Source organism: Plectrocnemia conspersa, unplaced genomic scaffold (genome assembly GCF_051122295.1).
Source record: "Plectrocnemia conspersa isolate PC_06_02 unplaced genomic scaffold, ASM5112229v1 ptg000010l, whole genome shotgun sequence".
Classification (NCBI taxonomy): Eukaryota; Metazoa; Arthropoda; class Insecta; order Trichoptera; family Polycentropodidae; genus Plectrocnemia; species Plectrocnemia conspersa.
The window spans coordinates 19,319,112-19,391,200 of record NW_028277174.1 but is presented as its reverse complement, the minus strand read 5'-3'; the positions used below and the strand labels follow the sequence as shown (position 1 = coordinate 19,391,200).

The following is a 72,089-nucleotide window of genomic DNA, read 5'->3' as shown; positions in this document are numbered from 1 at the left end:
TTAAACATGAAGCATGGTTTTGAAAAGTTCAAATGAGCGGAATTGAGTAAGTTACAAATTAATATCAATATCACTTATTTTCTTAATTTTTTCGCCAAAATTTAGATATTTTTTAGAAATTGCTATTTTACATCTATATTGGCATTCCATTTAAATATAATTTTTAACTTCAATTGGTTGTGCAGCGAGAATATTTTTGTAAATTTAGTTTATTTTTAACAGTGACAAAAGTCTCCTACGGATTACCTTAATTATAGACAAGAAGTTTAGAAGTTTTATTAGGTGAAGCCCAAAATTCAAACTTAGCCAACTCATCGCTCAGGGGGGAATAAGTGGAGGAAGAAGTACAGTCAGATGTCGCATCGCGCATATTGCTCCATAGTTTGTCTGTACCTGAATATTACACTATGCTTTAAAAATATATATAGCTAAATAGCGATGTTACTACGTAATTCTGATATACGAATATTGGTTAAAACACTTCTGATAAGTCAAAAATCCACGTCAAAAGCAATAAAATCGTGTCGTTACCGAGCGTTTCTGACTGCGACTGCACGATTTTATTGCTTTTGGCGTGGTTTTTCTATTTCTGAGAAGAGATAATTGTTTTTTGTGCTCTCCTATTGGCCAAAATTCGGTTTAGATATGCTTCATTCGATTCTCACTTATTGTAAGCGTAATATTATAAAAAAGTATTATTATGAACGGCACGATTTTATTACTTTTGACGTGGATTCTAAACCTTGAATTTGGATGAAATACTATGAAAACGACTTCTGACTTGCCATCTTTCGCCCCCTTAACCTCCTGGAAAAAGCTGAAATGACGTCTCTGGTTGGCTCATATTATTTTTAAATATTTAGTCGATTATCTCGAAATATTAGGTTAGACGTTTTTTGAAATGAAAAGTATTTTTTCAATAATAAATTTATTTTGCAAAATAATCTCCATCAACAAGTACAACCTTCTTCCGTCGTTCATTTTTACTCCCACGTTTGTAAAAACTGACTGGTTGTAAGTTAAAATATTCAGAAAGGAATGTTTTAAATTCACTAACACTATTATTTTTTTACCATCAAAATGATGTTGTAGAGACCTAAATAAATGGTAATCGGGAGAATATGAAGGGTGAGCAACAGTTCCGCGTGATTCTCTTAGTATGAGTCAGACGCGTCGCCTTGTTCTCGTCGCTTATTGCGTGTGGTACCCACACGCCTTGTTTCCACGTCTTTCCAATATTTTTAAGCTTCTTTAGATGCTAAACCATGAATATCCCGTCTTGTGTGTTAACTCCTGAATCGACATCTCTGGAGTGGCTTCAATTTTTACAGCTATGTGGTCATCATTGATGATTTTTGCTGTCCCATTTCTAGGCTTGTCTTCCAAACAAATATTTCCAGATAAAAATCTCTTGCACCATTTTTGCCACTGACAAAGTTATTCAAATACGCCTTTTATGACATGTTTGATATAGTATATTATATAAATAGAAGTAGATTACTATAATAAAATGATTAATGAGTAGGCTGATTGATTCTTACTCATGCGGAATTAAGTAAATAAAATAAAAAAATATATAAACGTAACATATAGAAGATTCGGAATCGGAGTCGTTAATTTATGTATCGACTCGATAGCTCTGGTATATACATACATATATAGATACAATATATTTCTCTGATCCAATCGCTCGTAACGAGGCATATTGTTGCGTCTGTTGCATAAACCGAATCGACTGGCGAAATTCGCCCATGCTTTTTGCTGGCGTCTAACAATAATTGGAACATTTTTTTTAATACGGGTCGTGGCAAAACGTGTTGTGCACGTAGTTTGCATAGAGGCGTGTTGCAACTTGTTCCGCGTTAGAAAGTAGATCGTTCGTTGGCCAGACAACCTACATATTTACTTGGCCGTGATCGACTCCCGATCGATAGATCGTTAATCTGCAGATCGAGCCTCTCCGGAATGATAATGTTTCATAATAGCCGAGAGGCGTAAACACTCTTGCACTTTCACCGCCGAACAGCTGAAAGTCGAACATGAGAGAGGAATGTATTAGAATATGCATATGTTATATTATATTAGCATTTAGATAAGCAGGTTTATGTTGATTATACTAGCCAGTTTATTCGCCCAAGGACGGTTGTTTAAGATTATAATACATACACGATTTATTATAGTTATAACTTTTTATATTATATTATACATATTTTTACTTCTGGTACAACAATCTCTTTTAATCAATGTGAAATATCATACAAAATGCATTTTTTCGTTTGTTGCACTTCAATAGTGTGCTAAAATTAAATCTTGTTAATTTTTATAAGCAATAAATAACTTTGAGCAACAATAAAAATTGAGCAGAAATTAAATGCAGTTACATTGGAATATTATATTATAAATTGTTTAGTATTAGTATCAGTAGAATATATTGATATTCCACCAACTCAAAAAAAAACAACATCTGCCGCAAAAGAACATCTTTTGCGACAGACATTGCCTTGTTGCGTTTTTAAGCAAAATTATTAAATTATACTACGTGTCTTATCGCTAGAGTGATAAGCAGACTTACTTTAATCTGTTGATGCCAAATATGAGTTGTAAAACTGATATTTTTCAATAGTTTAAATTTCTTTCTTGCTTGCTTTATTAAATTTAATAAATCCAACTTTAACCAAAAGTTTGTTGCGATGTTAACTGTATAGTTTGTCTTAATACAGAAAGTCAATATAAATGAATCGATTATTGTAATACCACTGAGTGACATTCGAAGGCCAATCATAAACTAATCGTTACTGTCAACTTAATTTTAATACAACCATGGAGCTTACTTACAAAGAGTAGTTTGTTAAACTGATGTGTATTGTGTGGCACATACCATTCAGTTTGAGAGACATGATACTACTTATGATCAATACTTACAACCGATCTCGAAAAAGAGTCGAACATATATAATTTTAAGTGATAGCCGTGATCAATGAATGATCTATTATATGTTACTATAAATATGAAAATTTAAATTTTTTCTAGGAACGCAAACCCTAATTTTGTATGAACTTCAAACCTCGTATAACGCGGATTTGTATAACACGACGTTTTTGTGGAACCATATTGTGTTATACGAGGCCTGGGTGTATTAAAAAACAACCACTGACTGAAAAAGTTGAAATGGCATTCCTACGAGCCCTGCTCCACTTCAATGCAAGTACGGCGGCTACTATAGTGCCTTTGCATTCACATTATTTTTTAACGCACTTTTAATGCTGATTTTTTCACGTTTTTTATTTATGATCAGTCTGATCCTAAGGAACAAATACATCGATAAAGATAATTTTCAACCGAAACTGAAAGAGCTTTTTCAGTTATTGTACTGAAAAATAATAAGTTAATACCTTCGCTCTCTTTAATTTACATTTCGAATAATATTTTCAATGCGCGTTCATTTCTGTTGCAAAATACAAATATGTAACAACAATAAAACTGACTTAAATATGTATACATAATTATACTATTTTTAGCTTTATATTATGTGATAAGCTTTATACGTATATTATTAATGACTATAAGTAATAAAATCAAAATTGTATTTACTCATTTCCTAGATAACATTAATGAATATATGATTGAACTAGTGAATAATATCAATTATCATGGCCAGAGACGCCAAATTAAGGTCATCACTTTCGCGTCGATCTTACTGGCCCTGATCGAGAAGAAAAGTCAGATAGATGAAAGGTCATAAAAGTGATTTTTTACTCTTTAAATAAATCTGCTTAGCGTTTTAATCGTTAGCTATAAACGATCGATTGCATTGACGAAATTAAATGCAAGCGACGGTGAAATGAGGAAATTATTGAAACGAGTAAGAATTAAACTTTGACTCTTGTGAAACATTGATAATGGCTCATGCAATTATCACAAGCTCAATCAAAACGAATGGAAATTTATACAGCATATCGCAACTCGCTTTTCTTGTAATTGCAAGAGTGTAAATATTTACTCGACTGCAGAGTATCACGTCTGGAGAGGAAGTCAATGAACAGTAAACCTCGTATTTTATCAAAAGAAAACGCTTGTTTATTTATAATTATTTAATAGGCATACAATTTTTAAATACTGATTGATTGCCGCAATATTGATAATAATTAAAATATAATTGAATCTATTTCTGGTGTTTGTTGATATATGATTAAAAATTGCTTATTAAATAGTAATATTTATTTGACATATCGTAAACTTCTATTGAATTAATTATACAATCGTGTACCGAGTTTAATATTTTGTAGATAAAATAAAAAAGCAAATTGTATGCAAATTTTAAACTTTATTACAGGTATATACATAAAATGAACCGTTTACAAATAAATGTTCTTAACACAATATAAACTTTTATTTATATTCATTAATCTAATACAGATTTTAAAATAAAATGCAGCCTCGCCTACGTACGTAAATACCTGTAAAAAAATTAACATTTCGTAAATTTTCAAGAGCCGCATTCGACTCGTTATGCATAAATTTTTATTCACACGTTATAATATATACATAAATACATACGCAACTTCGTACCCGACAAAATATTATAAGTCTGATGTCACGCAAATAATATATATCAGGGCAAAGATGCAAACAGACAGAACTAAATCGTTTCATAAACAATCGTCTAGCAGAATAAGTTTATATTTTGCGAATATAAAATTTAAAAAGAATAAAAAATAATCACATAAAATATATATATGAACAACAAAACTATACACGTAATACCTATGCGTTCCGACGAGGAACAAAATCTCTGCATAAAATAAAAATTAGACGCTTAGCTAACCCTGATATATATCACATGTATTCTTTTTCTAGCATCTCAATTAACAACTTTATACATTTTTATGCACACGTACGCAGCTACCGAACACAGTATAAAAAAATATAATATATAAAATTATATACGTATATCGTTAACGAAATGCTCAAATACAAAATTCCAAAATAAAAAGCGATCAAACGTATAAAAAGCAATAATGATCCAGACGAGTGGAAATCCGTCATTTCTTAGATAAAAAAAATGCACAATACAAAATATACTCATCGAGTCGTCGCAAAGTCATATGTACTTTTACGTTTATGTATAATTAAAAGTTTATCTAATCGTAACAAAATAATACGTGAGGCGTTAAAAATATTGTCATTCTCGTTCAATGTAAAATTTTAACTACAACTTGATGGTATTTTTAAATTTAATACAATTTATGTCATAATATAATATAAAAAACTCGAGTCTTTTCAAAATAAACTATGCAATTATTCGACTGTGACTGATTTTGCAAGATTTCTAGGGCAATCTACGTTGCAACCGCGAAGAACGGCCAAGTGATAAGAGAGCAGCTGCATCGGAATGACGGTCAGAATTCCTTGAAGGCAATCGACGGTGTGAGGCACTGCGAGAGTGTTCAACCCCATATCGCATATGTCTTTGTCGTCCTTCTCGCAGATGACGATCGGACTGCCTTTGCGCGCGACGACTTGCTGCAGAGCGTTGGTGCACTTGGGGTACGTGGAATCTTTCATGAGAATCATCATCACGGGCATGGAGGGATCGATCAGAGCGAGAGGTCCGTGCTTGAGCTCTCCGGCCATGATGCCTTCGCTGTGCATGTAAGTCAACTCTTTCACTTTCAACGCTCCCTCTAAGCACGTGGCGAAGTTGAAACCGCGACCCATGATGAGCAAAGATTTGTTCTGGTACAGGGTGGACGCGATCTGGTTCACCTCTTGGTCCAGGGTCAGCACCTCTTGGATCTGCCCGGCTAAGTTTTTCAGACCTTCGATGATGTCTTGACGGCGCTTCTGCAGCGAGATGCGATCTTCGCTTATGACGAGGCTGAACATGACCAGAGATATGAACTGAGACGTGTAAGCTTTGGTGGAGGCCACGCCGATTTCGGGTCCGGCGTTTATGTGGATGCCGCAGTGCGATTCGCGGCAGATGGAGCTGCCGACGGTGTTGGTGATGCCGATGATGAGAGCGCCGTGCTGTTTGCAGTAACGCAGAGCCATCAGAGTGTCGGCGGTCTCTCCCGACTGAGAGATGAAAAAGCAGACGTCGTCTCTGAATATGGGGGTGTTTCTATCCAAGAAGTCGGACGCTAACTCCACCATGACCGGAAGCTCGGTGAGCTCTTCCAGCAGCTGGCGAGTGGCGACGGCGCTGTGATAACTGGTGCCGCATCCGATCATCATCAATCGACGGCATCGCTTTATCTCCGGAATGTAATCTTTGATTCCGCCCAAGATGACGGTTTTGTTGACAAAGTTGACGCGTCCTCTCATTGTGTTAATGACGGATTCCGGCTGCTCGAATATTTCCTTCTGCATGAAATATTTATAGTTGCCCTTCATGATTTGCTGAATCTCCATTTTGAGAGTGGTTATCTCGCGAGCGTGAGGATCGTTGGAGTTGTGCGAGAGGCGATGGATGGTCAAGACGCCGTTTTTGACGGCGGCGACGTCGTCGTCTTCGAAGTAGAGCACTCGGTTAGTGTGCTCGATGACTGCGGAGGCGTCGGACGCAAAGAAGTATTCCACGTCCATGTCTTCCTCCGGTTGGAACTCAGAGTGGCTCTCGGATCTGGGCACATTGGGGACGAGCAAGCGAGCGGCCTTGTTGTTGTTGTAAGAGATCGGTATATGGTCCAGAGAAGGAGTGCGGTTCGTCTTAATGCCGACTAGGAGGGGCGATCCTCGCCTAGCGGCGACGCATTCGCCCGGGAAGTGGCGCGACTTGAAACACAGCGCGAAGGCTCCCTCGAGCTGCTGGATGGCTTGCTCTACGAGCTCTTGGAAAGTGTAATCGGGGTGCGTGGTGTAGAGGTGATGCACGAGCTTGACGATTATCTCGGTGTCGGTCTGCGATTCGAACGCATAGCCTTTCTTCTCCAGGAATGTCTTGATCTCCTTGTAGTTGGTGATGATGCCGTTGTGGATGACGACGAAAGAGTTGGTGACGTCGGAGCGCTGAGGATGAGCGTTGGTCGGGGAGGGCTCTCCGTGGGTGGCCCAGCGAGTGTGCGCGATGCCGCAGTGACTGGAGACGACGTCGTCGAGCCTGAGCTCGTCGGAGAGCGCCGCGATCTCATCTTCGAGGTTCTTGACTTTGCCGCTCGTCTTCACGACGCTCATGTTCTTAGCGTCGGGGGAGTCGACGGCGACTCCGGCCGAATCATAGCCGCGGTACTCGAGCCGCTTCAGGCCGTTGACGAGGAAGGCGAGAATCTCGCGCCTCGCCTTCGGCGTCAGGTGGTTGATGTATGCAAAAATGCCGCACATGATGGAGTCGAGACGTGAGGGCTCCTCGGCGGACGGCCGCGGACTGGAGTGCGCTCCGACGGCGGCCGCTCTGCCACTTTCACTATCCGGCAGCAGCCGAAGCCACGTCAGCGGCCGCCGCCTCCTTCCTCGTTCGCGAAGCCGCCTATAGCTGTCTCGCTCTCTCCGCAGCGCCCCCGCAAACAAATGTCAAAATTTGACGTTTAGACTGCGCGACCAAAATATTCTTTAGGCCAAAACGACATTAATCTTTATTCACCTTCAATTTAAAACAAAAACACTTTTCCGCCGATTCATTTCTAACATTTTAACTCTCAACTCACTCTCGACCTTTTTCATACTTCTTTCGCTATTATTTAATATAATAATCTTCCCCTCCCCTTCCTATCGAACAATATACATACAGTGTTGAAAATATTTTATTTATTTTTTATATTAAAACCTTCATTGGGGTTGTATGCATGGTAGAATTTTATATTTGTTTCCTATGTTGACATAAGTGATGAAGTGGGGCGGTTGCCCGAGGCACTGATTACTCCAAATGAGGGCGCCATTTAATTATATTTAACACGGTATCGATGTCTCCTCGATTCCTCGAAAAAAACGGAAATAATTTTTAAACAAAAATTCTCATGGCAACCCTTTCTATTATTTAACTATCACGACGGTCTATCTTCTGTTAAACTTCTCGAGTTGGATTTTAAACATAAATATGACCTTTGGTTTTTTAAAAACTGGAGCGCTGAATATTTTTACTTTTAAATGTAAAATGTAGATTTCACATTTCCAAAATTAAGAAAGCCTAAAAGCACTTAACTTTTATTTATTGTAAATTTATTTTTTCAAAGTTGTAAGATCGCTGCATACGTATTGCACGTATGGAGCGATCGTACAACTTCATAGAAATAATATTCATGTAACATATATAAAATTTCTATTTTAACTTATGTGCGATTACTTTTACAACATTTTTTCTTTTCCGCTGAGCTCCATTATTGTTGCAGGTCAGCAGGAATGTAATTTAAGGGGTGCAAGTGGGGTAATTTATCTTCTTTGAATTTGGACAGAAAATGCATATCATTTAATTAAATACTATAAATTTTAATATTAAAAAAACGTTTTTGATTCTAAATCAGAAATTCTCGGGTAACCCCTGAAAGAAAATCTAAAAAAACAGTCTTGAATATATCCCAGATATATTGTCATTTCAGTAAAATCATATCGGAATACATTATCACTATAAATGTGCTATACTCTATTTGCGTCAACATAGTCAGTTCGAGAGATTATCATTTTACTTCTACTTATCATTACCTCTGTTTATATTTTGAACAAATTTATGGAAACTACAACCATTACTATATTTTTTATATTTATCAATCAATCGAAGTAATGATAAGTATATCGAACGTATATCCGTATCGTGTGCTTTAGAGCTAATAAAAAGGGCGTAAACCTAAACTTGCCATCTCTTTCTCAGTTATGAATCATTATTCATTAGTTCGAGAGCTATCCATTTCATCATTATGAAATGGATAGCTCTCGAACTAACTGAGTAACGCAAATAAAGTATAATTAATAGTAATATATAGATCTACATACTTATCATTATTTGATTTTATTATATCCTAAATATCTGAACCTTGTTGTTGTTTCAAGAAGAAAGCAAAAGATAAACTCATATTTAATGTACATGTTTAGCGACTGGGATCACGATACCACATCAGTTGATTTATGAAGCTGAATTGAAAATAGTCAAAATGCTTTTGTGTTAATGTCTTGCATGACCTAATATTTGATGTGTGTATTATTTAAATAATAATTTAATTAAATAAATACCTAAAAAGATTGATTGTCTTTGAATCCATAAAACTCACCACACCATTAATACAATATGTGGTTTTAAATAAGCAAAAATATTTTGCATTTCCTAATAACCAGTCACCGATGCGATAAATTAACTGAAAATATTTATTACCAAAAGGCCATACCATTCTAACGTTTCTTCACTTTTATAAAAAATATGCAACCTACTAGCTATATAGTTACATTATATTCCTTTAATGTGGAGAAACTTAAAGACAATGCACAATCAATTAATATTTTGTAAGTGATGCACTTTGAAATTATCTTAATCTGACATACGCGGAAATGAGCCATTATGATTACGATTACGTCGGAATCACTAACTCGACAATCAGGTATATATCAATATGGATATTTCCTTTCACCTGGCTTCGATGTATGCCAACAAGAAGCCGATCAGTCAGATTGCCCACCTTGATTCGCATACCTTTGCGCCCAAGGTCAACGGGAATATCTTGTCCTTACATACAAATTTCAACTCAACAAGGAAAACGACGATGACCGCTTATTATTTGGTGTCTGAGGACATTATTCGAGGACAGGTTACTCGTCTAATATAAATACATCCAATGATAGACTGTTATAATTTAATTTATCAGATCGAATCTGAAAAGCTCTCCCCTATTATTTATTTAAAGAGAAATAAACATAAAGATAAATATCTCTATTGTGTGTGTGTAATATAATAGTCGGTAAACTACTTATTTTAATCTTATGCTGTAAACTGACGGGTGTAAGCCCAATGCGTTTCAACGGGAGAAATCTGTACCACCTGGGTGAAAATTTAATTCCATTGTCAATCAGATATAACGAATAACAAATAAGTATTAACCAAAGTCTAGAAATCAGTGACACCTATTTTATTAATTATAGATTATTATGTGTAATATTATTTATAATTAATATATAGCGTATTTTTTATAAATAAATATTTAAGTGCCGCAGTCGGTGCTCGAACCCGTATCCTCAGAGTTATTAGTCTGAAACGTCACGAACTGTGCTATCCCGTCCTTAATAGTAAATCAAGTTCAAATTTCCCTGCGCTTTGTTTCTTTGCTCATGTGTTTACCTAACACGATAACAGAGCTCGAAGAAAGAGAATAGAGTCAAAGAAAAAATGTTAGATCAGTCATATGTATGTACACAACTATAATAATATTTGCCAGGTTTTAGAGTATCTAAAGATAGACTAACTTCCACTTGGTGGGAATTTTGCTGAGGATTAAAAAATCAAAACGCTTCAAATTTACCACGACGATAGTCTAATTCAAACGGTCTTAAATAATGTTTCCAAAACATTGCTACCTGTTATGGAAATCAAATCGAAAATCACAGATGACTAAATAATTTAAAAATAAAACTTATTCAAGAATAAAAACTATATTGTAAAATTCTATTCAGGGACGTCATTTGCGAGGGGGGGTGACAGTCAAGCCGTCTCTGACAATATGTGGTCGTATGGTCTACCATCTGTCTCACGTCCCTTGGAGACAGGCTATAAGTATCATAACTAATGAAAACGCTCTGGTGAATGGAGCGACCGTCCAGCCATCTCCACACCTCAAGAAAGTGACATTTGTTCGATGGACATATTTGGAGGTCGAATTGTGCAACAGGTTAAATTTGGTTAACGGTGCTTTTTGACTTCTGATGGTTTTCCTTCAACAAAGAAATATTATTTCTATGCGTCGGAGAGCAATTACAACGTGTTATGTATGTGCTACTATTTTTTCCTTGGACGTAACGAGGGCTTTTGTGTGGTTCAGTTACACTCTTTTGTCACGTTCATCCTTAAATTGTCTGGAGTTACTGTGATTAAGTGCGCGAGCTTTAAGAAAAAACCCACAGTTGAATAGACGCTTCGCCGAGAATACAATGAATTGTATCCAAGGCCGGCCCGAGGGGCAGGCAGTACAGGCGATCGCCTGGGGCGCTAGATCTTGTGGGGCGCCGTGATACCAAATAAAGGCGCAATATTCACTTAAAATTATCAAACAATATTGTTAAAGAATATAATCTGATATTTTTTTGTATACACTACTGTGTACTCTTTAGGTTATTTCACGCGTAAAAAAATCGCGACGAAAATAAAACTACAAATTCTTAAATACCCACAATCGCCAAAAAGAGTATGGTGTCAAATATATGTAATATTAAATTACTTTAATTTGAATTATATTTTTGCGCTCATGTAGTGAGTTATTAAAGTATTATTAGGGTGGGGGGGGGGCGCAAATTTAGTTTTTGCCTCGGGCGCTAAATAGCCTAGGGCCGGCCCTGATTGTATCTCAACGCTCATAAAAAATGAGCTAGGATACAGATACGACCAGTGCTCCCTTTTGTAGAAATATCTTATTTTTTCTTTGCATTCTCTCCAACAACAGGCACTTAGCTTCACTTGGAATCCAGAAAATGAAGCAATATTTGAGGACACTATGAACTAGCGCAGGGTTTCCCAAACTTTTTCAGCGACGGAACACTTGGCAAATCCGAAAATTTTGGCGGAACACTTAGCTTATTTTTTAGGTTGGGTAATTCATAATAGTAATATCATTTATTTCATAAACATAAAAATTCAAATAAATAAAACTCCTAATGACTCTGATGATTTTGGGTTCTTAAATTACAATTTTTTTTATATCAGGCATAATATTGAGCAGTTGTATTCTCAGTTTTTGGATTATTTTCTTAGATGTATTAAAAAGTAGTGTCGGCGCCGCAGTTACCGAGCGTTCCCACTGCGACGGGTACGGCACGATTATATTGCTTTTGAGGTGAATTTTTTACTTTTGAGAAGGGATAATTGTTTTTGTGCCCTCCTAATGGTCAAAATTCGGTTTAGATATGCTTTATTCGATTTTAATTTATTGTAAGTCATGTCTTATTATGGATGCTAGATAAGTTTCTAAGTTTCCAACAATTTGGAAATTTGTTAAAAACTCGGAAAAAAATATAATAATAAGTTTTCTCATAGCAATTCGATGCCCAGTTCATTCACGTTACTTCACTATTTAGACACTTCATAAGCTTACATGTGTATATTCAAAAGGACTAAACACTTATACAGTCCCTACAGACTATATGGGTGTGAAACGTGGACATAGAGCACTTGCTACTCTCAGCGACTGTAAGCTTTCGAGCAGAGGATTCTGAGATTTATTTTCGGGCTTACTGGTGAAGATGGCGCTTGGCATCATCGTTGTAACAACAAACTATACGAGTTGTATATAGCTAGAGCCTGACGTTGTCAGCATTGAGGATTAACTTTTTATAAGCCTATATGGAATAGTAAAGGATCTCTGAAGTCAAGATTATTATATAGTCAGCGACTGGCAATAATCTTGAATGAGACCAAGGCCCACTCCGGGCTATAGTACTGATATTTAAGATGAAATATATTAGTATTATATTAAAATTTATACTACAAATGGAAATAAATAAAAACACATAAGAGGAATACCATGTTTAGGTAGCTTCTTTATTGTAATAATTGTAGCATAAGAATAACATTTATGTTATTCGATCAAATACATTATTATTCCACATACGACTAATAAGTAAATATGCATTAAACATCCAATAGGTATACAATGATCATCTTATTCGGATGGGAATGTTATAACTAACAAAATTTCAGCATTTTTTTAAATATACATTCAAATTCTACATATGAATGTTTTATCAATTACCAAATTCTAGAGAAATACGTTCAGTAGCAAGTGTTTGTGTGTATGTGTCCGTGTAATATATTTTCTTCGACAACAATACAGCAATGTTATAATTATATTTTTTACTCACTAAACACTCAATATCTATAAAAGGATAGTATTAATATGATGATTAAATGTATATGGAATTAATGGGAGCAGGGAACCTCTGTGAAGAAAGCTTGTAAGGAGCGCACGTGTTCCACGTAACGCAACCGAGCACCAAGCGTGAGATGGCGAGTTACACTCCGACTATCAGTCCAAATCAATTGTTAACGATAACAAAACTTACATAATACTTAAATAACTTAGCAACGATCAATAAAATTAATAAATAATTTCGTTTTAAAACTTAATATAATAATTAATAAAAAATAAACGAACTTAAATGAACAACCGTTCAAGAATTTATGTATTTAATACAATCCGCAATGTGATTTTTGCAGCTAATCTAACGTATATAACTAAAACTGTTTCAATGCGACTTTGGTCTGTTCTATATAATAAATGCACGCTAGAAGCGTAATTTGTGCAATTTCATGAGTGGTTCGGTTACAAAAGTGCATTAATTTAAGGTGCAGATTTAAAGAATCAATTATTAGAAAAATATTCACATAATTGACTTTCTAGTATTAAAAATTACACTATTTCGTATGAAACTTGTTTTGTGTTAGTTTTCATTTTAAAATTGATATTCTTTATTGACTAGATAAAAAACTAAACGAGATTAATTTATCACAAATGATTATTGTAAAGAAATCAAAGTAGAACATTCGATTTCGTTATAAAACTTTCTGAGTAATAACCGACAATTCCTATAAACGTCAACGCTGGAGCTCAATATCTGTCTCCGGCCAGCAGATCATGTCAGGTGGTCATCGCCAAGTCAATGGATTCGTATACCCTATCTAACTGTATGGTCGAGCGTTTAAAGTCGCCGATCACTAATAAACCTTCGGGTTTCACCTTCGCGCCGGCTCGATCGCAACAATTGTTGCACAACTTTTTATCACAGAGAGAATAGGTGTCCTCTGTAACGGTATTGGCATACACGATGCACAACATCAAGGAACTACACAATATACAGAGATTCAACGAAATGATATTCATAAACACGCTACTCAAATATATAGCTAAAAGATAAGCCCCAAACTTGTAAACGAAAGCTTCGTTCAAGTGATGTTTGATAAGAAAGTAAATGAAAATGATAATAGATGTCGTGCTGTAGAACACGCTGTCTCTTTTCCTGCGAAACTCCTTGCGATGAAAGAAGAGAACCGAACAAGGCCGGCCGTACGATGGAATGCCAGCATTATAGACGGGGAGTTGTTCTATCTTGGAAGAGTTTGGCGAGATGTAATCGTTCACGTTCATCTTGCTGCCGTGTCCCAAGCTGTTGTACAAAAGGGTCAGCAGAGCCGTCAATTTGACTTTCAGCTGCAACAGTATATCGGCTATGATGATGGTCATTAGCAGGGAGAACTTTACTCTACCCTTCTTCTTGCAGCACCTTTCCAGCGTTGTGAATGACTCGAAGAGCTTGTTCGTTTCGATGTCGTTGTTGTAAATAACTATGATGTTAAACCCAAACGTTCCATGATGTGTGTCAATACGTTTCAAAGGAACGAAAAATAAATGCTTTGTTTTGTAAAAGAACTGCTTCTCCATGAAGAAATCGATTCCGTTGTAGACAGGCTCCATACTGGGGTTGTATGCGGGGGGTTGTGGGGGAAAAGCTATTGGAGTGGCATACTGCCGTGACTCTGAAGCACTGCTTCCTAGTTATTTTTTCTTCTGGGCCTTTTCTGCGGCCTTTGTTACCTTCCCCGTTGATACTTCTTTAAACGAAACGCTCTATAAATATTAAACAACAATGAAAATCGTTTTTTAAAATTAATATATAAACACAATATACCTTAATAACCCCCACAGCGACAGTCTGACGCATATCCCGTACAGCAAAACGTCCAAGCGGTGGGAATTCTTGGAAAGATTCAACACACAGAGGCTTAGTGGGAACCAAGTTCACGATAGCAGCATCGCCAGATCTAATAGCCTTTGGATTTTCTTCAGTTGTTTTACCTAAAATGTATAAAACATAATCATAATAAGCTCATGTTGGAAGTTCTTACTTCCTACTACTTTAAACTAAACTGACAACATACATTTTTTTATGCATTGTAAATTATATTTTTACACTCATGACTCAATCATTCATTCATTGTACTTATTTTTATGAATTCAAACCTGTACGACGGTCGCATTTCTCTTTGATTTCCGCAAACTTGCAAGCGATATGCGCAGTGTGGCAATCCAAGACGGGTGTATAGCCATTAGAGATTTGACCAGGATGATTGAGCACAATTACCTATGAAAAATAAACATTTACATATCAAATTACTATATAAATCTTAAGAGTAAGTACCTGAGCTGTAAAATCAGAAGCTCCTTTGGGAGGATTATTTTTGGAGTCTCCTGCCACAAAGCCCCTACGCAATTCTTTCACAGACACATTCTGAAATAATCGATTAATAATCAGTATAAAATATACCATATATTATAGAATAATTTCATATAAAGACTGACCTTAACGTTGAAGCCGACGTTATCACCAGGCACAGCCTCTTGCAGAGCCTCGTGATGCATTTCCACCGATTTGACTTCAGTGGTGAGCGCAGCTGGTGCAAACACGACCAGCATGCCTAAAATATTAAACAATAATAAAAATTATAAATGTTCTCCTAATTATTATAATAATATGAATAACATACCGGGTTTGAGTACACCAGTTTCAACTCGACCGACTGGTACAGTTCCAATACCGCCGATTTTGTACACGTCTTGCAATGGAAGACGGAGAGGTTTTTCAGTAGGACGGGATGGAGGCAAGATAGCATCAAGTGCCTGATTATTAATACATGTTTATAATACATTTGATATAATATATTTTATAAATATTAATTGAACTCACCTCAATGAGGCACTTTCCTTCAACTTTGCCTTCCTTGCGCTCAATAGTCCATCCTTTAAACCACGGCATCTTTTCAGACGGCTCTAACATATTATCTCCATGCCAACCGGATATTGGTACGAATGCCACAGAAGATGGATTGTATCCTAAAATAATTATATAAATATAAATTAATGTATAATTACAATATGAACATGAAAGTAAATAATCTAACCAATTTTCTTGATGTAAGAAGAAACTTCCTTCTTGATTTCTTCATATCTAGCCTCATGATAAGGTGGCTCCGTTGAATCCATCTTGTTGACGCCCACAACCAGCTGTTTTACTCCCAACGTAAAGGCCAAGAGAGCATGCTCTCGAGTCTGACCGTTCTTGCTAATGCCGGCTTCAAATTCACCAGTACCGGCTGCTACAATTAACACTGCACAATCAGCCTATAAAAAACAACATTCGTTATAGTTAGATATAGAATACAACTCAAGTTTTAATTACAAACTACAAAGTGCTACCCATTTAAATGGAAATAGTAAATATGTAATCAGAATGGGCTTGAAATGGTGCATTGCTGTAAAAATACATATTCTGAGAAAAGGCAACAAACAAAAATGTGTATTGTACATTATGCTATAAAATATAAGTATTAGGAAATGGAAACTTGAAGTTGTACAGTAAAATGAATGCATTCATGGTAAATTGAAGTTATTAAGCTAACTCTTAGTTATCTATTTTTTAAAAAACAATGTGCACTCTTAACGACAACCATTCCCCAAAAAAACGGCCAGCCAAAAATCGTCTCCGAGTGAAAAAAAATCAACAACCGTTCTCCGAACAGGTAGTAAAACTTTAAATTCTATTATTGTTGGACTTTACGAATAATTATTTAGTACATAATTATTATTTAGTATTTAGCAACCCTTTATAAATAAATGTTTAGTACCACATAAAAACAGGAATTTCAGTTCCGCCTACAATCATCAATGATTGGTCAAGTGGTCATTGATCTCCTCTTATTTTCCTGATTGTACTAAGCAAGAACGCTGCCATATAAAAATCAATTCTCAAATATCATTTGGACATACATTTGAAACTTCCACCAGGACTTTTACTACCAATCTAAAATTACACGATAGTTTAGCCCCTAGCCTGCAGGGACGTCATTTGAGGGGGGGGGAACAAATATCCCCCCCCTTGAATTTGGCTAGAAAAATGAATCTAAGGAAATACTATGAATCTTAATGAAATCGATGTATTAAAAAAACGACAACTTACTAACACCCCCCCCCCTCCCTAAAAAAACTTAAATGACGTCCCTGATTCTAAGCCAGAAATTCTCGAGCTACTTTCATAATCGTTAATCTTTTTGAATTGTATATAATATGCATAACACAACGTTGTGCGAATTAATGATCAGTGAGTGTGTCAAAAGAAAAATATTAAATTTATTATTACACACTTTTTATTCAGAGAAGTCATTTCAGCTTTTTCAAATCACGAGAATTAAGATCAGTTGCGATTGAAGTAATTCAGCAAAATTGATGGAACATTTTACACATAATTTTATCGAATGTATTGTATATACAATAGCTAATGATGTTTGAAACGAATTGATATATGTACATAAAGATTGAATCCATATCGGCGTTTGTTTCGTGTGAAGAAATAAATTAACCGCAATCGAATTATTGAACTGATTGAAATAAAATCTTTGCGCCTTGAGACAATAAATGCAAAAGCGTGACACAAACTTTACAAAAAATTGCGACGCATACCTGTTTTCGAGATAAGCGTTAAACGATAATAAAGGGTGAGCTTTACCAACATTTGTTTCATTCAACGAAAAAATTCTGCGAATTTCGGTCATAGTTGATACAACCGATAAACATTATATTCACTAATGTTTATCGAAGGTGTAAAAGCATGTTTTTGTTGAGAAGATGCGTCTCATTGTTTTAAATTTAGAAACAAAATAAAAGCCAATAAAAGACCATGAATTTTGTAGTAGCACCAGTCACTCGGGTATATTGAGAGAGAAATATGACTACCTGTGTTGCAATGTTGTATACAAATTGTTTCATTCTTAAATTATAACCACCAACGTTTAATTTGTATTATTTTTTATTATATTTTATTTGGTAACAAAATTATAAACATGAAAATAGTTATAAACCAATACCATGTATTGTATTATATATCATGTGTAATGGTATGTTTGTAAATTTAATTATCGTATTATAAAAAAAAGTGTAATAATTAAAATAACATAAGTGAAAATGTGTACCAAATCCCATGGGAATTTTCAGAAAATACTAAAAAAAACATGTTGATTTTTATATTACTTAACATGTTTTTGGAATAAAACGATGGTTATTAAAAATCTTTTGAAAACAAAAACTATTGATCATTGAAATTTCTACTTTCCCCCCTTATTCTCAAAGTGACCGGTTAAGATATATGAGTTATACAATAGTTATAATTTATCCAATAATATTTGTTTCCTGCTTAGTTTCAACTGATTTTAGCTGGTACGGTTGCATGACAATAAGTTGTACGATACAAAAAAATATCGCAAGCTCACTGTGACATTTTTTCCTAAACTGAGACACGTTACATAATTTTCAATAAACGACACTAACCTGCGACGTTCCAGTGATCATGTTCTTGATGAAATCTCTATGTCCGGGAGCATCGATGATGGTGACATAATACTTTGCCGTTTCGAACTTCCAAAGGGCGATGTCGATAGTGATACCGCGCTCGCGTTCAGCCTTTAGCTTGTCCAAGACCTGATCAAAAATAAAATCGATGAATATTGCCTCTAACCTCCGAAAATTCCAACAAAAAATATTACTTAACCAACCCATGCGTATTTGAATGAGCCCTTTCCCATCTCCTGGGCCTCCTTCTCGAACTTCTCGATGGTCCTCTTGTCGATACCGCCACATTTGTAAATGAGATGTCCGGTGGTCGTGGACTTTCCAGAGTCCACATGGCCGATGACGACGATGTTGATGTGTATCTTCTCCTTTCCCATCCTGATTGCTCGGCCTTAAGCCTTAGCGCCTTGGTAAACCTTGGAGCTCGAAACGATCTGCGGGAGAGAAAGCCTCAGACTAGAGAGCTCTTTCTTTTATTAGATGTCGTTTTAGAATTCATAGAGGAGCAAATAAAGGAGCGCTCGATTGGCAAGGGGAGACTAGAATAAAAGAAAATGAAGCCTAGCATGTCCGTGAATCTATTTCGGGACATGTGTGCTCTCTCGCGTTTCTTTAGTGCGAATCTGTGTGTGTATGCTGAAGACACATCGTAACCCTGCTAGAGGAGAGGTAACTGAATTGTACACGGCATGACATAATAAATTTATTAGATTAGAAGTGCAAAGCAAATTATATTATGGGATAACAGAATACACTACATGCTTCCACTGAAAGCTATGTAGATTGAAATATTATGCTATTAGACATCTAGAAATGATATTTCAAAACATTTTTAAATGCTTATATCGATAATATGGATATCAGAGAATATTTCTACAAATATAGGTTTAGAAAAATGTTTGCTAATCCTTTTTGACTAAGCCCCTAACGTCTTAATATACAATTTTATATTTACTCTTATGAGCATTGATAATGCGTTTATCAAAAAAATGTTTTCTATTTCAAATTAATGAATTGCATAAATAAATACATGCAATTATATTATCAATAGTTTTTTTCATCACCAGCAAAATAGACAAGTCGTATAAGTAACTGACTATTGACCTGGATTCAATAGTCATCTTTTGATTATAAACGGTATTAAAAGTTTATAATTAATGAAATGAATTCACTGATTTAAAGTGTGGTGTCTCTTGATTTTGTTTACCCCGTTGTAACGCACTTGGCTAATACATGTCAAGCGTTGCAATATAATAATTATATTAGCAAAATATATTTTTTATTTTTTAATATATGAAATGATTATAGACAAAAATGTTTTAAACTCAGAAGTTGATATTTTTTATGGTGTATTAATCATTATATATGTAACAAGACTAACTGTAACTGTACTCTAGAAACATCAATATTTTCCATACTTGAACGTTTATATATATTCGGTGGCAGATCGCATTACAAAATCAATATAGACCTTCTATAATACTTTTTTTTCATTTTAACTTTCCTACGCAACGGCGTAATGCCACATAAAACAAAAAGTAAACATCATTGTAATAATCGACAAATTGATTGAAATTATTCTCCAAGCACGGCTTGATTTATTGCATATTTAATTAATAATAATGCTGATTACAAATCGACTACTATGTTTATAAATTAAATTTGTGTGTATTTTTAGTAATGTTTCATTATTGAAAGCACAAAATTTAACGATCAAACTTTGAATGAAACGTGCACTGTTCAGTGCGCGACACGCGCCACCATCGATCGATAAAATACTTTTACTTAAAATATATATTTTGCAAGTAGTAACTAAAAATATTTGTCTCACTACAAAGTATCGCAATGAAAATTCAGAAGCAAATATTTTATTCGTATGCGCGCATTAAAATGCTGCCGAGATTTTAGGGGGTGAAATTATTGAGTACCTACGTACCCTACGCGCAGACATCTCCACGCCCTTTTCCGTTAACCCTGGTCAGTGGATGTCTACTTTGTTCCTGATTTTTCCATTCTTTCCCAATATTTTTATTTCTTTTAGTATTCAAATATTTATTTTTTAAATATTTTAATACTAAACATTTTTTTTGTAAATAAAATAAATTTTCTACTAAAAATATTTAAAAAAATGTAATATTAGCAGTGTATTAATTTTAGCTTCGTAGCGTAAGTAGTCGAGAGATGCAATTGTCTGAAAATTGATCGCTCTCGGCGTAAACGTACATCGGTTTGAACAAAGGCGTTTAATTGCACATATACCTAATTTACACGCGTATGTTTTTATAAATAACGTGAAAAGCGCTAATTATAATTAGCCATTTTTAGCTGTTTCACGACTAACAAAACGTCATATTTAAATGATCATACAATTTTGGCCCAAAGCCGCGATCGTGCAAGCGTCAACGTATTAAAATTAAATTTGAATCGACGGGATAATAACGAACCATTACCGGCTTATTGCGTAACTCAATGTGTACCGGCGAAAACGTGGTCGCCGCTACTTTACACATATGTCCGATTATAGTTCGAAATTGGCGGTAGATTTGAATGCAACGAGCTCAAATAGGGTTTTAAAGGAGATTTGGTCGGAAAAAACGCGTTCAAGTAGGTGAAAATCGGGAAAATTCGAAGAGAAAAGCTTTAGCTCACCCCCAGTGTCCGCTAGCTCCTGGCTTTTCCGGGCATGCGCGCAAAAGCTGACGTCCCCGGGACCGGATCAATACAATCAAGATGTCCGCTCGGCGCAATTTTATTCTCAAGACGTCTTCAAAATTAAATCAAATTTCTCGAAATGGTCTTTAAAAAATATAAAATGTTTTTTCAATTGTATAAGATTGCTATAAAAGACATTAATAATGATCACATTCCTACAGGAAGCAGTTCGCATTTTGACGTTAATATACAAAATGGCGGCGATGAATGAAATCTCGCGCGGTTAAATTTAAATTTTGAAAATCTTGGATGGAAATAAAACAACTTTTTACATAAAGATCAAAATATATTTATTTATTATACTTTTTAATTAATAATTGTAATAATTCATTATATAATTTTACACAAAAAGCGCTTCACTAACATGTATTTACAACTAGGCTGTGTAATCTATTTTTAAAGTATTAAGTAAGTGTCATCACACAAATAATATTATTAAACACATCTTCAAAAGCACAGCGATAATAAATCCTTCGACTTTCACAGACAACAATTAAAAAACACCATCTATCAAAATCACGTTGAAAAAATATTATATTTAACACTATATTTTTACTCACTATATTTCGTCGATATCTAAGCAGAAAATTAAATATTTTAATAGCATATAACAACACAATGGAATGTAATAATTACAGAAATAACACTGATTCTATGGATTATACAAATGAACTGAAGGATGTGAACAATTTTTTTTCACAATAGATTTCAAAATTTTAATAAGAAATAAGATAAATCCAAACGATTTTTTTAATACTTAACTTCAAAGATCTTTGCCTGAAAACTATGTAATTAGTCAAGTTTAAATCACGATAGAAGAAATATTTTTTAGAGAATCAGAATTCTCAAATGTCAGAATATTTACCCTAAAAACATGAATTACTTTGCTTAATGATTAACGAATTCTACAGGGAAAACTTTACTATATATAAAGGCAATTTATATAGATAAAGCGAGTTCAAGTATGCTAATAATCTTAATTTGAAATACCACAAATTGGACGACCAACAAAAGTGGATTTCAAAAACCACAATTAAAAATTACACAATAGATTTTTGTGTCCTAAATCTACTTAAAGATCGGAAAATTTAGGAAAGTATGTGTACTGCAAAAATTCAAAACAAAAACAAATACATGCATTTCGCTTACAAAAACTTAACAAAGAGCCTTTTTTAAAACGTGTTTTTACTGGTGAATGAAATCTTTTGAAAAATACTATTTAATAGAGAGAGAGTACCATTTTATTCCAAAATAATACATAAGAAAAAAATTCAGTACAACTCTGATGAAAAAATAATATTTAAGAAATATAAAAAAAAAACGTTTTCATCTACACTTAAAGTATTATTTAAATAAAATCTAAAGCAAAGTAATTATTAATAATAATAACAGAAACATCAATCGTTAAAAGCTTGAACGAAAAAACTTTTGGAAACACCTATCTATAAAAAAGCTATCATTCACATCCTTCAATTTATATAAGCCGATCTACATATGTTGTTTTTTTGTTACTGTAAATAATGCCCTTAAGAATTGTATTACTACATAATTTAAAAATCGCCACCACATGTATTAAGTTACAAAATCGTTCATAAATTACTATGTATGTAGTAAAAAAAATTTTAAGTATAGTGACATTATACATTAAATGAAAAAGTTATCACTATATATCACAGTTCATCGAATGCCAAACAGTTTCAATTCAAATTTTATGTATATATTTTACATAAATTATTACATGACCAAACGAAGGTTTCGCTAAAAATCCTAAAAAATTATATTTTTAAATTCTGCAAACTATAAAATGCCTTAAATTCCTAAGCAAAATATTACATCTATAAGGAATAGTTCATATATCAGAATAATGGCAAAATATATAAAAAAAATGTGCAATAATTATTATTTAAATGCAAAAAACAACTAATGTGCTATCTAATAAACAATTTATAAAACAAATAGAATTAACAAATAAAAAATAAACCTCACTTGTGACATAATTTCTTTTGAAAGATATTAACATCTAATATATTTATTAAATTATAATTATTCAAATACAATGATTATTAAATTAAAGGCTAACCAAAATAATTAAATAAATAAATATTTGAGTACACAAAAGCATTTTTTTAATTATACATTAAACTGTAGATCCAAATATGCTTTACCGTTTATTTGGTTAGTAACATCATGTGCGAAATATGAAAAATAAAAACACAAATGTCAATATATTTTTTAAATTATATGAGTTTGAAAAAGTAAAACAATTACGCATAAAGTAAAAGCCTTTTACATTCGGAAAGTAACTTTTTACCCAATAAGGTTCACCATAAAAAATAATCAAATACTTATCGACCACCAGGCCAAGGTAAATAACTTCCCCAGGTTCTATTTGCATTCGGGTCTAAGCCTAAAAGTTATTATAATTATTAAACATAATACGAGATATAATATATACAAAACCTTACATATATTTAAGATATGGCTTACCTCTAGCTGCAGCGTTCAACTGCTGAGTCTCTTCCGGGCTTAAAGTAAGAATCGTATTTAAAACTGGAACTAAACAACTTCTTTCATCTCCAGCATTCAACGTAAGGAACTGCAAAAATATTATAAAAATATAATAATTTATTTAATCAAAAGTATTATAATAACAATGCATATGAACTGAACATATTTTTTGAGAAATATCAGAGAATATTATTTATATCTTATAAAACACAATTACATTTTAGAATATTATTGTGATATTTAACATTAAATACCGAATAAAACGTCCTTAAAGATCCTCAGTTCAGATGATATTTTCCAAAGATTATTATAATAATACCTTAATGATAACATTTTTTAGATACTCTTGATTATGATGATGATGACCCCTATCTAAAGCGCGTTGACACCTCCTAACTTCTTCTTTGAGCGTTTCAACAAGTTGCGATCTCCTTGCTACTTCTTTTTCAGCTTCAGCTACCAATTCTGTTAAATGAGCAAGACTAAAAAGATACATATTAAATTACAAACGATTTTTATTAAAAATGCAGCAAAAAAATATAATAAATCAATCACCGTTTATCCCTCATTTCAATCTGCTTCAACGCGTTATTTAACCGTAACTCGATTTCACCCTCCGAGTAACATTCAGGACCGTCTTCTAAAATTCCCGTCTCCAACAACTGATCTAAAGGCATCGGATCACGCTTACCTCTGTGATTGTGTCTAATAATTTTATTTGAGCTAGTCGGAGATGGAGCTGGTGTGCTTTCAGAACCCTAAGTTAAATATAAATATAATTTGTGGCACTAGTTAAATATTATTTATAGTAAAAAAAATACATTACCTCTCCCTCCTCTCTTTCCAATAAAGAAACGTTTATCTCGTTCATGTTTTCAGATAACTCGTGCGAAACTTTACTATCATCAATGTCCGGTATACTGTTTATCGCTACGAACTGCAAATGCTTTCTATCGATATTGTTATCTTTTGATATGCTGACACGCGCAATGCTGGCTCTGGAGAACTCCAATTCTTTCTTCAGCTTGGCGATCTGATCCGAGGTCGATTCTTCCAACTCGGTTATCTGCTTTTTGTAACATTGCGTTAAAGTTGTCATCTGTAAATTAATTAATAATAGTATTAGGTGAATCTGAATTAATATCATTCATTAAATGATCCGTTTATCATCGATTATCATAAATAATTGAGCTAACATAGAATCAGTATGGAACTTTTGCAATAAAATATTCATAGAATTTATGTTGTGAATATTGTTAATAGTATAATTTTCAAGATTTATCCTTTCGTTCGTCTTCACCATTTATTGTAGAAACCATAGATATAAATATCTACTCTAAAAATCACACTATTTTATAAAACCAAATTTATATTTTTATTAAAAAAGTTATGAGGGCATTAACATGGTTTTAAATAGTTCACCAATGAATAGTAATTCTCAAAACAGAAACTGTGGAGGGGAACAGTACAGGATATATTGACGTATCAGGTTTCACTGCATTTTTATGTGCTGGCAGGTGATTCGTTCATAAAAACTATGACATTGATATATAAATAATAATCACAAATGGCTTGGGGACAAATTACAACATTTTGTTATAGGTTCAGTAATGGAATTTCAAACAAATTTAATTTTTATAGATTTGCAGAGTTCAAAAAATTATAGAATGCTAAAACAATATTCTGTTAATTTAATGGTAAAACTGTTTTAAATAACACTGCAAAGACAGCGTCCTATTTTGTCGGTGGTTTCATCAACCATATATCACAATTGGCTTACTTTTTATTATTTCTTTAACTTAATTTTTGAATTCAGCTCCACAAATTGGTACATATACTCTTCGTAAACGATCGGCACATGTTAAATCACCAGATCTTTCAATATATTTAGTAAGGTACTGATGCACTGATGGCTTGACCAATTTTTCCAGTGGAATGTTGGCTTTGAGTCATATTTTTTTTAATAAATTCGGACTTATTTTATAATGACTGGGATTGTAAATTGCAGGCTGGTCCTTTTAGAAGCCACGGAAATTGCTTTCTGTTTTACCAATTTCATATGCTTTTCAATGTTGTCCTTACACTCTATGATTACAATGCTTACATATCATAAAAATTTAATCATTTATATAAAAAAATATGAATGTGGCAAGTAGCCATAGATAATGCCATAGAATATTAATTCTTTACTGCATTTATTTATTCGCATATTTTCAAAAATAGATATTTAATCACAATGGTCTACATACACAAATACAAAGGAGAAATATTGATAAAAAAATAAGTACAATCTAATAATTTCACTATATTAAAACTTACTTGAAGTTTGACATTTTTCTGCTCCTGTATCTCTTTCTGTAATAACACCGAGTATTGCTCAGCGATGCTTTCTCTTTCACTCTGTGCTGCAGTGATAGTCGATTGTAATTCACTGCAACGATTTACAAGACGACAGCGTTCCGACTGTACATTCTCCAACTCAGTTCTTCAATTAAACATATAACATTAAAGTAAATTAAAAATTAAACATAAAAAAAATATGGCCAACTTACTTCCAATTTTCACATTCAGTTTTAAGACTCTCTATCTCTGCTTTTAATGCGGCCATCTCTTCTTTAAGATTTTCTTCCAAGCTCAAGTCTTTCTTATTATTTTGACGTAATACAGATTGTGCTCTAACCTGAGATTAAAAAAATATATTAATAATAATTAGAACTATTATTTCATATAGCAAATATTATATATTACTTTATATCCGGCAAACTCTGTTCTTAATTCTTCTAATTCAATCGATTTGAATTTAAGTTTTTCTTCAATTTCGTTATATCTGCTCTCGTTCAATTTACATTTCGAAATCAAGTCGGATTTTTCTTGCTCGAATGTCATAATAGATTTTTCCCTTGAACCCAAAGCCGAAGCCAGCTGAAGGTTCAGATCTTCATATTGTAGTTTATTATCTTCGATCTCTCTCTCTAGCTTCAATAGAATATCGTTTTTAATCGAAATGACATTTTCGCTCTCTTTAGCGTTCTCCGTCGCTCTGTTAAGCAAATCCTTGACTTCTTTCAAAGATTTCTCCTCACTGTTTAACTGATCTTCCAACATTTTTATTTGAGTCTTCAAAGATGATATCGTCGCCTGTTGCGTATCAATCGTAGACTCCATCTTAAATATGAATATAAAATTATTACATACATAATAATTTACTTTGAAGTACATAAATATATATATACGAACCTGTACAATTTTTTTCTTATCTTCTTCCATTTTTCCCGTCAATTCCTTCATCGATCGTTCATAATCTTCCATTTCGAGACTTAGTACGCTCTTCTTTTTAACTTCTTTTTTTGCCTTTTCAAGCGAATCTTTCGTTATTTGATGCTGACTCTCTTCCAAAGCGAGTTTAGATTCTTTCAAAGCTAGCATATCTTTGAATTTTAAGCATTCTGCCTCCTTTGCCCTTAACTCTTCGTTACTCGCTTTCAACGAGCTCACTTGCAAATTAAGTTCTTTTAATGCCATATTAAGTGAGGCTTTTTCCATTTTGCTGAATTCCAACGCTTTCGTTAGACTGTTGAGCTTATCGTTCGATGGATCAGTATCTTTTTTCTCTGCAGCAATCATTTTTTCATTCTCAACAGACATATTTTTATTAGTAGTGCTTTCTATCTGTTGCAATCGATTCATCATATCAGTCTTTTCTTGCTCATGCTTAAGACTCGATTCTTCTAAGTTTTTATTTTCTAATGTTAACTCATTGACCCGTTTTCTAAGTTTAACGGCAAGCATCCTTAATTTTGAATATCTAAAATAAACATAATAGAACTTATTATATTAAAAAATAATAATAACGACTACTTCAGCACTATACAAAAAAATTAAAATATTACCTTTCTTCGAACGAATCATCTAAATCTTTCAATCGTGAAGATTCTTCAACTCTTGACATAGTAGAAACAGACAAATTATCACCTTGACCATCTAAACAAAAAAATATGATGAATTAAAAACAAAAGTAAATATATTTTATGTAATTAAATTTTTAAATGATTACCATATGATATATTTCCTTGATTTTGCTTAATTTTTTCAATGTCATCCTGAAGAGAAATTATTATACCGTCTCGTTCTTTCAACAACGACTCCAAATTATCCATTTCTATAAGCAAAGCTTTATTCTTTTCTTTTTCTTCGTCCAACTCTTTAATAACGCTCGAATATTTCTTGATTTCTTCATCCTTTTTTTCGCTCCCTTCTTTCAATTTCTTAATTTCTTCTTCCATCGCCTGCGACTTTAAATTCAACTCGTTAATCTCCATATATTGCTTCGATATATTCTCACCCCTTTCCTTCAAAACTTGATTGATTTCCTTCATTTCTTTGAGCAATTCTGCATTCTCAGATTTATAATTCGAAAATTTAGACTTCATGCTCTCGTAATCTTGCGACATGTTTTCTACTTCGGCCAACTTCTGACGGCACTCCTTCACTTCGGCGTGCAACGAAGAGTTCTCGTTCTTGTATGTCATCAATTTATTGTGCATCTTCGATATGTCCGTTTGTAACATGTCGTTCTGCTCCATCAGATTTCTCATTTCGGGCGTCGTTTGAGTTTCTGCCGAAGCTTCCATCTGACTCTTCAAATTCTCGTTCGATTCATGGAGCAGTTTGTTTTCTTCCTCGGTGGACACGAGACCGCACCTCAACGAGATTAATTCATCCTTCAAAGTCTGCAGTGCAGTTTGCTCTAGAGTCGCCTTAATCACTTTCGGTTTAGCCGTATTCTCCATTTGATCCAACATCAAATGTTTTTCTGCTTCGATTGAATCAATTTTGTTCTTCAACTGCTGAATTTCAGATTTGTAACGTGCATTATTAGAATTCAATTCTTCCAGCATGCTTTTCAAATTCGACTTCTCGTTTTCGTTCTTCTGTATCGTATCTTTCGCAGACTTCTTTTCGTTTACTAAAATAATTTTTTCGCTCTCCAATGACTTTACATTGCTGCACGATTGCTCATAGTCTATCGTCAAGGTTTTCATTCGACTCTTAAGATTCATATTTTCGTCCTTCATTTGCGCAATTTCATCAGTGAGAGAGTTAAGTTTTAAACCTAACAAAATATTCTCGTTTAACAAATTGTTCACTTTCTCGTTTGTCTCGGAATCGTTCGTATTCGACTCCATGTTCGATAGTTTATTTTTCAAATCGCTATTTTCAGACTCGAGTTGTAAAAGCTGTTCGCTGAGAAGTTTAGATGCGTTTAAAATATCGTTCTGCCATTTTGGCACGCTCTCCGAATAATCGGTTACAGTTTTCAACAAGACCGATTTTGACTTTTTCAATTGATCTATACTGGAATTACACTTTAAAAGCTTTTCCTTGTATGATTTCAGTCTCGTATTTAGCTTATCTTTCTTTGCCTTTTCTACGTCGTACAATTTTTCAACCTCAGACAATTTCGCTTCATTGGCAACTAATTTATTTCCTATTTTTTCCATACTGGATTTAATACTTTCAACCTCCTCGTTAATCTTAACATTTTCCAAAGACTTTTCTTCAACCTCATTATTGAGAGATTTGCACTTTTCGATCAAATCTCGCTTTTCAGCCAAACTTATCTCTAGACTAGACTTAGTATTATCAAACTCTTGAATAATCTTTTCAACATCAATGTGCGTACCTAAAATCATATAACAATTAAGCATATCTTAACACATCAATACTAAATAAATAAATAAATAGAATTTACCAATTTGAGAATTTTTTTCCAACTCTAAAAGATGCTGCTGCTGTTCGAGACCTAATCTATTCAAAACGTCAATCTGTTTTTCAAGTTCGTCCAACTGGTTTATCAGTTTTTCATTTTCGTCTTCCAGCCTATTATTCTGCCTTTTATAAGATGTATTTTCAGTATCCAGCGTGACTAATTGTTCTCGAATATTTTTCATTTCGTTCTCTAGCAATGCACACTTTTTCTTGTTCTCGGAATTGTTTCTCTCGAGTTCTTCTTGCATATCCTTAATGAGACTTTTATGGCTTTTAAATTGAGTCTTGAACGTGTCAATATCGGTTGCGTATTGAAGATTTTGTGCCGTAAGATTGCCAATGTACTCTTGCATCGTTTTTAGACTTTCTTTATCGGCTACCTTTTGTATTTCCATTTTTTTACAATTTTCTTTTATAGCGTCATATTCGTTGTTTATATCTAAATATTAATAATATAGATAATAATATGTATATAAATGTGTATTATTTATTATAATATACCTGTTTTTGCTTGTTTCGCCTTTTGCGCAATAATAAGCATGGCTTTGCATTTCTTAATGAGTTCATCTTTAGATAGATCGTCGAATGGACTCTTTTTGTTGCTGCTTTCCTCCATCTGTAATGCAAATGTATATCATAAAGTATCCTTTGAGTATGTTAAGCAAAATGAAGATAGCCAAACAAATTGAACGTATGATTATGTCACTTGTGCGTATTGATAATTAAGATAATCAGCAATTAGTAGTCGAGAGTGCAATGTCATTGAAACTGTCAAATCCAATACGCCGAAATAATGTAAACAAGACGAAAGCGCAGTTGATGTAAAATAATGTATCGCCGAATAGTTGTTAGCCCACAAACCTTGTATAATAGTTAGATGCTTTTGACGGTTTTTGACGAAAATAGCATTCCTCGGTGTGGATTTGCCACCGACACTGACAGCGACAGTGATACACAACCAGCAACTGTGACACTATATAGGAGGGTAATATCGAACAGATTTTTTACATAAAACTGTTACAATAGCAGACGTTTCATCTAATAATAATGCTGCCTTAGCATTCTTACGCTCTTCTTTAGTATTGCGTAGCCGTCACTACATAACTTAATTAATATATAAATTCGGTGTCTTTTTCTTTTCCCAAAACCTGAATATTAAGTTTAGTATATATTACCTATTCTATAGAGTTAAAGTACTGTATTGTATTAGTTTTTGTGAATTATAAATTTATTAGACAAAAATAATTGCTGTGATTCTTAGTATAATTTTCACATCAATAGAACGTTTATACTTTTTTTATTACAATTGCATATTTTTTTCTTGCAATTAATATCTCTTGTGGGGCAATGATCTTGATCTATAGTTAAGTACTTTTTTCGAAAGGCAAATTGATAAAACTAGATTAAGAGCTTATTTTAAGACGCTTAAAAATATGTTTCATAAATAACTAAATAAAGCGATATTGACTAATATTAAGACATTTTTAGTAGGTTTTTAAAGTTTAGACATCATAATCACTTTAGCTATCTTATTATTAAATTATTATGTCTTTTGTGCTAGATAAGATATATAAAAAATATGTTTCACACAAAATGTCATAACATATTTAAAAATGTTTCAATTGAATTACGCCAAGTTTTATATAAATTATTTAAAAAAAAAATTTGGCCTAAATTCGAAAGTGACGTTAGCGCCAACTTCATGTCATTCGCTCCATAGGCGTTCCCCAAGGGGCGCGGGATTTCGTGTGTATGGGGGGCTCTCGAGCCCCCTCCGACCGCGCTTCTTATTTGCGCGACTTATTAACCGAATTGAGGGCCGGAGCGCCTACTGCAGGTGAGCCCCTTTCTCTCTCCGTCTCTAGATCGATATTTGACAGTCTATCTGTCACGCACGTATCCTTTCCTATCTTTATATGACAGAACACTTTTCATAGAGGTTTTGCATTCATTTCAGACGCTAAGCGCCAAGTTTTGGCTAATTTGTCCAACTTTGCCTACGATCCGTTCAACTACAAGTTCATCAGAGACATTGGAATACTCGATGAGTTTGTGAAACAGATACAGAACGAAGACGATCCGATCCTAGTCCATTTTGCTTGCAGTGGCATCTGCAATCTCTCTCCTGGTGTGTATTATATTTTAAATGTACTAATAGAAACTTGGATAATTGATTGCATTTATTAATGCAGGAAATATTTTAGCAAATTGAAATAACTGTATCGAATTTCTAAGAATGTTCGTAAAAAATAATTTATCATTTAAATACAATAAGTGTCATTGAATGAGATCTTTGCCGTAGTAAAATATGAGAGTAAAAATAAGTATTAGTGTTCCATTTTCCAAGATATTTTATTACATATTTCTAAAATAAATACAGTAGACCCCCCAATAACACGGTAAATTGGGGATGTGTTATTTGGATGCCCCTTACTTTTTGTGTGAGCTAGCCAAAGGAAGGATATCTCTCCCCACGCACATGATTCGCACGTATGTATTACAAAAAATTGTATTTTCTAGTCTCCCAACTACACGCACCCAAATAGCACGCCCCCAATTTACCATATTATTAGGGGGTCTACTGTAATTTATTGCCCATTTATATAAATTTTTTTTCAATTCACATACATTTTATAATTGCTTACAATAGATACGCATTTTATTTTGTATATCGTTCGTTTAAACTACTATTAATAATTCAAAAATTTATTGAAAATATTTTTTTAATGCTTATGCTCAGGTAAATTTATTATATTTATTATGACCATTCATTAATTTATTCCTATGTTTTTATTCTAAGCGTTTGATATTTATTTTGACCCTGAATAATATTATTGTGACAGGCTGTTAATAAAATTCTGACGGAGATTTGATTTTTATTATGACCCAAGGTTTATTTGAATTCTGACCGTTTATTTTTTTTGCTATATATAACTCCCACCTACTCAAATTTATTTATATTTCAGATCCTGTTAATGCTCAATATATATTAAGAAGAAACGGAATTAAATTACTTACTGAACTACTACGATCGAAACACGAAGAAACGGTCTTAAACGCAATCACCAGTTTAATCTTTTTATCAGAATACGACGCTTCGGCAAAATTGGACGTAAACATTATCAAACCGATAAGCGAGTTTAAAGAGTCTCAAAATCCTAGACTGAAAAATCTTGCCATCGTTTATCTTGAAAATTCACACAACAATTTATCATCGGAATAGCAAAGCAATGATAGTAAGACTGTGATATAAAATCAAACTCTTGATACAATTCATCGAATCAATATGTTGTCGAACCGCTTTCCGTATATCGTGGTGAACAACAAAAACTATCAAAAGATCTGTAAAATACACACAACGTCCTTTACGAATTCTCCATTTCGAGCCGGAGATAAGATACGCATTCAGAAGACGCTGACGCAGAAAGATCTAGATGCTTTTTCTAATTTAACAAATGACCACAATTCTTTACATAAAAATATCAACGGCACGAAGAAGTCCATCGTTCATGGAGCCTTACTCAACGGATTGGTGGCCGGACTTATCGGTACGCACTTGCCCGGTCCAGGAACAGTTGTCGTATCCCAAACGATGAAGTTTCCCAATAAGTGTTTTGTGGGAGAAAAACTAACAATCAGTGTAGAGCTCGTAGACGTCCGTAAAATAATGAAAGTAAAATTTTATTGCGAAGTGGAAGAAGAGAAGAAGATTGTGTTTGAAGGCGAAGCAAAACTCGTGCTTGCCAAAAATGAATAAAATGTTGATTTTTTTTCTATTAATATTTTGGTTCTATAATTGCATTTATGGAAGTTTATAAATTATTAGAGTACATTATATAAAAATTAACTATGCTAACGGTAGAGTTATAGTACTTTGATTTCAAAAAGAATATTATAATACATAGACATACATAAGTTATTTCAAGGTTCAAACATAATTACATAGTACAATCAATAGCTATATAAAAGGGGTTTATAATTAGAGTAAGATTTATGTCATTTCGATTAACTCGATTGGATCGTGAACTGAATACTGTATCGAGTCAAAATATGTTCATAAAAAGATATGTGATTTTTGCATTTTGTTCTTCATTTCAAGGTCTTTAATAACTTATTTTTTTGTAATTATATAAGACTGTAATTGTTGTGATTGAAATATTTTAACATTATTTGTTCCTCAATTATTTACAAAGCAAATGTACAATATATAAAACTAAAATTAATTCGACTATGAAGAAACAGATGCGAGGGTTTTACCCTAAAGTGATATGACTGGCGTAATGAGGATCTATTATATTTACATAGCAATATTTATTTCATATATTGTTTTTATGTTTTACTTGCGTTTTAAAAATTGTAGTCTGTATTTTTAAAATATCTTTTTTTTTCTTCAAATAATTACTTAAGCTAGATGTAGTCCTGTTGTAGAAATACAATTTTTTTAAATTTAAATTCAAGTTAACTCTGCTTTTGCTAGTTTTTTAAATTTCCCTTTCGTAGCGAATTTCCACATAGAGTTTTGATGTGAATTTTTGAAATATTTAAAAAACATTTTATAATAATTACGATTGTAATTCAATACAAATTTTGTAGGTTTTTTGACGTTTGTTACATTTTATACATATATTAAAGTTTAAAATTAACTTGACTATCGAAAAAAAATCAAACGGTTTAAATTTTTTTTCTTTAAACTATTTTCATACAATGAAGTTTTCATTCTTGTGTAATTTGAAATTTATATAAGTGTTGAAAAAAAATAATTGCCTTCCATTCCGTGCCAATAACATTTTCACTCAAAATATTACAAAGAGTACCAACATTATAAATTCTAGTATAAAAATTGTGGCCTATGATACTGAATTATCTAAAAATTATTTCAGATAATCGTTAAAATATAATATATGATATTTATAATGAATTTAAAAAATACTATTTAGCTTTCTTCATTGACATTATAAATAAAGATTTATATTATATAAATTCATTTCAATATAGAGGCTATTTTATTTAAAACATCATGGATGCTTGGCAGCTATTTTAATTGTGTTAATTTTCTCCATTTAAGATTACCTCGCATTTTAAAAATATTGTTGATTATTTTTATTAAAAATCAAAAAAATAAAATAAATTGAATAACTTATTCTTAAATCATTAATTTGCATTGATATATGAAGGCGTCGAGGGGGAAAAGAGCATTTTATAATTGAAAAATTCAGCGATGGTTGGATTACTATTTTCCTGGAAATAATAAGTAAAATGTGACCTTTTCTTTTTAATCCCAGACTTCTTCATATTGGTTAGTTTTGTAAACCTATTCAATATACTTATATAAGATTTTTTTCTCAACATTATTGAGATGGGCTCTCTAAATTAGTATCCCTCCTAGAGCGTTAATGATATTCCTAATTTCAATTTAGTCGCTGGCCTACCGACAATACACTAAAAGTGCTTGTAAAAATGATCTATAGGAATAGCATTAATGCTTACATATTGTCAATTGGTATTTAAAGCTGATATTTATTTATTTTACATACCTATGTAAATACATATGTATATGTATGTGAAGAAAGAATATAAATACATAAAAAAGTGTTTGTTTTTCATTTCCAAACTTGATTCATAATACTGAGAAAATGAAGAATTTGCAATGCAGCAATATGACGTCGATCACGTAAATACATGCATTTTTGGTATTTAATTCATAATTAACATTAGATACGTGATTTTCTCTAAATTTCAGTTTAGGCACAAACTAATGATAAGGATTACTATAAAAGAATAGGTAAAATTGTTTTATTCTTCAGTTATCGAAGTGCTTCTTACATTGAAAGAACTATTCTTCAACGATCATGAAGACTTTTGCATTACTGTTTGTGATTCTTGGAGTGTTTTCTTTTTCCAACGCTAAATGTAATAATATAATTGAAAATCCCCTTTTGCAACAGAGTAAAAGTTTAAAAAGCACAGTCGTAAGTGCCTATTTTATATTTTTAAAATAAAAAACATGGATCATAGAATAATCTTTATATCATTTACAGAATACACATTGTACTTGTGGTGTGTTTCTCGAAGGACAACTATCTGTCGGCAAAGAAGTATTTCATGGTGAGAAACCGGCGTTTACAAAAGAAATGGATGTTCCTATATTTCCGTGTGGAGTTTACGGAAGCAAGCAATGTATGAAGAAGTGCATGACTACGGTAAAATAATTAGTTTACGTTGTTTTAGTTATATTTTCAAGTTACAAAATAATATGATATTTTCTGCCGTTTACAGATTTTGAAATATTTACCGAGCATCGGCCCGGTGGCTTGTGCATCTATAGGAAGAAACTGCGTTGGTGAGAAAGCTCATCTTTTTACCAAGAACTGCGGCGGAGATTGGCAAGATACGGGATTCTCCGCTGGTAAGCAATTCTGCTGTAAAAACGGAATGGAAGTCAGCTGTAACGATGACTTGTTGAAAAAGGATGCTGGACTCTTAGGTATTGTAATTTATATTATAGCAATCGCTTGTTTTTTATTATAAGATTAATAAAAAAAATTATATTCCCAGATATGTTTGACTCGTTAATAAATGGAAAGTCTTTTCCTGAGCTCATATTGGACATGGCGGATCGTACAACTAATTTAGCAGCTAATATATTGCGTATGACGCAGTAGTTCAAATATTTATTTTTACTATATAAGATAATACAAATATGTTAATTGCCTATTAAGTATTAAGATGGAAAATAAAACATTTTTATGTTTGTAAATGTATATGCTTTTTATTTAACCACTTCATACCTGAAATATTTTTAAAAATAAAACGGTATTATTTTTTTCTTTTTTTTTAGGTAAATAATAAATATTCAAATAATTTTCTTTTTAGAACATTACTCGAAAAAACACGTTTTTTTATAATATATTAAAAATAAAATTGAACAAAAGAAATAATGATTCATAAAACATAATTCCATCTTTGAAAAAAGAAAATAAAGACCCATCCTTAAGCAGTTAATAAAAGAGGGTGAGTCTCGGCTATAAAATCTGAACTTTCTAAGGGTTTTCTACTAAAAACACCACTAACAAATTTAGTTCATGCATGATCTAAAATCAATATCTTCAATTATTACACATGTTTAAAATGTACTAAAACGGCAGCACGCCGTTCTGGCCCATGTACGAACGACGTTGCCTGCTTAGACCGATCGCCAAACATAAATATATCATTTTTTCTTTATATAATATAGTTATTTGATATGTTTTGTATGTGTGTGCATTGACGTTAAGCTATTGGGACTTGTGCATATAAATTAATATGATATCAGAAGCTGGCTTCTTTGTTTCTGTTGCTCTGACAATATATATATGTAGCTATATTTTCATGTAAACAGTTTGTTGTGTGGCTTTAAATCTCTCATCGGCTTTGAGTTTTCTATCAATTTTCATAATCCAGCAGAATATGTCTGTTTTCTAACATTGTAGTCGTTTTGGAACTTTTGCCAACTATATATATATATACATTCATCCCTTCGGGGGTTCCTCAAGGATTCAAGTTTTCTTCTGTACGCAGATGATTTAAAATTATATAAATGCATTCGATCTGTTGCGGACTCCTTCTCTCTACAAAGTGATTTAGACTCTCTGTGGAGATGGGCTTCCGTTAACCGTCTGCCCTTTAGTGTTGGAAAGTGCCATACTGTGTCATTTTCTCGATCCCGTTCGCCATCAGTTTATTTCTACCATCTCGGTGGTAACATTTTGACTAGAGAAACTTCCATTAAAGATCTCGGAATCACTTTCGAGAGCAAATGGAGGTTCTCTCTACACATACACGACGTCTGTGACAAATCTTCCAAGATGCTCGGCTTTGTTATGAGGAATGCCTTTCACTTTGACGATCCGTCAGTTATTCGCATCCTCTATGACACCTTAGTTCGTAGCATTCTTGAATCGGGATCTATAATTTGGAATCCCCGAATAGCCAAATATTCCCTTTTAGTAGAAAAAATTCAAAAAAGGTATTTAAGATACCTTTACAAAAGGACATTTGGTTATTATCCGTTCTTATATCCCAGTGCCTTTCTTTTAGGAGCGTTGGGATATGATTCGCTGAATTCTCGCAGAAAGCTGTATGTCGCTAAGCATGTTTTCAAACTACTAAAAGGTGCTGTCGACAATCCAGCTATTCTCGAGGAATTCCAGTTTTGGGTTCCGGAACATTTTCGAGAATCACGATCGAGACCTCTTTTGATGGAAGTTAGGGCTAGGACATCCGCACTTGCCGACTCGCCTATAGCTGTGGCCATACGGCTCCTTAATAAGCTGGCATTGAAAATTGATTTATTTAATGTTAGCTACGAGGATCTGATCCGGTTTATATCTTTTAATTTTAATATTTTATAATTTTTTTTGTTATGTTTAAGTATTGTTATATTTATTTATATATATACGTTTTTTTATGTTTTATAAATTTATAATTTGATTTCGACCATCGTGGCGCATTGGGGTAACCTGTTAGGCCACGATGGTCTTAATTTAATCGAAAAAATAAAAAAATGAAAAATAAAATATCAGGAGCGAGAATGAGTGAGAGATAAGGGCATGAGGATTGCATGCCTTTATCTATCACTCACTCTCGTCAGATATTAAAAAGTCAGATAGCTGTACTTATGGGAGAGTTGTCCGTTACTCATGTTCTTGCATGCAGTACTTAGTACTTTCAACAATACTCGAGAACACAAGTGGTGAATTTTTCCAGAATTTCCGGATTGTGTATCTTTTCTATCACCAGCTTAAATAAGTGTTCTCACAAGCTCACTCGTCGATGCGACTTGAGTGAATCATATCCCAGCATACCTTGTAGAAATTTTGTGGGAAAAAAGTGGATAATATTTACATCTTTCATGAACAGGTATATAAGAAACCTTTTTTAGACATTTTGTATTAGAAGCGAGTTAGTTGCATTATTTGACAACCATTCCAGAGAAACATGATTAAGATTATTGATCACTTTGTGATTATACAAAGTACACAGTACTCTCGAACTTCTTAATTAATAAGCATAATGCAATCTATTGCATTTTTTTATATGCTGATAGAATCTGAGGCCGCTTGAAATAGGACAACAAAATCGGTGTCCCACTTCAATTATTGTGCAACAATATTATATATGCTTAATAAATTAAATAAAACAATGTTGCAAAAATTACAAAATAGGGCAATGAGAGTAGTTTTAAATAATAATGGTTTACTAGTTGTAGAAGTATTATTGAAAGATTGAAATGATTGGATATTCATGAAACATGGAAGATGAATGTTTTAGTATTTATATACGTATGTGCTAAAAAATAATATGTTACTAGAGTATTTTAATAATAAGTATTTAATAAGAATCAAAGATGTAGGTAGATTTAATATCAGAAATATAGATAATTTAAGTGTAGATAGTTATATTAAAACGAGTACGGCCAGGGTAATATTGTACGTAGGTGTGAATTCATATAATAATATTCCTAGGTTAATCTGCAAAAATAAAAATGTAATTGGTTTCCTCAATAGAATAAAAAAACACTTTCAACAACAGGTACTTCTATATCGTATAATAGTACTTTTTAAATCTGCGCATTAATCGTATAATTTATACGAACACATTCAACAAGAGGTTTCCGAATATTCCAAACTATTTTCAACCAGTTTCCGGAATAAGGTAAAGATTGCTAGCTATTATCGATTACTTTTATTTATTTAACCATAAATAAACAAGCAAAAATGTGTACATATTTAATAAAATACTATACTTTGTGTAAACACACTTATTTTTGCAAGTTTAACAACTGGTAGTTGTATTGTGTATGCAATAGATACCACATGTTTACACAGTAGCTTCGATTTGTCACTCGAATTTAATTTAGGATGGCAAAACCAGTCTCAGAAAGATATGTTAAGTCTAATGATAATAGAGTTTTAAGTGCAATTGCTCCATCAATTGATATTACTCAGTATCATCTTTACGATGCTGTTTTAGAATAAATATAGCTGCTACACATCTCATGCTCAAAATGTTAATAAAAATGTCTTTTTATGAATCAAAATATATTAAATTCTAAAGTAATCTCCCTAATAGTGGTTCAGCAATTATTGAGATTATAATATTCTTTTTTGTCTCAGACGGTCAAAATATCGGCCCACCCAACCTTTGCGAAAAGTCCCACCAGCCGATATTTCGGCTCAAATTTTTAAAAATGAATTTAACGTGTACGATATGTGCGGCATGTCAACATAAAAGGAATACATATGCTTATTTCAGGCTAACGTTACCTAGCAGTTCCCAGTAATTCAGTTATGTAACAGAGAAATGACCGCTCCTCCGCTGCCTGCCGGCCTTTTTTACGATAGGGATGGTTGGCGAAATGAAAACAAAAGCAAGTATTTCACACGTTTAATTGTTTTTACTTTTTGTGCAATTTTATCTCTATCCATACATATTTTTATCCAAATAGTCCACGGAATATGCTTCACTAAACATAGATATTAAATATTAGCAATAAGTAAGACTCAGTAATTATATTTACATTAAAAACGTATTTGAAAAATTTGCGCGAAATGTATGTTAAATTATATTAATGCATTCGATCTGTTACGGACTCCTTCTTTCTACAGAGTGACTTAGACTCTCTATGGAGATGGGTTTCTTTAACCGTCTGTCCTTTACTGTCGGAAAGTGCCATACTATGTCATCTTTTCAATCTCGTTCGCCATCAGTTTATTCCTACGATCTCGGAGAGAATTTCCACTAAGTGGAGGTTCTCTCTACACATACACGACATCTGTGAAAAATCTTCAAAAATGCTCGGCTTTCTTATGAAAAAATATTAAAAAAAGGTTTTTAAGATACCTTTATAAAAGGATATTTGGTTATTATCCGTTCTTATATCCCAGCGCCATTTTTTAGGAGCGTTGGGACGATTCACTGTATTCTCGCAGAAAGTTGTATATCGCTAAGCATTTCTTAAAACTACTGAATGCTGCTGTCGACAATCCAGCTATTCTCGAGGAATTCCAGTTTTGGGTTCCAGAACATCTTCGAGAATTACGATCGCGTCCTCTTTTGATGGATGTTGAGGCTAAGACGTCTGCATTTGCCGACTTGCTTATGGCTGTCGCCATCTGGCTGATTAATACGCTGGCATTGCACATTGACCTGCTTAATGTCAACTACGAGGAGCTGGTCTAGTTCGTATCATATAATTTTAATATTTTTTTCAGTGTATTATTTTAATTATATATATTTTTGTGTATTGAAATAATACACTTATCGTTTTCGACCATCGTGACGCATTGGGGTAACCTGTAACGATGGTCTTAATTTAATTTAAATTTAAATATATTTTCATACTAGAAAATATTATAAAAATATCTCGTGAAACCACACTAACCCACTACTCTCGTGTATCGGTGACTACAATAAAAACAATATTAAATTTAAATACAAGCACATATTGCTTTAGAGTTTAGAGGCTAAAGACAACATATCAATAATTCGAGTTCTTCAATGAAATGTACTCAAACTATCACTAAATTTATTATTTGTTGTTTTATTTTTGTGTTTACTGTATTTTTATTTTTTTAATATTTCCCAAAAGTATAACCACTAACGTTTTTATTAATATTTAAATATTTTCATTTTTTATTAAATTTTGCTAATAACTAATTGTAAACATGAAAATGGTTATAAAAGAGTAACATATATATTATATATAATTAGTATGCCCGTAAAATTATTTATATTATTGAAATAAATGTATGTCATCACAGAAAAAAAATACTTAGCTAGCAAACACAAACTACGCGACCAATATGGCTGTCAATTGACGTACAATACAGTGGTATCAACATGAGCTCAATCGAATACGAATAGTGCATGCGTTATTTTTTATCATTTCGCGTCGGTGCGGTGGTCAAAACGGAAGTAGCCTGCTCTCGTGCAACGCTGTTTGTCTCGCGCTACACGGTCATAACACCCTGATTATCGGCCATATCTTTCCCATAATATAAAACTTTAATTACCAATATTTCATTTTATTTTTTCTGAAAAGCTAAAGAAAAGTAGCTAACTTGTTAGATAACATGCTATTGCCCTAAAATCAATTAGTATAAATAATTATGAAGATTTTTGTTCATCCTAAAATATTTTGGAGGCGAAAAAGACATTCATAACAAGTAGGCGTTAGTTTTTATAGCAAATAATATGTACTAAAAATGCTTTTTATCACGAGCTGCCACTGCATTGTAGTTTTTTTCAAATATGATGATAAACATGTGAGAGAGATAATCTTATCTGAACGGTGATGAACCGCAACACCGGGATGGAATACGTAACACTGATAATTAACAGCGCCTATCGACAGAAGAGGACGGATCGAAAGCAGAGCACCGCCATAAATCGACATCCTCTTTTCGCTGCGACTCCTAGGTGCGAGGGCCAGGCGAGGCGGGCTTGGATCGAATCTGTTCTAGTTATGCGGAGCATGTAGGCGCGGCGCGCTCGTCGTCACGTGACCCCATTTCCAGGCTCAGGGTTGTTAACCCTGGCGGCCCGCTTTCTAAATTTACTAACACGCATCCTTGGGTCACTCACCAGCGTTTCTCCTCGACGGACGACCATCATCACGCCACTGCACATGTATTCTGCACATTGGCCATCTTATCATTCCGATTATTTTTCGAACTGACTTGATTTGCTTTGGGGTACAAATTGTACCCCAAAGCCGTATTGAAAGTAAGAACATAAAATAATCGGCGATCATGGCTAATAGGAATATGTATCTCAATTATAAAAATCATTATTAAAAGTACTACATAAGTATGTACATCTAGGTCGAGTAGAGATACGGTTATAACATCTCATTTGAATCGAAGCATTTTTTATTTCAAATTTGCCGCGAGAATTTCATATCATTTAAATATAGACAACCGTTAAATTTAACTCTAGGGTTGTATATGCGGAGGAATTAGTTTATATCAATATTATTATTAAGACTCAAAAAATAGCCCAATAGCGCATATGGCAGGAAGCTTTCAAAACTTTCAAGATTCCAATTTATTTGAGTGGATGTGTATTACACATAATAGCTCAAATCGCGGCAGGGATTTTTAATCCAACATGATTTAAATATAATAGCAATATAATTATATGTAAAGATTGCTAGTAAAAACATTTGAATATGTTATTTTCAAAAAATTTCATCTTATTTTTTTTTCTGTTTTTGTGCAGAAGAAATGGAATTAATGCCAAAACTACAGATAAATAATTATGTAATATATTCCCAGGCCCAGGCCCAAACACGACAGGGATATATAACTTCCTGTATCCATTAGTAAAGCTAACGATATTATGAATATTTCTTACTTAAAAATTAATTCACATGTACATTTTATTGAAATATGAAAAAAATATATTATTTAATAAAAAAAAATACAAGATTCTAGAGTTAGAAATACTTTATACAAAACAATGGTACTTTTTAATTAGCAGGGCGCAACGCGACACGACGCTCAAACGCCATCGGTTTTATACCACCAACTGCGTAACCTACCATGCGCACCTAAGTGAGACCACAGAATTCGCAAAGCAAAACCTATTCTAAATAACTTAACCATTATATTAGTTTAGGTAAGATTTTGGTTTGAACAGCAAATGGACGTTTCGCAACTGTCAAATATGCGCGCACGGTAGTGTCAGAGTACGAAAATAATTATCCTTTAGTTTTGAATAAAAATATTACGTATTTAAAATAATAATAATAAGAAGAAAACGATTGGTATATCCATTATTTTGCAATAATATTAGAATAATAGTTATTGTTTTATTAAAATGATATTTTTAATCTTGTTCAATTGTAAAAATGCAATTATGAAGAAAATTCCATTTTAAATATTGTATTACTTGTTATAATAACATGTATACTTGGTATTCACTTTTACTAATTTAAGTTTATTAAGATGAAATTAAAAAATGTTATTACTTTCTTTATAATTGTGATGTTAACCTTTAACTGCTCGGTTGGGGTCAACCAACTTTCAAATGCCAAAAATGGTTTATTATTGCTATCTGACATTTTTTGTAGTCAAATAGTTCTAAGTGAAGGAACGTGTCGTTGAAGGACGTTGCCGTGAATCCAAGCGAGTACTTACGTAACTTTTAACTAGTGAGATCAATGTTTAGTGGGTTTTTTTATGTAATAAATATTATTTTTTATATACATATATATAAATCAGCTTTATTTACACTTAAGCCATATTTTTTTTACAGCAGTAAAATGAAGACATGTTAGTGACACAGTGTCATTGTGTAATCTTGCTTTAGGCTCTTCAAATAATACTTAATAATAACGATTTACACATGTATCTTATTTATAAACATATAGTTAATGTTAAACTACTGTTATAAAATCGTCCAGCGAGTAGCTGAAGGTTTTAAGTTACAAATTAGATTTCACCAATAAGCTAGATTGATAAAGTTATAGAAGCAGAAATTAATCATATAATAGAATATTTTTTTAATGGTTTTATGCTATGGATGGTAATGTAATCTGTTTCGTTTTTACGCGATATGTAAGAGGCAACGGGAAGACACTCCACATATCTAATTTCTCTGTAACACTCAAATAACTAGGCATTTGAGTACACAAAAAGGATTGTACAATCCCTTTTATCTCAAGTATCGAAAAATGAAATACGACACGTAAATCTTTGGAATTTACATCGCTCGTCATTTGCGGTTCTATTTCAACGACATAAGGACGCCGATACTGAACGTGACGAAATAGGCTTTTTAACTTGCATACGTGCCGATGTGCAATTCCAATTCCAATACTTACACGTCGACTCGTCTGCGCAGTCAGGGCAAAAATCACGTTTGCTCAAAACCATCACACGTGACATGCAAAGATGTGAGTTCTAAGAAAAATATTTAGGAGGAAATCTTACTACATGTGAATAATACATTTGGTAAAAAGACACATAGAACGGTCGTACACGAGCGAGCATAGGCGCGCATGACCTGTTGATTTCCTTCCCCTCTTTGTCCTTTAGGAAGTAGGCCAGCACAATAATTGTGAATGTGTAAGTGTACACGTGTATCTACCACTACCGAGATACACTTCTTTAAAGCGATGCCGTCACTCCTTTTATTTCCCTCCTGCCTCCCCGGAGAATAACTAGGCGGCCTAGTTTTTGACCTCGGAATGCACTTTTGTGCAACGTTTTCTTGTCAGTCGTTCGCCTGCGTCCCGTGGCAGAAGCTATCGCGATTAATTATATTCTTGGCGGACATCCCTGCAGTATTCACGGCGAGTACAAGGTCAGCCACACAAATAATCTTGAAATTATACAAGAAAATTCCTTGACATTGGTAGAAGAGAGTCGAATCAAAAAGTTTAAAGTCATTTCTCAATCAAACCATTTAATCTAACATTTTAACATTATCAAAGGAATTGTATATTTATTGTCAGAATGTTCAATCTTACAAAAAAAGTTCTACAGCAATAGTGCCAGCAGATTGACCATAAACTTAAATTCCAACATATACATAACATAAACACAAATTTAATTTACGTAAGACTAAGTTTAATCATAACATATTTATTTAATATTTCGTACTTAGTTAAATCGTATCCATTGCTCAATATATACATTGCTCGTAGATTTTTTTGTTTCTCCTTCCAGGAGTCACTATTTAACACAAGTAAAGTTTTGTTGTAAGTTAACCAGCCAAATATCTGTCCTAGTTGACAATCCTGTGGCATAGTTTTTCTACATAATTTTACTGAATATTTTTAATGTGCTTTGTTTAATTATTTTCATCTGGCAACACATATAAGTGATCTGTCCGTGACATTGGAAAATAAATATGACAATAAGTGTAACAATATGTTACTATCATTCTTGTACATACTTATTTATTATCATTATTAGTTCATGAGCGCGCGCTTGGAGCCTTGCATGCCCTCCTGAAAAAAAATATAATAAAAATAATATATCTAGAATACTTGCATTTGTGATAAAGCTATGGAAGCCTATTTATAGATTTATTAATTCATTCAATATAACAAAAAAATGTCGGCACTCTGGTAAAAGAGACATAACGGCGGCAGAGAGCAACACATTCTTTTGGTGGACCTCGACGGGAAAACAACGGCCGTGGTGCTCCGTCCACCATTCACTTGCATGTATTGAGTTATCATAATTTTTTAATAAAAATACCACTGCAGCGGCTCAATCTGTGTGTAATTGCAACCCATTACAACCCGTCTCCCAAAAGGCTATGTATGCATTTACATTAAAACTTAACTATCATTAGTGACCCTGCGTAATATTATTTTCCTTATTTCTAAGAAATAAGGAAATAATCTAAGAAACCCACCCCTGCACTGAATTTGCTTCTATTGAAGGTCGTTTGTTTTTAATTGTTATTTATGTGCTCATATCATTGTTTGTCAAGACTTGCATCTTCAAGCAGTCTCGGTGAAACTGGGACTCGTGGTTAAGTCTACATATAGGCATTGTCCCAAGGTACTTTCCCCAAGGATCGGTTAGGAATGCGGATCCATTGCGTTGCGCAAGAGTTTGAGTCGTTCTTTCGGCTCGGACGCATTCGGCGATGTTAAAGTTCACGGGTAGGTAGTATAGTAGACATAGGTAGAAGCGCCTCCTCGTGGACTCTAGAGCGCTCGCATTAGATCCATGAACCATTGGCGTTCCACCCACCTGCCCCGACCGCCATGAGCTACCTTTGTGTCGCAATGGCCTCCCACGCGTTGGGTTGCGTGCCTCAGGATGGGTGATGTTGTCATTACGAAACGCGACAAAGTGTACTCGGAAACCTGACTGACCCTCCTCGTCGGAGGCTCCGACTCGGAGCCCTCTTATCTGGCATTGTATTTTACCCGTACCCCCACAGAAATCTCCAAACGGTCCGTCAGATGGTATCTGCTGCGTCTCCATGGGTGTTCATGACATTCGTGTTATATCCATTCGATGTCGAAACGCGTCCGTTTCGTATAAATTAGTCTCCAGCTACGAACCGGGGCAAAATTGCAATAGAATGTGGGCATTGACGATTTTGTACGTTTAGAAGTAACTGTAATCCGTTAACCAAAAAACTAATAAAAACCACCACTTACTTGTTATTTCACAACACTGGTCGCTAGGGCATTCACATGGCGTTTGGCCGCATCACATGCTCAGCTCTGCATATTTGTTTTGCAATAATAAATTTACAAAACGTCCTCATACTAGCTGATAATTATGAGGACACGGCGTTGACTAATGGACATTACTCATTATCGCTACGATAATGCACATTTAATTAATAGCAGAATTTTTATAATCCAGTTTAGTAAAATAAATACACTAAACATATAGTTCTGTAATGTTTAACAGATAATATTGCAGTGTGAGTAATCTTTAAATAAAATGTACGAACTTTTATTTATAATAAAAAAATAGACAAAAAATAAGTGTATGAATAAAATGTATGTATGTTTGTTATAATGGAAGCAACTATTTTATTTATAATCGGTTGTCTACAATGTCAAGTGTCTAAAACTAATCTTTGAGATTATCTGCGCGCGCTAGGTGTTGAAAAGAAAGTAGGCGTGAGACTTCTATGATGTTAAGCATATCTAACATTAATTTAATTTTGTTTTTCATTAGACATTTTCATATTTATTAAAACAACTGCTTACATAAAAAGTATTACTAGTATTAAAAGGTATTTTTGTATACAGCGGTTTAATTATCAACGCAGAATAATAGGGATGAATTATTATTATTTTAATAAAAATATAAAACCATATCTGACGGATTATTAAGCTCTTACAATATCCATTTGAATTATAAAAATATATTTGTACAAATAACTCGTTCCTTGTTGGATTTATTATAACGAAATAAAAATTAAAACTTTTTGTGTTCTTTTGAGTTATATCGTATCATTAAACACTGTACAAAATGTTTTTATTATGTATTTGGATGCTTTGCTTAAATAGATGGCAAACATAATTTAGAACGCGTTGGCTGATTTCGAAACTCAGTTGAAAATGTGATATTAAATGTTATAAATTAATTTATGAAGACTTCAATAACACATAACAAATACTTAAAATAATACAGTTTATTTATTTTATTATATCCATCAATGCCCTCATAAAGCTACAATAACAAGGGTTAAAAAAATTTCGAAACGCCCAAGAGTTTTGCACAATTGCCAATTACTTTTTTTTAACTTCGCGACACGCCTAAAAATAAAACATATTATTGTACGTTTCCTTTGTAAATCTTATATGGCTACCTGGGAGTTACGCTTTTACCGAGGGAGTTAAACAATAACACGATTGCTCCTAAATTAGCTTTCTCTTAGTGCAAGCTTCATCAAAGGGACACAGCAATAATCACTCTCGGGGAATACATACTTAATTGACCACGAGGATCTAGAGATTCAATTTTAACATTTTCTTCATTCGACACAGCCGCCCAGTGCTGAAACAGTGGTTTATTTTACATTTATATTTATATATAGTCTTTTATATATACATTATATATTTTAAACGTACATATTATCTTAATCAAAAATAATAACTTTATCTTGTTAAATGAGTTAAACAACAGTGATGTAACTGGCATCATATTTTTAATGGAAAAGATAATTTGATCGACTAAGATTTCCTTGGGTTTTTTTAATTTTTTAAAGCGACAGGCAAACTTAATAAAAATATGTGTAGATGTATTGAAATTATTTCGGTTGTATTAAATATTACTGTTTTCAATAATGATTTTATTTCCCTCTTAAAAGGTTAAAAATTCCTTGGTTGCACCTAAAATATAATTTGACAAATTATTGAAATATTAGCAAACTAATCTAATAATATAATTTCCTTATATCACTACTACAATATTTGTATAATTAAGCACTGCAGTATCTTAAATATGTTATTAGCCCAAAGCTAATTAATTCGAATCAATTTATTGGATCTCAACATGTGATTGCGCCGAGAGAGCAAGAGATAAAAACGAAGATACGGAAGGTGCGTTTACGCAATATTTGGTAGAGAGGATCCAGAGGTTTCGTAACGGACTCTACGACCTCAGGCTCTATTCCCACCACGCAGGCTAATCCCAATTATCATACGTACATACTTGCACCATCGCCGCAACACACGGAGCGCCGTGGGATCCTCTTCAAAATTTGGCAATTCTTGACATTTTTGGACATTCGAAGCCATCCCCGGTGTCGAATCGCCATAGTCTACAATCCGATAGAGTCGAGGGCACAATGGCATAGTAGGTGGGAACAAAAAATGGAGCGTGTCTGATGGGAACAGCTAGAGAGCAACGAACTCTCCCTGCGTCCTCGTGTAATAAACACACAGCGGGCGTAACTGTAGGTGAATGCTGTGTGAATGTAAAGAAAATCTCATCATTACAGGCTTCCTGTGAGCATTTTTCTCTGCGCCACTGACAATGAGTCGGTGTACCTGCGACGTAGAAAGCCCAAAGACGTGATTGAAGACCGTTCTTTCACCGGGGGACTGTGGCTAAAGCTTTGAGAGAACGTCACAAAATTTTATTACTCTCAAGTGGAAAACACTCAAATACAGTTGAAGATGATGGTCTACGATGAGTGATGTCGATTTAGAGAATCTGACTAGAATCCAGTTAGAATGTGTGGAAATGAGGCTATTTTCATTTTTTTGTATTAGTAATCGCGTTGCGTGTTTTCTTATTTGCTTTTTTTTTGATCCGATTATGAACCTTCATTGAAAGGACTTTACTTCAATATTTGCCTTTGCTATAAACATAGATAATTCTTTAATCCAATTATAAAGTTATGGCGACTAGATAAAATTGTGTTCAGTTAGAAACATTTTTTTTTATATTTACCTCTCGAATATTCCTTGTAACTTTATAGACAAAACTGATGCAATAGAATTATGTGGGATGCATACCAAAAAGTTAAAAGTCAATTAAATACTGCCTCCACATGGATATCGAAATATAAATCGAAATTACAGTTGTCTTATGCCTAGATATAAACTTGGCTGTAATTTTGTTTTTTTATTAATGATATTGCCATAAAATTTTGTGTTCACAATTTTGCAAAAACTACTACTACTAATGTTTGCGCCAGTCACGAACGATTATTTCCACCATTCAAACGGAACTAATTCAAAAATAAATTAATTTAGAGCACTTGAAAGCTTGGCACTCAAAAAATTGTAATAAAATTCGTTAAAGCTCGAAGAGATGGAAGCATAGATAAAATTTAATAAAAGGCTTAAAAAATAAGAAATAATTCTGTTTAATGTTCATTCATATTCTCAAACTAAAATGAAGTGGATTATCTAAAAAAATATACATTTTTCAAGATGGTCCCGTGTAAATATGAATGCTTTAAGTTCAAATATTATTTATGGTTTGTTTATGTTTATATTTTGTTTTTTTATCATGAGCATCTTTAAAACAGGTGTGAATGGTTCGTCGCCCCTACGACTCTTGACAAAACATTTAAATCAACTGCAAAAAGGGGATTAAAACACCTGGCAACACTTGTTCGAAGACAGCTTAAATGAGGTCAAAATTTTGTGTATTGTATAGCCCCCAAATCTTTCTTCACTAGATTAAAATTTAACGACTTAAAAATAGTTGTTTTAAATAACGCTTTGATAAAACACAACAAATATTTTTTGCGATTGATTTTAATTTAGTAATATAGTATAAAGCAGCGGTTTCCAATCTTTATGCTACTACGCCACCCTAAAAATTTTTTTTTTAATATATATTATAATATAAACACGTTTTATATAATAAAACATTTATTAAAATAAATCTGATATTTTAAATCAACACGAATATTATTTAATTTAAAATCTGTCTAAAGTATTTTTTGAGCATTCCGAATCACATTATTGACAATAAAAACCACATTGACAGCAACTAAATGAGTCATTTCCGCAGCAGGAATAATGAAATTGAACTTTTACTTATTTAAAGTTTGCAACATTCAGTGCTTAATTATTTTAAAAGCATAATAAATAGGATCATCTAAACCCGGACAGCTAAAATAAAAAGGTTATCTCGGAAATTCTTCTTCATTTTAGGATGCTGAGATGTGCTAGGTTGAAATGCAGGATGTTTGTGAGAGCTAAAAGGAAAGGGAAAAAGATCATCTCGGAAAATGATATAAAACCAGAATCGATGGTGTGAAATCGATAGAATTCCGGTCAAATCAGGACTTATGGTAAGCCTTGATACTATTTATTGTTAACTAAAAATATGCATGTATGAACCTGTGTTTATTATATATCCAAACTGTATACATCGATCCTTTATAACTTTACGATTATTCGAATATTCATATATTTTTTTTCACAATTTGATATTCGAATAATTAAAAACAGTTAATATTTTAAAACCCTAATAAGGACTTATTGACAGGTTTTTAATTTTAATCAAGCAATAAAATGATCTAATAATATTTTAACAAAGTAAAAGTGTTGAAATCTTCATATGATTTTACATTTCAATAGTTTTGAAATTGGTGGACTAGTAGTGAGGCTTTTGCAGATTATTTAGAATAAATATATAATGTACTGAAAATATGTACAGAAAAATGTAAATGTCAGTCGAATTTTGAGAGTCCGTTGAAAAATTGGTGATGATCATGATCATCATGATCATGATGGGCATTAAGATTCATTGGTCAGATGGTTAGATTTGTAATAAAAAAATATTTATAATAGTACTTTGAGGGCACTTTATTTTTAATAGTTTAATAGTACTTATTAAAAATAAAGTATTTATAATAGTACTTTGAGGCATTTCAAGAGTCAATCTCATTAGAGTCTAACTCCACCTCCAAAAACATCCAGTTATTCGCATCTTTTTATGTATTATTTTAATTATTTATTAATTTTTTATTAAAATAATACAATCATGTCTATCGTGACGCATTGGGTAACATGTTAGGTCACGATGGTCTTAATTTAATTTAAATAAAAGTTGCTTTTCTTTTGTTAAACTTGATTTTAAGATCACACATTAGCCGAATGTCCAATAATTACAAAGGATACTTTAAACAATGCTTATTTTATGCGATACTATACGAATTTTAAAGCTTATGAGAAAAAAGGTTAAGACGTTTTTGAGGTAATTTATTTCTTTCGAAAGTTTTCGTAGTTATTGTGCATTTCTGTGTGTTGTGTCGATTTCTAATATACGAGTGCCATATATTTTATTTTTCTTAATTCCTTATCCTATTCACAAAGGATGATGACTTGAACATCGATGTATACATGTTTCAATGAGAAACAAATATATGTAGTGGCTCCCCGTTGCATTTTACATCAGATTTGTTGATAATTGGTAAGGAAAGTAAAATTATATTTGAAGGATTAGATAGATATCTTTCCTAAAAATGCAATTATAATGCCTGAATAATTATAGTGAGCATTAAATAGTTGCAATAAGTGTATCCTTGATTATCAGCGCAAATTATTTGTTTCGATTTTGTTACCGTCGGAAATTAAATTAAGGACCAAGGATATTCAATAACAAGAGCATTTATTCACTGTGCTGCCAGACATACACAGAAAGCGTCACCGAAAGAAATTATTACGAACACTTAATACAACTCATGGGATGGGTCAATATATTTTATAATTATACCTTAAAGTACATTTATTAATAACGAGATCATCTTTGTAATAAAAATCAGTGGCGAAACTGCAAATTTTATATTCATTCACATTATTATATTCAATAACACGCTAAAAAATTGTATTTTCATTTAAAAATATGGTCTCACAAGTTTTTACTTTTATTTTTGTAATAGAGAACAGAATTATTTTCGGCACTGAAGCGAAAGCTCTAAAATATTTTATTCTAAAGTTTTATGAATTTTATACAGGGCTAGACAAATGGCATCTGGTAACTGATTATATTTTTATTTTTATTCGTCATACATAAATGTGTGCTGATTATATTTTTGGTATTTTACTGAAATTTATTAATAAAAAATTGAGATATTTTACTCATATATTGCTTTTTGTCTAAAAAAGAAAGACATACGTTACAACGAGATAAAAATAAACAATTATGATTATGTATTAAGACACTTTTGACTGATACTAAATTATTGATTTGGCTTTCCGTTATTATGTTTTTTATTATCCTTTATCAATGAAAATTCGATATGCTTCTTACAGACTATAATAAACTTAAACAATCATTCAAGGACTAATTAGTTCCATAATGAGTAAAATTTTTACTCTCTAAAATTTATCTTACTTATGAATTAAAATGTTATATAAGGAACAAAATAATTTCTTAAAAATATTCTTACTGTAAGTTTTGATCTGCTTTTTTTTTTTTAATAATTATCTTGACTTATTAAATGTATTTATTAAGGGATAAGCGATAATTATCAGATATGTATTTTTTTAATAAATATGATATTACTGAATGTGTTACAGTTAAAGTATAAAATTTCGATAATGTATATAATGACTAGGTAAAGTATGCACTATGATTTTTAGTTGAAGCTTACAATGCTATATTTCATGTATACTTTCCTTATATAATTCATACATCGTGTATGCTTTAACTAGTCAGTGTGTAAACTAATCATAGAGCAAATAGCATTGGACTGTTTAAGTGCGAGCGAGCGTTAGTCAGAGCAGTAACCACCCCATGAATAACTCTGCAAGCTGCAATGCATTTACCTATAAATTGGCAATAATATTTATCTTACATAAATTGTTTAAAATATGTATTAAATACATAAATTATTTTATTTTGTTCATAAATGATTTTGTGTGTACTGTAACTGAAGAGATTTGACAGTGCATATATTGCCTAGTTAATGTATGCATTGTCGAAATTGAGACTTTGCCTGTAACGTGTAACATATACAAAACGTTTGTTTGCAAAATATATTATTTTAATAATTATCTTTGTTTATTAAATTTATTTATTGATTTTATTCATTTGTTGTAACCTGACAGGCGTTAACAACCAATACAAGTCTGTGAATCGGTGACATTATGATGTATACTATAATTTATTATCAATAGAACTAATTTTGCAGCTCGGCCGATTTTCAATAACAGCGCATTTTTGTAAATAAAAATTCGAGTTTATTACAATCACTTGAATAATAAATATAATATTACAAATCATAAAATATACAAATTTAAAATTAATAATGTTTTGAGTTGATTTTTATAAAAATAAATAGTAATTAGTATTTACTATTAGGTATTTTAGTAATAGTAATATAAAACTGTTATCATTTATTAGGATAGTTATAAAAGCTATTTACAATTTAGTGGCATTTACTACAAAACAAATTAAACAATCCTAATTTGTATGACTATGATATATGATACATTTACGATTTATAAAATGTTACATAACAAATCATTTTTAAGTTGTAAATATTTTATTTAAAAATGGCAATTCATATACATAAAATTTTTTTGTCCTACAAAAATATTAATCACTTAGTATAAATCAACCTTTGAGCTTACATATTTAGTGTAGCCTAATTGAATTAATATTAGTATTAAATAGAAATATTTATTTTTAGAAATTTGTTTTAAAAAATAATAATACCTCTATTATGTAATTTTTAAGTTGAGATTTAATTCAACACAAAGCTGGAAATATGAGTTCAACAATGACTTGAGTTAGTAGCAGTTAAAGTACAATAGTATTTATAGTTTAAATCAAGATTTTAATTTTTATCAATTATCTTTATTTTTTAATTTATTTTTCCACCTTACTTAAACGATGACGCACACATTTTACTTGATTATCAAGATATTTAAAAAAAAGTATCTTAAAAGTCACTTATCAATTTTACTCCTCATGCATACTAAGAACAAAGACATAACGTCAAAACAAAAATCGTTCCCGTTTACATTAGAGCGTTTTATTCGTATCTATGTATTCGAGCGTTCACTTTTTTTGAGACGTTTACTACCTTATCTGATTTTATAAGACGTTTACTACCTTATCTGGTATTTGACTATTTGCTATCATGCGTCACCTTCCTCTGTGAGGTACCAAGTGACGCACATCTTTATTTTTATGTATATATAATTTATTTTGAATTCGCCACACAGTTTGTGCAATTAATATAATATATAAACGCGTAGATACGCTAAGTCATTTCGAAAATCGGATTGAACTCTTAGATTCTACTTTGTGATTCTGCTGCTTTCTCAGTCTTCTAATGATTGTCTCGATCGATTTGTTGTTCAAAGTCGGAAGTAAAGTGGCAGTTAGTTATCGTATAGACCGTAGCGTTTACAAGGGCGTTAGCGTCTGCTTACGTCGAGCGGCGATGTGAACACTGAGAATTGTCATAATGCCGTCGCAGCTATATGTATTATTAAATTCCACAGTCTGAAGAGAATTATTTCAATATATCCTGGTAGTAGTGATTCAATATAAACGTATTCGGAGTTATATGCCTTTAAGAATTAAGGGAAGTCCAACTTCCCTTTCAGTTCTCGATCGTCTGAGTCGGAAACAGAATATTTTTTATTGTTATACATAATATTGATTCCGCATTGATGCAATTTTAATTAATCAGGGCTCGGTATCTGTTTGGTTATATATTTGGGGCCGTAGTCTTTGTATTTGACGCCGACTTTAAATATGTATCCGCTCAAATTAGCAATCGTTCTATAACGCCGACCTGAAAACAATCATTTTATGAAAGTCAAAAGAAAATAAATAAAGCAATTAGTTTATTATGATAAAACGCTCTTATGGTTACTTTGTTTTGCTCTCATCCTTGATAAAAACTGAATCAAAGAGCCGACAGTTTTTCTTTCTCTATCGACTCATTGAAAAGTTTTCCGACTTTCCATCCATTCTAAAAATGTGAACTGCATCACTCAAAGCTGCAATATTTTCTCACATATCTATATTATATGTATATTGTGCCATTTGGCAGAATAGTCTGCTAAGTTGGTTTGTTTGTAAATGAATGAATGAAATTACAAACACAACATCTGGGGCGGCACCTGATCGTAAAATGTTTATGAACGAAATTGTCCAGGGCTTAGCCGAACGGATGCGGAAGTTGTCGCTGCGGAATTTCACCTGTTGCCGGGGGCTCCCCGAGGGCGGAGGGCCGCCGGAGTGCCCCTGGCCGGAGGGGCCACAGCCGGAAATGGCAAATTTAAATAAATTAACACGCGCCCCCTCTTGCCCGTATCGAGGGAACGCTCAGTTGTACTTAAACGGCGGGACGCGACGTTCAATTTATTTATTTATAAATTACAGTTCAAACGAATTGATCTTTCTATGTCTGAAAATAAACATACAATAGTAGAAACTTACAGCAACAATGCTTAACATTATTCTTTAGAGATCGCATATTGAGTTAAAAGTTTTGTGTGTACTCATATAGCTATATACTATGACGCGATTGTGAGTTTTTTTAAAGAACAAAAACTAAATTTTAGTGACCTTGGATTATGCAAGATCGCTTGAAATTTATGCTGTGTGCCACTTATTATTTTTGTTGTAAGAAGACAAAACCATGTTTTAACATAACACATGCCACTTTTAAATTATTCTACTTCAACACGATTCCAGTCTTTATCTTAAATAAACACTCAAATCACTTTCTCTATTAAATAAACACGCTTTGTGATTAAGGGTGGAATGTTTACACATCAATATTTACATTGCTGTGAGTATTGCAAAACGAATATTTATTCCATTTACAATGTCCTATTTTTGTACATAGTTTTATTACGAAATAATATAAGTCACCTAAACTGATTACATAAATAAATAATTATAAAGTGTACTTTTTAACGTACTATTAAATTATATGAAACACTTCCTCCTGTGTCTTTCAAGAAATATTTCAAAGCCTTCTTTTTTACCATGGATGAGAGTCAAAGTCGGGAGTCAAAAAATCTATCGAATCCCAACTTTTTGGTTCAGTTTTTATCAAGGATGAAAACAAAAACAAAATAACAGTATTAACTGTTTTCTTTGGGAGCTGAAACAGGAACGACATTAATAATCCTATGTATAATATCAAATTTTATAGGCGGCTTCACCAGACATGCTTCACCAGAATTGTTTGTTTAATACAACTATAATATATTTTAAATATTTAACTAACATATAGTTAAATATTCATATTTTTTAATCTAGAACGGGGGTTTTTAATTATTTTTTTAATTTCGAGTTTTTGAACTATTAAATATTGTATCGTATTTATATGAGTAGTAAATTTATGATTACTTAAAATTTGGTTTGACGTATTTTCTTGGCATATATTGAATTGAAAAACGTGTGTTTTTTTATGTGAAAATTTTTTATAATGTCAAAAAATCACTCGAAATCAAATCAAAGCTCAATACCACAAATAAATATGCTTATTTAGTTGAATTTAGAACTATCAGAAACTCACTCCTTCACGTTTTTAAAAAAATTGCAATCAGCAGAACACTGATTTTATGCCCTTAAATTGGCAGAGGAAGTACTGAAACAGTTCAATTGTTTGACTTTTATTTTCATTGAAGAATATTTTTTTCTGTGAACTTAAAATACTGGAGGAAGTTTAAAATACTGGAGGAAAATTAATTACTACCTTTTATGTATTGGCAATGGCATCTTTGATTTCAAGACTGAAATCAGTAATATCTACTGCTATTCGTATTGTAAACTCAATACGGTCTCAGGCTTTAAAACACAGACTCTTCTGTCAAAATGATGGATACGAGTAAGTTGTACTATTTTATGTGACTTTCACGATTAAAAACCAAGATTTATTCAAGATAATAAACCAAAAATCGTGGGGGGCGATGGTCGAAGTACTTTTTCAAATACTAAATGTGAATCACTGACACAACAATTTTGAAGGTTATTTTAGTACATTTTTGTAGAGTTCGTTTTGCAGTCGGTTACTGTAAATCCAAGTATTTGCCTGTTGCGATTATTGTAGAGATATGGTGATTGTTATAAAATAAGTCGTCTTGTCACCAACCAAAAAATTAACTGCATTCTAAGAAGTAAACACTCAAAAATAAAAACATTTAAAGAAGTGCTAATTAGGGGCGTAATTCAATCACATTAACCAAGTGAAATAATCTGTTTGACTGCTGTCAGGATTTAAATTAAATTAAATTTTGTTTAATCCTGTCTTGTGTGAATCCTGCTGTAATTAAGCGTATATTTTAAATACGCTCAAGGATATCCGTCCGTATTACAATCGCGATAGTGAAACTGTTTTTGCAACCCAATCTGACATACACATATTATGTGACGAAATGCCCTTGGGCCATTTATCACTTAGTAAATTAAACGTTTGATGCATCTGTCAATTCCATAATGCACATAGCAATCAAACGCCACCTAATGAGAGGCTATTTTTATTGGGTCGTAAATATCGCATTTAATGCAAAATGTCGATTTGTTAAGTAATGTTCATTTACCTAATCGATACATTCCTTTGTGTCGAAATGCAAAGATGTACTTATAAATTTACGACAAAGTTTGAGAAACGCTCCTCGAAACAATATCTCTCCCCAAGAGCGTATTAATCGTTCTAAATTTAAAACAGTACAGGGGTGCCAAGTCGATGGCCGCATCCGAGTCCTGACCAGAGTTTAAATGCAGGTGAATTATGACATTGTAGCCACGTGGCGTACGAAAGGAAAGAGTCGAATTTTAATGGTTCGTGATGTAAGTAGTGACTTCATCTCTCTCGTCACGCGTAGAAAGACGAAAAAACAGCAGTTCTTTTTATTTATATCCAAATATGGTTCCTTCTCTTATTGCTGTTATATGTAATTTAATAAATAATATTAGAAAAAAATTGCTGCAGTGGTTTTGTATTGTAAGTAATTCTTAATTTAAAAATAATTTATTAATATTTTTTTATATATGTATTATATATACAAGCAAATATATTTAATATAATTTGGTATAAATAAGTCACTAAATAAAATTAAAAAGATATTTATTTCAGCAGATATCTTGTTTGGATTTATAAGTTGGATCGTTATCGCTAATGCGGATGTACATAAGTGCTTTTGATTTCGCAAGGATGGTTTGAAATAGTGTGTGAAACCTTTTAGTAATGTTTAAGTGCTTTTAAGACTAGGATATTCAAAACAAAATGTATATTTTCCTTTAGATATAAAAATCTTAAGATGTTCATAATTGTATATCTAATAAAATTTATATATTAGGAGAACAATAAAATACTTTATAAAATCAAAAATATCATAAAAATAAACATATTATTATTTATTTATTGTAAATCTACCGTTGTACTATGACCGACGTTAACCCAATGCGTTACATCAAGATAAGCACAATAAAAAAATATTTAAGTAGTGGGAAAATAGACTGAAATCAAAGTCTGTAAATCAGTGTAATCAAACATTCTCGAAAATGGTGTTAATAAAAACTAAAAATAAAAATCGCATTCAATTAGAGGCACCTCTACAATTATGCTTAGGATTGACGAACTAGTTATTAATGATCAAGCCTTTGCTTCAGTACACTGCGCAGACTAAGACTCGACCTCCTACCTGGGTTATCGCGGTTGGGTAAATCAGCGCAACAATCGATTATATTCGGCATTATTAATCAAATTAAGAGTCAGTCAAATTTTTTTTTCATCAAGATGTATAGATGCACTTTTTAAGCTCTATGAAATTTGTGTTAGACGCCATGAAAAATACATAAAAAATGTTATTTTGTATATTTTTCGTTCAATAAATTATATTCAATAAATATTTAGGTTTTTATCAAACACACCCCTTGAATATACAGTTGAGTCCACGAAAACATTCGTAGTTTTATTATTTTTTTCATAAAATATTCTGAAAGAAGAAACTAACATGATTCGGCTATTCAGAAAAATTCATAACTTCGTTAATAAAATTCCTAGAGTCATATTTATTTACAAAAAAAACTTGAAATATCATTACAAATACATATAGTTTTTTAAACTAAATTTGAGCTCCTTAGTCGCACATATGAGGCACGCGAAGGATTTTAAAATATGCTTTGCTTTGAAGTTTTTGTGGAGACAAGTGACTTAGATCTGGATGACGTATAGATTTGATGGTTACAAAATATTTTACGATGAGCTATATTAGCTACAGTATTTGTAATATTATTTTTAAGTGTCTTGCTTCGGTTAAAATCAGCGCGTCGAAATCGCTCCGGAAGCGTCCATTAGAATTATTATTATCATAGTCGTCCCCCTTTCCGTTATCGGCACCGTATCGGGACCTAGGTTCGTAAGGGTGACCTCCACCTCTATGAATATTCAGACAGGATGCGCGTACCTGGGAAACGAGACAATTCCCACAACAAAGGGTAACCAAATTTGCATAAGAATCGATGACGGGGGCAGAAAAGAGACAAGCAATTATGGAAAAATATTAACCCCCGACTTTTCCGCTAACCTCCCCCTTTTTAAATGTTTTGAAATTCAAATAGGGCGAATGTTAATTATGCGAGACTTATATATGTTAAAATGCGAAGATAAAATTAATTTTAATTTACAAGTTAAGTATAATATATACACTTGGGGAGGAAGTGAAAATGTTAAAATATTACTGAATAAATATTATAAAGGAAATTTAATTTATTTGTTAAAATTAGTATATATAAAATCATTATTATATTATATTATACACACTGTACATCTGAAATTATGCACGCTATTTTACATGTTAGCATGCTATCGAACTGACCTATTTAAAACGTGCATTATGTAAGCATTATGGGTACAAAATCCATAACACCTGTTTGATAACATATTTCGATGCTTTAATACGAGTATCTATAGCATATGTATATGTATATATGCTACAAAGATTACGTTTACCCATCAAACACAGGGTTAATTAAACAATTTTGAGCGAATACGTGACTATGATCGGATCGTGGATTAAATGGGTACACCGAAATTAATAATAGTAAAATAAATACAAAATAACATTTACCCCTTATTCAGATTTAAAGAATGCATTTATAAAAGTATGGATAGTTTTTAATATACACATTAAATAAGTAGATAATTATGTAAATGCTGCAGATGAATGAATTATACATATACTTATGGTGTTACAATTTATTTTTAAAAATCAATGATATGCGTTAAATTTCGTATACTGACTTAATCCTTCAAGTATAATAATATGAGGAAGAAAAATTAATTTTTAAGCCTGGGAAAATATATTTATACATTTATGCATAGTTTAAAAAATAGTTTTGAATGAATCCAAAGGTTTTATAATTTAATATGAAAATGCAATTATATTATTATTTTTTTTAGTATTTCGGCAAAGCAAAAGTTTAAACAATTATATAAATATTATATAAGATAACTAAAATTACAGATAAAATTAAATTGTAACTCTAGATATAATCTGTAACAATTTTTTTTTAAAAACATATATGCTTTGCAGTGTGAATGAGAACGAGGGCGGAAGTGAAAGTAAAAATGAGAATGGGAGTCAAAAGATTTTTTTAATCACCCCAAAAAATACACAGGTCATTTCATACGATATATAGAAAAAATGTATTAATTACATATTAACAATTAAATATTTTCATTAATTTAAATTAAATTACATTGTTAAACTAATAAAAGCTTAAGATGACCAGATTTAAAAATATCACAAGAAGACAATAAAAATAAGGTCTTTTTGGATTTTTTTTGTTCAAGAAGGACAAAGGAAGACATCTGGTTACCTTAGTAAACTATAAATATTAGTTTAAGATAGTTAAATTAATAAAATAAAACACAAACATACGCATAGTTTATTTTTTATCACAAATCTGATCATCAGGACTGGATATGTTTTCCCAATGCGTCCTGATGGCCATTATACAAACAAAAATATAAAATATACAAGCAATAATAAAAATTAAAAATTAAAAAAACAAATATTTTTCACACTTAAAATGTATGACTAACATCCCACAAAAATGTTTGCAGTTCCTCATATATATCGCCGAAAACATCCTTGTATTTAGCAAGCTCGTTGAAACGCTGGATGGTTCGTTCAAGAGAAGTGTTCTCAAGTATTGCGTCCTGGCCGCATCGTCCAAGGATAAGGGACGCGATCGCGACTCTCTAGAACACTCTAATGCCTGCACTACACTCTCTGGAAGTTGTCCGAACCGAAGTTACAACTGAAGTCGGCCGAGACCTACGACTTCGAGTAAGCGACCACACTGTCGCAAATTTCATATGCCGTCCGGCCGCGGCCGTGAATGACGTCCGGACGGCGGTTTCTGTCGCGTACAGCCCGCATATTTGCGCGTGATCGAAAAATGTGAAACATGCTGTATTGAGTAGACGCTACACCGAGAATGCAATAAATTATATCCCAACTAGGGAATCCATTAATATCGGAATTTTCAATACCGATATTACCGAGAGTAAAAACAGTCAATAACGGTATTATAATATATACATTATTATCATTATTTTAATTAATTTGAAATAAATAAAATTAAAAATAATCCGTGTACCGCTCGCATGATAGCAAAACCAAAGCATTCGAATTCGAATCTGCAACTATTGTTTTGATATATTATATTAAATATTTTAATTACAAATTATTTTAATTAAATATTTATTTATTAATAATTATTGTTTCGATCTCTTTTAATGTTTAAATCTAAAACGGGTGATTATATATTTGATTTGTAGATTCTTTTGTTTGATTTTGACTTGTTTTTTTTATTACATTACAATTAATTTACAAGTATATGTATTTAATTGTCATATTTAGTATCTTTAAGCGTTATTAAGTCGGCTTATCTGATGGATGTTCATCTATTCAACGTTAAGCTGAATGATTTAATGTAAGTTTATGCTGTAATATATTATTGCTGGCGAACTTTGAAAAAAATACAAGGATTCAATAGTCGAAACATGAAGATGTGATAACTATTATCGTTATGTTTCTATTTATTTTTTAGGAAATATAATAAACAAGCAAGGATAATTTCGACTCTTTGACTCTTTTCTTTCGAAGTTGGCGATGAATAATTCGTGTTTCAAACAATAAGAAGCGATTAAACAATCTTCCTTACATTCAGGTATTTACATACTTACTTATATCAAATGCCGTCGCAGTGTGAACGATTTTATTGTTTTTGCCGTGAATTTTTATCTTCTGAGAAGTAATAATGGTTTTTGCGCTCTCCTTTTAACCAAAATCTGGTTTAAAAATACTTTGATTAGCCCTCTTATATAATAAGTACATAGTAATATCGGTATGGATAGCTATCATATTTTTTAAACATAGTATAATATCGAAATACAGAAAAACTGTGGAGCATTACGTGAGAAGCGAAGTCTATCTGTACTTATTTTTCCACTTATATTCCCTTGAGAGATGAGTTGGCTTAGTTTGTATTTTGGACTTGATTTAATGACAGTTTTAAAACGTTTATTAGGGTAGGTTTGGGTTTGAACAGCATATGGACGTCTCTGAATTTTCAGATCGAATACCTAAATTCGTTGAATATTTTCTCTCATATCCAATATTTTTTAAACGTTCAAAAAGCAATAAAGTCAACAATAATTTAAACACAAACGGAGCCGCGGCAAAAAACTACAATCTGTCCCTTTGAATAATAATGTTTATTGTAAAAGTACTACCTACCTACCTAGAAAGTGAGTGCTTTTGAAGGCAATGTTCCGCTCATTTTATTTCTTGTATAATATGTATAAAAAAGGCTAAAAGAACTTACACCTGAAATATATCAGTATACAGGTACATCTCAAACAACTGTAGTTTAGTTCAGATTCATTATTTGAAGTCGGTTTTTACTTATTTTATAAATATAATTTTGATATGATTTTTTTCTATAATCCCTTAAGGAGAAAAGGCCACCAGAATTTGTCCCCTCTCCCCTCCCTCTCGGCAGACCTGATTATAACATACATAAATAGGTTTGATTATACCAAAAGGCGAAAGTCGATTTACGCCCCTTTTCCACAAATTCGATTATTTTAATCTAATAATAAAACTAATATATACATACTGATTTCTAAATTATCTATTGCTATATCATAATACAATTCTATCAAGAGTTATACGTCATACACTTTTACGCCCCTGGCATAGGGTAATTCGCAACCATATATTTCTAACTTGATATTAAGTGGTTCTTGCTTGATCGCTGATTTCTTTTTGCACTGTCAGGATATCTGCTTAATTGAACTATTTTAAAAGGTACATATGTACATATCTAGATAGCATAGAAGTCTTATTACGTTTCAATTAGCTTACCCCATGATTATCAATTTCATGGATGTAAAAAATTGTGGTTAAGTCATTGAAATAGGTGTATCTTCTGTTCTTATCGCAGGCAAAATAAGTTCATCCACATATACATTATTATTTGACAGGCAGTGTTGCTTTAATGACTATATATAGTTACTTAATACGCTATGTATATTTACTTGGTAGGCTTAGTCTTCGACTAAATTTAACAATTTCCTCTTAAGGCCATCGATATTATCAATAGGCTTTGCTAATGACACGGCGTGAAATTTATACAGGAGTGCTTCTGTTTGTCGATTTACGCCCCTTTTCCTTACATAGGATTACTAAAAAATTCTTAAAGCCAGTTATATTGTCAGAATTCAGTCAAACAAACAGTTACTCAACAAATTTCCAATTAGATGTTCTTTCTCCAAAACCAGGAGTCGTCTTTCGTTTTGTGATTTGTGGGCGAGAGCTGCTCAGCGTCGAATAGTGTCCGTTCATATATATCTAGCACTACTAAACGGCATTTAAAAATATTTTCGGAGTAAATTAGAAAGCCGCTCCGCGTGACGGCGTTCCTTTTTGTATGGTAGTTGAATAAAAAAGGGAGGCCGCGTCGCCTACGGTTGGTCGCCGCTGCCGTATCCGATCTAACCGGTCAATAATTTGAGCATTTGGCGTGTTTTGCCTGAGTTTAATCGAAATATTTGTGAACGTGATTTGCCACGCATACCGGTTTGCCGACGCGTCAAGGGCCAAAGGGCGACAAAACGGAAAAGTATGCGACGAGAGTACGAAAATAACGCGACCGGAGAAGGTTTGCCCGTCGCGTTATGGCTACGTGGTATGTCGACATGGGGAGAGAGAAAGCTCTTCCAAGAAAGTTTTAATAAATTCTTAGCCTAACTATAAAACTATTTTTCCATTTTAAATTAAGTAACGTATGTAGCTTGCGCTATTCGAATATCAATCCAACTGGCAAATTATTACAAAGCACCTGGTAGCTAAGAAAGGCACATAGAGAAAATATTGGTAAATGTCAACCAATACTTTCGAATCTTTAAAAAAAGGTCAACCGAAGAAAAGATTCGTCAATGTCGACTAATGCATTCAAAACCCAATTTTGAACTGTGCGAATGATGAGTTCTCAAATAAAGATCGCCAGCAAAATATCCATTTTCTCCATATCCGGAATATAATGCATACTTTTTCTGCAAAAACTGTTTTTTTAAAAACATATTTGCATGGTTAGAGTAATAAAAATCAACTTATCATAAAAATTTTAGTATAAACTAACTAAAAGCTTACAATATTACCCATTAAAAATATAAATATATCATTTATCAACTGCTCAAAATAGTACAATCGATTATGACGCGTTATAATAATATTGTTGTATTTTATCAAAGTTAAAATTAAATCATTCTGCGTTGTTAAATAACAATAATCATTTTAAGTATTTTATTATTTTTATACAACTACCCTTTTCGTGAGTACAAAATTTATATATGTTACATACAGTAAATGTTTATCCCCAGTGAAGTTATATTTTCATTTATATAAATAGTTATAGTATCTAACATTTGATTTACTTCTTACTATATTTCCACATGATCAGAGATTCACAGAGTTGTGACGTCACATCGTTTGACAAAGTATTACAATTTTTAAAGTAAATTGAACCAAACCCAAACCTAATCAAATGAAAGTTACAAAACTATAGCTAGTTTTAGAACTTTCATTGGGTCAGGTTGCGTTTGGTTAGGTTTGAGTTTAAACAGAAAATGGACGTTTGTTTGTTCTCGGTCTAGCTGCCGTATTAAGAACCGTGTGATTGTATGCTCTCGATACATGATCATCTAAGGCCCTCTCGTTTCAAATCGCTCTATTCTCTCTGACCCTTGTATTCGTTTCGAATATATGTGGCGAAGTGTCAGATCTGTTATACTCTTGATTCGAGTCGTCTCTGGCGAATCGGCGATGCAGAAATTGGTTCGCTAATTGCATCGTATTCATATTCGACCAACAATATATGCTCACGTCTTGAATATATAGATAACAACAGCGGTTTTTACGCTTAGACGTATTGTCTGTTGCATGCTTGCCGCACAAAAGGGTTGTTTTTATGATTTTTAACATACGGTTAAGAGGCGAATGCTGACTGGGAGATAAAATCTTATATAATTATAGTATCTGTTAGCATCATTATTGCAAATATGCTATTTAATATTCTTTTTCTTCGCTTCAAAAAATTAATTATTATTCCAGGGGGCCAAATTATAATTAAAATAAAAATTGTATTTCTGTAGCAATTTATATTTCGCAACTATCATGATGGCCATTATACAAACAATAAGTATACTATTACATATTTGTAAATTTAAACAAAAATATGGATCCACAGCTAAAATAAATTAGCACCATCCCACATAATTTTGTCCAACTCCTCATAACTATAGCCGAAAACATTATTGTTGGGCAAGCTTGTTGAGAATCTGTATGAGCATTCTCAAGCTTGATCGCGATGTGAAAGAATAAGGGACGCAATCGTGACTCTCTAGAGAAATCAAAAGAACACCGCCGAAAGTCGCTAATTGCCGACACAGTCCCTTATGAACTTAAATAAGTGCTTCATTGAGTAGACTCTACGCCAATAATGCAATTGTATCCCAACGCTCATAGCAAAAAATCTTTGAATTCTCTCCAACAACAAAGAGTACTTTGCATTACTTAGATTCCAAGTAATTAAGTAATATTTGAGGACGCTATGAATTAGCGTATCGTACAAAATGCGAATCGCAAATAAATTAGTAAAGTGACTCGCGCTCCGCATATCGAAGCCGAGCTTCTTCGAGACATTATCGCAAATTTTGGCGATGTGCATACAAAATCTAAATCCCTGCTCGGAAGTCACTCCCCTAAAATGTTTTCTCTCTATATATGTATCAATTTTTTTTAATTTTTAATAAATCACACGTCTATAAAAATATATTTTGAAACTTATATTATAAATAAGTAAGCAATAATTGATAAAATCAATAATTCTGTTACAATACTTTCTTTTAGGTGTTTCTTAATCGCGCCTGATATATTAACCCCTGTTTATTGACAACATACTAAATTCTACTCATTTATAAAATATGTAAAGCGAATATATAATAACACTAAATTTCTTTGATTAAACCAGTTAAATTTTAACTTTTGTGCAGTGTTGTTTTAAATAAAATTGTTCTCTAAGCTTATATGTATGTATATTTTAACAGTTCGTTAGATATTTTTAAAAAATTATCGCTATTTTGCCAAAATACTATGATAAAACAATATAAAATATTTTGCTATTCAAGTGACAAATACGCCCAAGTCACTTTTATTTTACATTATATTATAGTAATTTATGTAGTTTTATATTAGGAACAAATACCTAACCCTAAAATAAATATGCACATTTCTGCCGCTTATGTTAATAATTAAGTAAGAGAGAAAATTTACTTATGTATACGACACAATTAGAACGAAGGTATTTAAAAATAAAAAGCATGTTTCACACACATAATAGGTATTTAAAAATAAAAAGCATGTTTCAAGCTGTAAATATGAACTTAAATAGAATTTCATATTTACAGCGTGTAAATATAAGCTGAGTCAAATGAAAACATAAAATGTGTTTTACCCTGTTTTTTATTAAATCAAAATTACAAAAGAGAACATATTTTTTATACGTAGTTCAATACAAAGCAAGCTTAAAATATCATGTTGTTAATAATATAAAAATAATTAAAAACATTGTGGTTTGTATTGAATTTACACCCACGAATGTTCAATTGATAACTACTGATATCATTGTCCTATCGTGCTGGTCATAAAAAATACCTCTCTACATTTCGTGTAGAGAGATAAAAAGGGTCAACTCACATTATAACACAATAAATAAACATCCTAACGCTGCGGGAAAATACATGACCGAGGGCCGAGTGTAACCATTATTTCCTTAAGTTGGACAAAGAGATAGAGAGACGTATTTTTTGCGGAAATAGCGAACCTAAATCAAAAGCTTATTTTTTAAATTGATCCTACACTCGACTATCTATAGATCGAGGAAAAAACTCAGTACGCCCCTGGCGCCCTATACCCCGCGTTCCAATCTGTTGCTCGCGGCCACCCTCGTCTCCGGTCGTCGTTTTGTTGTGCACACGCACCCTCGAGGAGTCTTTTTGTGCTCTGCTGGGCTGATGACCCCGTCCTGGAGTGCAGTGGAATGCATCCGAGCATCAAGCAACAGGTACCTCCCTATGGGGCGAGGCACCTCCCCACACCCACCCACCGTGACCGGCACGCAGGGTTCTCCTGGCACCACCACTCTTACATTACCCACGGTCACCCCAACCACGAATCGCTCCAAGGTCACTATTATCGCGACAACGCACTCTGACAAGATACGAAGGAGCTCGTGCGAATCGCCTTATCGCGTTTCAAACTTGCCAAGTCATCAAAACAGGATTTAGATATCAGAAACAGTGTGCTGTGCTGTGAGAAGGGTGATAAATTCTAGACTATTTCAAAACCAAATCTTCTTTAATTAGATATTTCTTCTCTCTAAAACTATACATCATTATATGAAACCTTATGAAACATAGTTTTTATATTCCGTAACTTCTTTATACGTTATCTCTTAATTTTAATAAGCAAACTACAAATAAGTTGAAAACTACAGCTGGATCAGTCTGTAGTGTCTTCTTTTCAATTGCAGATAAAGGCATTAGAACAGTATCGTAAATTTAAAAGATTGTATTTCACTAGAAATGGATAGCGATATTTTTATTAGATAAAATAATATATAATTTAAATAAATTCATGTCTTACCTAATTACTCCAAAGATTCATAAAACAGAATTATTTTTAATATAAAAAATAAGAGGCTATTCTAAAGACGTGTTGTTTAATATACAATATTTATTTACTTACTGGTTCTTCATTTGGCTGTTTTAGAACAATGCAAGTATTCATTTCAAAGTCCACAGAGACTTCCAAACCTTCCAATTGTTCAAGTATGTGCGTATTACATAAGCCAACTTAAAACACAGCAGAGATGTTTAAACATACATTTTTTTCAAATTCGATCATACGTATTTATATTATTAATGAAATTTGAAAACAAGTAAACTCAATATGGAAATAGAATATAGTTTTGCTGAAAAGAATTACCTTATAGCAACGAAGGATTGAAGTTGCAAGAATAGTGAAAAAGGTTTATTAAAATAATATCTTAAGCATAATTTTAAATCATATTAACATATTATTAAAAAAATATTTAAGTGTAATTGGCTCACATAGCAAAGTACGATACGTATATATATTATGATTTATTTGTTATGGCCAAGGAGCTTAGACCAACCCAAGCGCAAGTTTCACGCGCGTTCTTATACAGCTGGCGGCCGTAAAAAGCCTTCTTTCTTCTTTTACTTATGTCATGTTCAATTACTGACGTTAGCGACCATCTTTTGATGTTTCAAGTATCTCTCCTGATCCTTGGCTGCAAAAAAACACTTCGGCTGAAGACATCTATTTTTCCTTCAATTTATCGCATTATTGAGGTATAAATAAACTCATATATCAGACCTTTGATAATGAGTCCGAGGTATTTTACCTTCGTCTGTTTGATGGTTGAAATAATTTCTCAATCGCGTTTAGTCAATATAACTTTTAGCATACACATATAAATCAAGATCTCAAACGCTTCCATTCTATTATTTGTATTAATATTTACAGTCTATGCCTCGCATTCCTATAGACGTAACACTTTAATTCTGATCAAAGATGCTTTAAATATTAAAAAAAACTGGCTTTAAATAAGTTTGATGTGGACTTCGGGGTCCATTTTATATTTTACCCCACTACCAACTACCATTGGTGTTTATTCGGTAGCCCTTTTATTTATTAAGAAAAATAATATTTTGTATAATCAATTTTTACCCCAAAGTTTAATGTTCTAATGAACATATTCAAGACTTTTTTAAACATCGAGTAAACTGCAGTCTTTTAAAAAAATGCTCAGTTACGCTCTAGGACTCATGCCTTATATAAAATAAAGCACCTTACATAAAATAAGAATGCTATGAACATTAAATATAAATTTATTTATTAATATTATTTAAACAAAGAGATCAAGGATATATGTATATGATATATTGCTACATACTCTTTCTGAAGAATCGCCTTCTATTTTAAGTATGTATGTAAATATGAAAAGAATGCTTTCTTGCACAAAGCACATGTTTATCCGCATTAAATCATACATAGGTCAGAACCGGATATGGATCGCTAGTATTATATAAAATGTATTTTGAGAATGGTAGTTTGTAGTTTTCTAGGTGTGTGTGTGTAATATACAATATTTTATTTATATACGGGAATTACTGATATTAATATTATAACTATACCAACTAATAGAGCCCTTAGGTACCATCTAAGAAATGATGGTGAGAGATTAGTATAATTCCATTAACGTATGAGCATGACCTTACAACTTTGAATACTAAATTGCATGCTATTGGACACAAGAGAAGATTACATCAAATAAATATAATAAATGCTGTCATGATGGAAAGGTTTCAATCAACGCATTATATATGATAAGAGCTGCTTATGAATGACACACGCGAAGTGAATACATATATGATTAAGGAATACAAAATGATTTGTCATTTGTCATGACTATCAAATCTAATTGATTTTTGCAAATAATACTCGCGTGCTCTTTGTCTATTTAAATGTTCATTTACTAACTACACCTAAATTAAATTAAATTGTTAAATGCAAGCGCGAGTTAATGTTTGCAAATTAATGAGGAAGTAGTTTGAACGAATCCTTAGTTCGTTACTCACTTCGATGTCATATGTAGGTAGTAGCATTTGCATGTGTTCTTCATAACTAGAATGTGTTGATAAATAACACATCTTAAAAGTATGTACCTATGTGTGTATATATTTTTTATTTATATACATTAAGTTGGGAATTTATTTATTATTCATAACATGCTTTTATGGCCATTTGTGCTACTTCAAGCTATGGAATTCATATTAAGGGTAGATGTTCACTGTTTATTAAATCAGATTCAGATTTAATAATCCACTAATTATTTTATAAGATTTACGTGGGGTAATCTTTTGTTCTGGAATTCGTACCAACAATGGACGTTTGACCATGCATAAGTAATTGTTTCACTTTGAAGTGCGCCGTGTTCCAAGATCGGTAATGCAAAGAGGCCCTTGTCGGGGCACAACCGCCCCCCGTGCGGCCGGGGGGCAACGCACCCGCCGAAGAAGTCATTGCTCTTCGAGGGAAGTAGCTGCCATCGGTAATAAATACTCGGGTCCAGGGTACGTATGATCCTACCACTACACCGACACACCTCGGACAACCCTTTGTTTTGTTTTTCTTCGTGGTCGGGATATTAAACAAGCGTCTGCCTCCTTTTCAGTCTGGTGCCGGTGTGTGTGTCCAGACTTTTAATAACCGAATGCGATGCTATAAAAGAGTATCGTGATCATGCCAATTTTTTGTTATCCTCGAAAGCATATGTATGTAATAAAATCGATATTTCTCCGAGAATCGTTGATAGTTTTTTTTTGGTTAAAATATAGTCTGAATAAACTGAATGAATATACTAAATCAGTGCTACTCAAATGTTTTTTACATTTATTTATATATACTTTGAGAAGAGACTGATGAGACAATATTCATCGCGATGTGCAAAAGTACACAACTTTGATCAAAAATCGTTAAAAAATCCTACATCTACTCTTTAACTTGGTTCTATTCGATACTCATTTATCTTATGGTAATATGAGTCAATAGCTGTGAAAATTAATTGCATACTATCTTATCAACTGCTTTACTTCTTCCTTCAGTTATACATGGGAAAAGAGATACTGATGCCATTCATTATATTGCTTAGTTTAATAAAACTCTAGGTGGCAAAACATAATTTGAGGGGGACAGATTGAGGTATTTTCCCTCCCCTTTGAATTTGACCAGAAAAAATGCATTGAAAAAATCTGTAATTACGTCTCTGATTCTAAACCAGAAATTGTCGAATTATCCTTCAAAGAATATCTAAAAAAAAACAGTCGTGAAACAATCACGAAAATATTTTTTTAATATGGCATTTTATTGAAATCATATTGGAATACATTTTCACCGGTAGATATACATTTTTACCAGAAAAAATATAATTTATCTGCCAGATG

At 32.5% G+C, this 72,089-nt stretch overlaps 5 protein-coding genes across 6 annotated transcripts; 2 read left to right on the top strand and 3 right to left on the bottom strand.

Annotated features, from left to right (window-relative positions):
- Positions 1–4,304: 4,304 nt before the first annotated feature.
- On the bottom strand, positions 4,305–7,533 carry LOC148230858 (glutamine--fructose-6-phosphate aminotransferase [isomerizing] 1-like). Its single transcript, XM_088194687.1, has one exon. It carries the CDS (start codon positions 7,321–7,323, stop codon positions 5,299–5,301), a length of 2,025 nt encoding a protein of 674 aa, XP_088050813.1. The 5' UTR covers positions 7,324–7,533; the 3' UTR covers positions 4,305–5,298.
- A 5,113-nt stretch (positions 7,534–12,646) lies between these two features.
- On the bottom strand, positions 12,647–21,309 carry LOC148230857 (elongation factor 1-alpha-like). Of its 2 annotated transcripts, XM_088194021.1 has the most exons (11): positions 21,171–21,309; positions 18,725–18,955; positions 18,501–18,650; positions 16,082–16,301; positions 15,868–16,013; positions 15,668–15,800; positions 15,483–15,598; positions 15,322–15,411; positions 15,144–15,264; positions 14,812–14,978; positions 12,647–14,750 (listed from the first exon to the last, which is right to left on the bottom strand). In XM_088194021.1, exons 2-11 carry the CDS (start codon positions 18,896–18,898, stop codon positions 14,679–14,681), a joined length of 1,389 nt encoding a protein of 462 aa, XP_088050147.1. In that variant the 5' UTR covers positions 18,899–18,955; positions 21,171–21,309; the 3' UTR covers positions 12,647–14,678. The 2 variants fall into 2 exon arrangements, with proteins under 2 accessions (XP_088050147.1, XP_088050148.1); XM_088194022.1 differs by lacking the exon at positions 21,171–21,309 and having other exon boundaries at positions 18,725–19,016.
- A 2,035-nt stretch (positions 21,310–23,344) lies between these two features.
- Positions 23,345–30,466, bottom strand: LOC148230856 (uncharacterized). The gene is made up of 14 exons (XM_088193995.1): positions 30,372–30,466; positions 30,012–30,126; positions 29,494–29,949; positions 27,796–29,424; positions 27,632–27,722; positions 26,979–27,546; positions 26,490–26,906; positions 26,294–26,421; positions 26,061–26,226; positions 24,568–24,840; positions 24,297–24,499; positions 24,061–24,223; positions 23,721–23,829; positions 23,345–23,640 (listed from the first exon to the last, which is right to left on the bottom strand). The coding sequence occupies exons 2-14, from the start codon at positions 30,124–30,126 to the stop codon at positions 23,579–23,581; spliced, it is 4,380 nt and encodes a 1,459-aa protein (XP_088050121.1). The 5' UTR covers positions 30,372–30,466; the 3' UTR covers positions 23,345–23,578.
- Positions 30,467–31,182: 716 nt separating this feature from the next.
- Positions 31,183–33,590, top strand: LOC148230855 (armadillo repeat-containing protein 7). The gene is made up of 3 exons (XM_088194028.1): positions 31,183–31,347; positions 31,468–31,638; positions 32,477–33,590. Exons 1-3 carry the CDS (start codon positions 31,263–31,265, stop codon positions 32,731–32,733), a joined length of 513 nt encoding a protein of 170 aa, XP_088050154.1. The 5' UTR covers positions 31,183–31,262; the 3' UTR covers positions 32,734–33,590.
- Positions 33,591–35,251: 1,661 nt separating this feature from the next.
- Fcp3C (Follicle cell protein 3C) lies at positions 35,252–36,243 on the top strand. Its single transcript, XM_088194027.1, has 4 exons — positions 35,252–35,479; positions 35,549–35,710; positions 35,787–35,994; positions 36,066–36,243. Exons 1-4 carry the CDS (start codon positions 35,360–35,362, stop codon positions 36,170–36,172), a joined length of 597 nt encoding a protein of 198 aa, XP_088050153.1. The 5' UTR covers positions 35,252–35,359; the 3' UTR covers positions 36,173–36,243.
- The last annotated feature ends 35,846 nt before the right edge of the window (positions 36,244–72,089 follow it).

Bases quoted from the DNA above. Each gene is read 5' to 3' on its own strand.
- LOC148230858 (XM_088194687.1), bottom strand. From the start codon at position 7,323: ATGTGCGGCATTTTTGCATACATCAACCACCTGACGCCGAAGGCGAGG.
- LOC148230857 (XM_088194021.1), bottom strand. From the start codon at position 18,898: ATGGGAAAGGAGAAGATACACATCAACATCGTCGTCATCGGCCATGTG. The intron at 18,651-18,724 runs GTTGGTTAAGTA...ATTTTTGATCAG, and splicing joins GCTCATTCAAATACGCATGG to GTCTTGGACAAGCTAAAGGC. The intron at 15,801-15,867 runs GTGAGTTCAATT...ATTAATAATCAG, and splicing joins AAGGAAAGTGCCTCATTGAG to GCACTTGATGCTATCTTGCC.
- LOC148230855 (XM_088194028.1), top strand. From the start codon at position 31,263: ATGGGGGGCTCTCGAGCCCCCTCCGACCGCGCTTCTTATTTGCGCGAC. The intron at 31,348-31,467 runs GTGAGCCCCTTT...CATTCATTTCAG, and splicing joins GGCCGGAGCGCCTACTGCAG to ACGCTAAGCGCCAAGTTTTG. The intron at 31,639-32,476 runs GTGTGTATTATA...TTTATATTTCAG, and splicing joins CATCTGCAATCTCTCTCCTG to ATCCTGTTAATGCTCAATAT.
- LOC148230856 (XM_088193995.1), bottom strand. From the start codon at position 30,126: ATGGAGGAAAGCAGCAACAAAAAGAGTCCATTCGACGATCTATCTAAA. The intron at 29,950-30,011 runs GTATATTATAAT...ATTAATATTTAG, and splicing joins GGCGAAACAAGCAAAAACAG to ATATAAACAACGAATATGAC. The intron at 23,641-23,720 runs GTAAGCCATATC...AATAACTTTTAG, and splicing joins GTTGAACGCTGCAGCTAGAG to GCTTAGACCCGAATGCAAAT.
- Fcp3C (XM_088194027.1), top strand. From the start codon at position 35,360: ATGAAGACTTTTGCATTACTGTTTGTGATTCTTGGAGTGTTTTCTTTT. The intron at 35,480-35,548 runs GTAAGTGCCTAT...TATCATTTACAG, and splicing joins AAAGTTTAAAAAGCACAGTC to AATACACATTGTACTTGTGG. The intron at 35,711-35,786 runs GTAAAATAATTA...TGCCGTTTACAG, and splicing joins TGAAGAAGTGCATGACTACG to ATTTTGAAATATTTACCGAG.